We start from the raw sequence: 72089 nt of genomic DNA, 5'->3' as shown, positions 1-72089 counted from the left end.
AGTAGCTCAGAGGTTCCACCTCCCAGACCCGTTACAGAAGTCCTTTAATGCAGCAGGTCGCATAAGCAATGGCAGCCCGACCAACATCAGCTCGCACTTGTCGGTGGTGCTTCGACACACAAACATCTTTCTTTGTGCTTTTAATTTCATGTCTACAGAGTTTGGCTATATCCTGATCTGCAATGCGGTTTGAGAAATAACATGCATAAGCACATCCAATCCACATTAAAAAAGAGCATAGAGAACCTTCCCACACCCACACACTTTTCTTAGCCAGGGCTGCTTCTCGGCGGCGGCGACCGGATGTCCATTCTCGGTCCCCAGCCGCCACTATTTCTCCCGGTATGGTCTCCACCTTCCACAAGCAATGGTCCCTGAACATTACTGCTGATACTTTTCTGTGGGAATCTGCTTGCCTCCTACCAGCCTGTAATATTTCCAGTGAGCTATGGTACGACGCCATGGTATTAGCACTGCCCCTAGTACCAGCAGGAAAGCCATTTACAATTTCCTTCTGAGGAATTCTATTTGGTAGACTGAGTGGCTGTCCAAATACATTAGTCACTCACAAAGAAGCTGAAGATAGAGTGGCAGAAGGTGCAAGTTTCTCCAGCCTGTTAGATATCTGAGGGTGAACGGCAGCACATTGGCTCAGTGGTTAGAACTGAAGCCTTGCAGCGCTTGGATCCTGGGTTCAAATCCCAGCAAGGATAACAACTGCAAGGATAACAACTGCAAGGATTTTGTATATTCTCCCCGTGTTTGCGTGGGTTTCCTCCTCAGTAAAAAAGCAGCCATAGAGTGTCCGGGAACCTTCCCACACACTTTTCTTAGTCAGGACTGCTTCTCAGCAGGGATGGACGGTTCCACCAGAGAATCCTTGGGGTGGGCCCTGGCTTTTCCATCAGGAAAGTTCATGACAGCACAAACTTTGCAGTAGCTATGGGGCTCTTGAGCGGGGAAGAAAGGTGAGCCCTCAGAACCAAGTCCTCTGGTGGGCCCAATGTTTTTCAATTTGAGACTGCTTCTCAGTGGATGTTGTATTTCACCACAGCCATATTCTTTAGCTCGGTGAAGGGACTGGCATTGAGGGAAACCATATGTACTCCTGCTGTCATTTCTCTGTCGCCAGGTTGTGCCCATTGTCACACATGACCATGCCTCGCTGTATGTTCAATGGTGAGAGCCACAGATCTTGCTGCTGTGTTACAGCTTTCAACAACTCTGCAACTCTGCAGCTGTGGGCAATTTGTCACCTAAGCATTAAGCATGTTATGTTCAGAACAGCCTGTTGCCGCTTGGCCAACGCAGTGCTGCAGTGCTTTCAGCTTGTTGTCTAATGGGGTCATTTCGGAGATGGAGGCTGAACTGGAGGAGGAGGTGCAGGAGCTGAACGATGTGATTACATTGAGGTTACATTGGTGAGTCTTGTTTTTATACTTAACAAATATCCTACTGTGTTTTTATTTTTTTTATTATTTATTTATTTTTTTTACGTTATTTTTTAAGACAAATGCATTCACCGGGAAATGTCATTTTAACATTTTACAACCTTATCTGGCCATGTGGTGTGTGACACATCATCAGACACATGCTGTTTCATTTACGATGGAGGGACTTTGAAGGTCATAAAGCCTATTTTTATAGGGTCATCAGGTAGCCCTTACTATTCTTATAGGGCCAGCAGTCGGCCCTCGCTATTGTTAGAGAGCCATCAGTCGACTATGCGTTGTTGCTCCCATTATTAATGAGTGGGTCTCCTATACTGTTATTGCATATTCAGTGACTGCAAGGCCTGCCAAATATTTGGACGAAACCTAATACCCCTTTGAAGAGATATAGAGGAGGGTCTCAGTAAAAAATATGTTTCCATTATAAAGGAGTGGGTCTCCTATAGTGGTAATGCCCATCCTGTGACTGCAAGGGCTGCCAAAATTTGGGAAAAACCCACTAACAATTTAAAGACTCACAGAGCTGGGCAACAGTTAGGAGTAGGACATGTTCCCATTAGAAAGGAGAGGGTCTGCTATATAGTTATAGGGTATGCAGTGAGTCCAACGGTTGCCAAAATTTAGGAAAAACTCCACTAACAATTTAAAGACACATAGAGGTGGGCCTCAGTAACGACTTATTCCCAATACTGCCCATACTCCCATACTGTTTGCCTATGTAGTGAAGCAACTACTGCCAAAAATTTGGAGGAACTCCAATGCCCCTTGCAAGAGAAGTAGAGGTTGGAGGGCCTCCTAAAAACAATGTTCCCATTATTAGGAGGTGTGTCGCCCATACTGTTTGCATATGCAGTGAAAGCAATGGCTGCCAAAAATTTGGAGGAACCATCTTCTGAAATTTTGCACTCCTTGAGAGAGTACCCCATGCCTCAGGGCCTGTTTGATGGGAGGGTCTGAGAAAACTGTCCCAGAACTTTGACAGTGTTCCACTGCCTCTGCTGGATTGCATTTGTGGCTCTCTTGCCTGTACTCCTTGGTTGTCCAACGAACTGTGACCTCTGCTGATAGCGTTTTCAGATGGGAATTTTTTTAATAATTCCCGGGCAAGGGCCTTCTCGTACTGCACCATTTTATTAGGCCTGTCCTGCAAGGGAATAAGAGACAGAAAGTTCTCCCTGTAACGTGGGTCTAGAAGCGTCATCAACCAGTAATGACTGTCACCCAAAATTTTGACAACGCCAGGGTCACAGGAATGGCAGCGTAACATAAACTCAGCTATGTGTGCCAGACTGCAAAGAGGCAAGACTTTTGTGTCCTCACCAAGAGGACGACTGACCATGCTGTCCTCCTCATCCTCTTCCTCCTGTCCTCAGGCCATCCACGCTGAACAGATGATATTACAGTTGTGCAGGTAGTACTGTCTAAAGTGCAGGAAAATAGCTCCTGTTCGTCCTCCTCCTACTCATTGTCACACAATCCACGTTGGGATGAGATGAGGGCCTACTAAAAACAATATTCCCATTATTAGGAAGTGTGTCTCCCATACTGTTGTTTGCCTATGCAGTGAAGCAATGGCTGCCAAAAATTTGGAGGAACTCCAATGCCCCTTTCAAGAGACGTAGAAATCAGTGGGCCTCCTGAAAACAATGTTCCCATTATTAGGAAGTGTGTCTCCCATACTGTTTGCCTATGCACTGAAGCAACGGCTGCCAAAAATTTGGAGGAACTCCAATGCCCCTTGCAAGGGATAGATATGTTGATATGGTACATATGGTGGTGATATAGTGGTGGAGGATGAGGAGAAGGAGAAGGAGGAGGACAAGAGCAAATAGACAAAATCAGGAAGCATATACCCATGTCTGGGTGTGAAGAGAACAGTGTTTGAGTTTATGTTATGCTGCTATCATTCGCTGGTGTTGAGAAGTCTGGCCCAATCCAGCCCTTGTTCATTTTTATAAGAGTCAGCCTGTCAGCATTTTCAGTTGACCGGCGGATGCGCCTATCAGTTATAATTCCACAGGCGGGACCAAAAACCCGTTCTGACAAAACACTAGCGGCAGGGCAGGCCAGGACCTCCAAGGCGTAGAGGGCCAGTGCATGCCATGTGTCCAGCTTGGATACCCAATAATTATAAGGCACAGAGGAATCACGTAGGTCATTGATACGGTTGGCAAGGTACTCCCTCACCATCTTCCGAAACTTGAATCATTTTATTAGGCCTGTCCTGCAAGGAAATAAGAGACAGAAAGTTCTCCCTGTAGCGTGGGTCTAGAAGCGTCTCCAACCAGTAATGACTGTCACCCAAAATTTGGACACTGCGAGGGTCACGGGAAAGGCAGAGTAACATAAACTCAGCCATGTGTTCCAGACTGCAAAAGAGGCAAGACTTCCGTGTCCTCACCATGAGGATGACTGACCATGCTCTCCTCATCCTCCTCCTCCTCTTCCTCCTCCTCCTCCCTGTCCTCAGGACATCCACACTGAACAGACGGTATTACAGTTGTGCAGGTAGTAGCGCCTATAGTGCAAGAAAATAGCTCCTGTTCTTCCTTCTCCTCTTCCTCATTGTCACCCAATCCATGTTGGGATGAGATGAGGCTGGGATGTGTGTAATCACCCTGTATGGTTCCTTGCTCCATCTCATCATGCTCCTCCTGCAATGCATCCTCTTTAATTGACAGCAGAGAGCGTTTCAGAAGACAGAGAAGCGGGATGGTGACACTAATTATGGCGTCATCGCTGCTCATCTTCTTGGTGGAGTCCTCAAAGTTTTGGAGGATGGTACAGATGTCTGACATCCATGTCCACTCCTGAGGTTTTATGTGTGGAGTCTGACCTGAATACAGACGGCCTTGTTTATGCTGGTAGTCAGCAACTGCCTTCTTCTGCTCACAAATCCTTCCCAACATCGGCAATGTAGAGTTCCAATGCGTGGGGACATCGCAGATCAGTCGGTGAGCTGGAAGCTGCAAACACTGCTGAAGCACAGCAAGGGCGATGGATGCTGTAGCTAACATTCTAAAATGGGCACACAGGGCACCGGGTAGGTTTTGAGAAACCGCTGGGCCAGGCATGGTAAGTGTGTGAGCTCACCTCGCCTCAGAGCCGACACCAGATTCTGGCTATTGTCACACATGACCATGTCTGGCTGTAGGGTCAGCGGTGTCAGCCTCAGCCACAGATCTGTATATAAGGAAAGGAGGCAGGCACCACCAAAGAAATGCATTAAAGCTATTGATCTACCCATTGCATGCAAGTGAACAGGTAACAAAGAGAAGAAGAAATGCAACAAAAGAGGAGATCACTAGAAAAATTAACAATTTTTATTAACACATAATGAGCCAAAAACACAGAAAAAGGGATATAAAAACAATTAAAATCAAAGACATGTCAAAAAACCCATGATAAGGTTATGACACCCCTGAACAACCCAGCCTAACATATCACAGGTAAAAAATAACAGATACAATCAGAGGGTACCACAGTTAATAATACAGTCACTAAGAAACTTGCACTGGTACATACGAAGCAAAGAATGCAAAGTAAATAACACACACTTATATGGATGATTGCCCCACATAGGCTGTAAAGGGAAATCCTTAAAGTGCAAATGCATAAAGATGGAACTAGACAGACAGACCACTGTCAGTACGAGGCAATGTTAAAAGTAGATTAAATAATCATATACACATATGTACTAGAGCACAGAATTACTGATGATAACAGTTTCAAGTATCCATATGCATGGACTGTGAGTGTATCATTTCGACAGGGAATATATGGACTAAAGTGATAAATAAATCTGCCAATGGAAAAAGAAGAGATAGCCAAACATACAGTAGGAGAAACCATGAAAACAGATCTGGAGCATTACAACAAATATTAAGCCTGTGTTTGCAGCAGCAATAAAGGGAGGAGCAGGGGGAGACCCCACGCGTATCGCCACAGAGAGTGGCTTTGTCAGGGGAGGTGAGATGGTTACTGAAGCACGGCAAGGGCGGCGGAAGTTGTATCTGACTTTTCTAAAATGGGCACACAGGCGGTGTACATTGACAAGCAGATCCGGGTAGGTTTTGAGAAATCACTGAACCACGAGGTTAAGCACATGAGCCAGGCATGGTACTTGTGTTAGCTCGCCTCGCCTCAGAGCCGCCACCAGATTCCGGCCATTGTCACACACAACCATGCCTGACTGCAAGGTCAGCGGTGTCAGCCACAGATCTGCCTGCTCTTTCAGAGCTGTCCACAACTCTTCAGCATTATGTGGTTTACGTAAGCATATTAGCTTCAGCACAGCATGTTGCCGCATGGCCAAGGCAGTGCTGCATTGCTTCCAGCTTGCGACTCATGTGGTCATTTCGGAGATGGATGCTGAAGAGGAGGTGGAGGTGCTGTAGAATTGACCCAGGGTCTGTAATCCTTGGCGTCAGGAAGACGTGTTCCGTCCCAAGGTCCGACTGGGTTCCGGCTTCCACTATATTAACCCAATGTGCCATCAGCGAGATGTACTGTCCCTGCCCACAAGCACTTGTCCATGTGTCCGTGGTTAGATGGACTTTCCCAGTAACTGCGTTGTTGAGGGCACGTCTAATATTGTGGGACACGTGCTTGTGTAATGCGGGGACGGCACACCGGGAGAAATAGTGGTGGCTGGGGACCGAGTATCAAGGGACGGCTGCCGCCATCATGTCGCGGACAGCTTCTGTCTCTACAAGCCTAAAAGGCAACATTTTGAGCGCAAGCATTCGCGAAATGTGTAAATTTAGTAGTGTAGCCTATGGGGCGTTAGCTGCATATTTGCGCTTGCGTTCCAAGGATTGGGGTAAGGACAACTGAACGCTGCACTGGGACAAGGACTTGGATGTGTTTGCTGCTGGTGCTACTTGAGAGTATTCAACTACAGGTGCAGGGCGGGAGGCATCTTGGCATGCTCTATGGACAGGGGATTTGCGTGCACACACAACAGCGGAAGACGCAGTGGGGTCACCTGCAGACACTATTGCTGGACCCACTTAGTCGGGTGTTTTGCTGCCATGTGCCTGATCATGCTGGTGGTGGTCAGGCTAGTAGTTTTGCTACACCTGCTGATGCTGGCCTGGCAGGTGGTGCAAATGGCCTTTTTGGGGTTATTTGCAGAGTCTTTAAAAAATAACCAGACTCGGGAAGACCTAAAAGTTGTACTGGCAACTTCCGTCATGTTGGCGTTACAAGGAACGCTTTCCCGCCTTGTGTCTGCGGCCACCACACTGCTTCTTCCTGCCTGTTGTGGTGCTACACATCCCTCCTCCTGTGTGCTGCTGTCCTCGCTCTATGTGTCCCCCTGCCAGGTTGGATCAGTTACTATATCATCCACCACATCGTCTTCCACTTCCGCACCCTGGTCCTCCTGCTGACTTTCTGGCAATTGTGTCTCATCATCATCATGCAACTCTAGAGACAGTAATTGCACTTTACCACCATCGTCTTCATGTGACCGTGGCTGCGCCAATATTTGGGCATCGCTACACGCATTCTCTTCTTGACTCGCTTGAAGCTGGCGGGGCAAGATGCCCGAATCTACAAATGGAAAAGTGAACAGCTCTTCTGAGTGTCCAAGTGTGGCATCAGTTGTCTCCGGGCACTCGGCATGGTGGGAGGAAGGAGGATCAGGGTGAGGAATATGCGGTCCAGACTCACGGCTACTGAGACTTGACCGTGTGGAAGACTGGGTGGAGGTGGTCGTGGAGAAAAGTGACTGGAAGCATTATCTGCTATCCAACCAATAACCTTTTCACACTGCTCTGTGTTCAATAGTGGTGCTCTGTGGTCCCCTAATAATTGGGACTGGAAGGTCAAGCGAGAATATGTGGGTGTTTTTTGTTGCACAATTTCACCTTGCTCACGGCCACATCCTCGGCCTCTGCATGCACCATCACCATCACGTCCACTTCCCCGTCCCTTGCCATACACCTTGCCCATTTTAAATGAAGGACAATATTTTCCACGCTGACGAGAAATGGCTGATTTTGGAATGCCGTTATATATGATATGTCTGAAAGAGAACCACGATTTTAAATAGCAGGCCTCTAATTTACTAATATTATTCTACAAGGAGACGTAGTGTGAATAGCTTCACCAACACACTGCAACAGAATGAAAATAGGAGAAATGTATGATTACAGAAGTCTTTTTGGTGATATGCCTGACAGAGAATCACGACTTTAAATTGTAGGCCTGTAATTTACTAATATTATTCTACACAGAGACCTAGTGTGAATAGCTTCACCAACACACTGCAACAGAATGAAAATGGAAGAAATGTATGTTTTAGAAGTCTTTTCGGTGATATGTCTGACAGAGAACCAGGGCTGTAAATTGTAGGCCTGTAATTTATTAATATTATTCTACATGGAGACCTAGTGTGAACAGCTTTACCGACACACTGCAACAGAATGGAAAAGAAGGCCAATATTTTCCACGTTCAGTTCAAATTTCTGGATTTTTATCGCTGTAATATGGAACAGATCTGGCTTTATTCTCCAGTGAGAAGAAAAATGGTGTACTCTGGATTGCTTTTTAAGCAAATAACCAGGATAAAGATAAAAAAAAAAATAGCCCTGGCCCCTGATATCTGGGGCTGTCTAGACATATCTGTAATTATTACAGCAGCAGCAGACAGGATGTTCAATGGACCCTCTTGTGTTGTATTATACAGTGCAGTCTGCCACATACACTGTCTGCCTGCCTAGCACTGATTATATGCAGCTGGATTAGTCCTCAGAAGGACCGTTGGTTCAGATGGATATAGATATATGTAGCGGAATACCTATACTAACTATGAACAAGCAAATCTCTCCCTGAAGCAGCAGCAGCTCTCCCTACTCTGTCTGATTCCGGGGTAGACTGTGACGAGCATGGCGGCGCCCGGTCTTATATACACCTGATGACGCTGTGTGGCCAGCCATTCACTGTAATTCCCACAACCAACATGGCTATGGCATTACAGTGCATTGCAGGCAATCCCTGCATGTTCATTGGCTCTCTGAAGAGCGCCAAACATGCAGGGAGGAGACCCGAGTTCCCACCCGAGCAACCCAGAAATACTAGCCGAGCGCCGAGCTCATCGAGCACAGTGATGCTTGGGCGAGTAACGAGCAGTGGAAAGAGCATTTGCTCATCACTATTTATGACCTGTGACATAAAACTGTCTTTTAAAATCTAATCTTTGTAGCAGAGTTTGGCTGTTCCTCACCCAGTTAAAGAGCCTCTTTCACAGCTGTTTCTGTTTCAGTTAATGACTGTATTCCAACCTACATCTGAAATTGATGATCATTTTCACCTTTTTGGGGTAATTGGTTATTCATATATCATACTATAGTCCTACCATATCTCTGATTTGTGCAAGTGAACCTAGAAGAATTGATGCTGTTTTGAAGGCAAAGGGCGGTCACACCAAATATTGATTTGATTTTAATTAAAGGAGTTCTCCAGTACTTTTGACAAATGCCCCAATGCATTTACCTTGGACCCATAAGTGTTTTTGTAATTACCTTGCTGTGTCTTTATGGCCTGTGAGCGGTGCTATCGTGGGCCGCTCACAGACATCACGTGACCCCTGGCTGCAGGCGGCTTTTTCCGCAAAACGCTGCGCTCAAAGGTCCGCAGCATGTCAATTAATTTTGCGTAAACGCGGCGTTTTCGCCGCCATTGACTTGCATTAGAACGCGCCAATTCCGCAAGACTGCATTTGTACTTGCGTTATTGGCGCGTTGTAATATGCGGATGGTACCCTGGTGTGGAGGAGAGGAGAGTCTCATCCACACCCAGGTACCATTAAAAAGCTCTAAAACAAGAATAAAATAAAAATATATATATACTTACCATCTGTCGGCCCGCGCAGTGCTCCTGCTTGGTTCCCGCCACTTGCAGTGAGTTGTAGGACCTGCGCTGACGTCAGAGTCATGTGACGGGTCACGTGACGCTGACGTCGGCAGGTCTTTCAATTCAAAGTTGCCAGGGAGGGAGAATGGATTGAGAAGGACAGCGCGGGCCATCGGAGGTAAGTATATACAATCTCTCGGGTAACACTATATAAATCCATGCTGTTTGCATGGATTTATATAGTGTGACCTAGTTGTCAAGCACTTTCCAAGTGATGCTAAAATCGCCTGGAAAGCGCTTGTCAATCCACATGCGGAAACGCATGTGGAAACGCATGTGAATCCGCATGTATTCCGCAGGAAAAACGCATGCACAATCTGCATGCGTTTTTTCTGCCAGGGAGATGCAGAAATGATGCAGAAATTTTCTGCTTCATTTCTGCATCGTGTGCACATACCCTAACTGGCCACTGGAAGTTAATATGTCCTTTTTAGGTAGGATATTTGCCTATACCTTTGTCTAGTGAGTAAAAATACATATGAAGAGATGAAAGAATACTAAGAAAAGATTGTAGAGTTGTTAAAATGGAGGTCCAGTACATAAAATATCCTTCCTAAATATCAATTTTTTCACCATAATCACATTTGTGATTAGCTTTATTATAAAATATACTACATTTATCCCTATCCTGCTAAGCCCTAAATGTTTTTTACATCACTTCTTGTGACATTTCTTTTGAGATGAGTCTTAGAGGAGATGTCCCAGGAGGCTGGGGCAGACCTCACTTCCTTGCAGTGTAACAGGACATCATCAGGGGGCAACTCTGCAATTATTTTCTACAGTTTCTGATGAAAAATTGTTTGAGGGTGGTGATAGAAGCTGTTGGGCGGTGCTGGTGTCACTCACACTGCTTTTATAACGGCCCCCCTGACAATGTCTTGTTTCACAGTTAGAAGCTGCAGTGGCCGAAATAAAAGCAGAGTGTCGGTGCTGCCCTCACCTCTCACACAACTTCTATCAGTGTCATGTAACCAGGACATCTTCAGAGGACAATGGTGAAAGAAACTTTAATATGCAACTGTAGTCCCCTGATGACGTCTTGTTCCAGGTGAGGTAATAGATGCTGCGGGGATGTGAGTGCAGTCCCAGCCTCCTGTGACATCACAGGAAGTGAAGTAAATAATAACATATTAGTAGGATATGGAGAAGTGTAAGGTATTTTATAATAAAGACAATGGCAAAAATGTAAAATGTAAATATACATATTTAGAAATTACTTTTAAGGTACTGGACCACCCATTTAAGTCCATTGTTGTGTATTCTGTTCTGTACCCAAATCTTTTCTACACTTTACAGCTTAGCTACCCATCTCTGACTACCTCTGCCTTCCTAGAACACTATCTGGCCACTATTTTGTCTCTGTATGGTGGAATTATTGGTAACTGTTCAGGGTTCAGTGGAAACACTTGAAAAGGCAAGTGCATGTCTTGATTAGGTGTGTTTAGGTAACTTTTGCTTCTTGCATTGATTTTGAAGCTTAAAAATTTAAGTAAAATTCATCACAACAAACGTAAATGCGTAGAATGCACTAGCCATCCCACCTGAGTTGAAAGTTGAATGCATTACAGATGCAAATCCCCATTACAGATGATGTTGTCTATTTTTATTGTCTGCATTCTCATGTGTGTAGATGATCTACAAGATCGGTGTTGGGCATTTCTGCTATGGCGCCCAATAAATTAATGTTACACCCTTGACTTTTATCATCATATTGATACAAAATAAAACATATTTGCTGTACACATATCTTAAACAGCTGCAAGATAAACCTGGTGGAGAGATAGTGAGGTGATCAATCTGTTTCCTACCTCTTCAAGAAATGAATATAACTAAGAAAAGTCTTTGAACCCATTTTAAGAACAGATTTCATAATTCTAAGTGGAACTGTTCTACATTTTAGTAATTTGAACAATTCATACAAATTCTGTCAAAGCATCTAAAGGCAATGCAATTTTGCTTGATAATACAACTGTAAAAATATGTAGGTGTCATGGTTCCCTTATGAATGATTCATACATACCGCCCCTTTAACACTTGTAAAAAAAATGATAAAGTCAGTATTTAATCTCTCACTTCATTTTACGCTGTCTGAAATGTTCATTCTGCATGCTAATCGGTTTTGATTTTACAAATGATACTTTGTGTTCCTTACAAATTAAGGCATAATCTGCAAAGATAAGTGATTAGTATGTAGGAGGACAGTGTCTCTACAAATTATAGGTTTGGAATCAGTTAGAGTGTTGATTAATCTCATAATACTTTAGAGAGATACAAATTCAGTAACACGCAGTTTGGTTTTGATTTTTAAGATAATTACAACATTTATCTAAACATATTCAAAATCTTCATTGCATGATGATCATCAAGTAAAAGAGGACACTTTGTAATCAAGGGTGCTCCAGGCATATTGACAACACAATAAACGCCATTCCTTGAACAATAAATCTGACTTTCTAATTCAAGACAGAAAACATCAAATACACCCCAAACAATTTTCTTCATCCTAAGCGTATTTCTTGATCACTTTGCTGTAGCATAGATTAAATATGCAGAGAGCAATCATAAAAACTGCATGCAAAACCTAAAAAAATAATAAGAAATAATGAAATTTTCACTTGTGCTATAGAAAAATACAAAAAGAAAGTTGTCTAAAACCTCATATTGACAGAGAATATTTCATATTTCCTAGAGTAGATGAAATATTGTTGAACTGAAAATGTGCTTAGCCATATAGTCTTATCCTTTCTTAGCATAATATTTAAATTAAAGCAAAAATGGCAATTGAAGAAAATACACAACTTCCCCATGTAAAATTAAGACAATAAACATGTGTACAAATGTATTCAATAATGAAACCACACAAGTAAAAGCAATCATGATTTATAGCAATATTTTTCTCTGCTTAATTGTCAATGGTAAGTAGACAGAAAACATATCTATGTACACTTACATGCTTTCTACTATTATCAACAGTATCTCCTTTCTGACATTTGCAATATTTTTAGCTTCCATGTCATGAATGTAGTTTTACCAAACATAAATACTGTGGTGAAATACGTCTGCTCAGCAGAACTGTGGGAGATCCAGGTATTGCATCCATAATATAGAACCCAAGATTAATTAATATCAAATCCACTAAAAGCGGACCTGTCACCAGATAAAAAGTGCCCAAATGTATGCTCTTATCTTATTCCTGCTGTTCCCCTGAGTATTTCTCTTTTATCTTTTTTTGTGTTAAATCTTAAAATCCTAAAATCTTTAGAACCATAAGGCGGATTTACCAGATATACCAGCTAAGGAGGATATACCAGCTGGGGTATACAGTGGGAAAAAAAGTATTTAGTCAGCCACCAATTGTGCAAGTTCTCCCACTTAAAAAGATGAGAGAGGCCTGTTATTGACATCATAGGTAGACCTCAACTATGAGAGACAAAATGAGAAGACATATCCTGAAAATCACATTGTCTGATTTGGAAAGAATTTTTTTTTCAAATTTTGGTGGAAAATAAGTATTTGGTCACCTAAAAAGTTCATCTCAATACTTTGTTATATATCCTTTGTTGGCAATGACAGAGGTCAAACGCTTTCTGTAATTCTTCACAAGGTTGGCACACACTGTTGCTGGTATGTTGGCCCATTCCTCCATGCAGATCTCCTCTAGAGCAGTGATGTTTTGGGGCTGTCGCTGTGGAACATGGACTTTCAACTCCTTCCAATGGTTTTCTATAGGGTTTAGAACTGGAGACTGGCTAGGCCACTCCAGGACCTTGAAATGCTTCTTACAAAGCCACTGCTTCATTGCCTTGGTGGTGGGCTTGGGATCATTGTCATGCTGAAAGACCCAGCCACGTTTCATCGTCAATGCCTTGCTGATGGAAGGAGGTTTGCACTCAAAATCTCACGATACATGGCCCCATTCATTCTTTCATGTGCACGGATCAGTCGTCCTGGTCCCTTGGCAGAAAAACAGCCGCAAAGCATGATGTTAACACCCTCATGCTTCACAGTAGGTATGGTGTTCTTTGCAACTCAGCATTCTTTCTCCTTCAAACACGACGAGTTGTGTTTCTACCAAACAGTTCTACTTTGGTTTCATCTGACCATAGGACATTCTCCCAATACTCTTCTGGATCAAACAAAAGCTCTTTAACAAACTTCAGATGGTCCCGGGCATGTAATGGCTTAAGCAGGGAGACACGTCTGGCACTGCAGGATCTGAGTCCCTGGCGGCGTAGTGTGTTACTGATGGTAGCCTGTGTAACGTTGGTCCCAGCTCTCTGCAGGTCATTCACTAGGTCCCCCCGTGTGGCACTGGGAATTTTGCTCACCATTCTTGAGATCATTTTTATCCCACGGGGTGAGATCTTGTGTGGAGCTCCTGATCGAGGGAGACTATCAGTGGTCTTGTACGTCTTGCATTTTCTAATTTTTGCTCCCACACCAAGCTGCTTGCCTATTGCAGATTCAGTCTTCCCAGCCTGGTGCAGGCCTACAATTTTGTTTCTGGTGTCCTTCGACAGCTCGTTTGTCTTCACCATAGTGGAGTTTGGAGTGTGACTGTTTGAGGTTGCGGACAAGACTCTTTTATATTGATAACAAGTTCAAACAGGTGCCAGTACAACAGGTAATGAGTGGAGGACAGAAGAGCATCTTAAAGTTACAGGTATGTGAGAGCCAGAAATCTTTCTTGTTTGTATGTGACCAAATACTTTTTTTCCACCAAAATCTGAAAAAAAAATTCTTTCCAAATCAGACAATGTGATTTTCAGGATTTGTTTTCTCATTTTGTCCCTCATAGTTGAGGTCTACCTATGATGTCAATTACAGGCCCCTCTCATTTTTTTAAGCGGGAGAACTTGAAAAATTGGTGGCTGACTTAATACTTTTTTTCCCCACTGTATCTCTCTGCTATTTATGTTCTTTACCCTGCACCTATCTTGTTTCTTTTTAGGAAGTAGGCGGCATATTCTCAAACAGTACATACTTAATCACTTATTTTGTATTTTGTGATTTGTTTTGCTTACTCTAGGATCTCTTTCTATTTTAGCACACTATCCCTTCTGTCGATAATTTTCACTCTGCACTGCCTTCCAGTTCTTTAGGAGGAACGTGAAATGTTCAACGGCCTTTCAGGCAGCATAGGTACGAGTTGCCATCATTTAATCTGTGGTTAGCAGTATATCTTCTCACTCACGCACCACAATGGACTATAGGGTCAGGATCTCTAGTCTGTACAGGAACCAGCAGGGTCAGTTGCTGCTTATAGTGTGTTACATATATCCCTGAGTGAGTTTCTACACTATCATAACAAAATCAACAAGAAAGGGCCAGCCTGACTGCACTCGAGGTAATCTGAAATTTCTCCAGCTGATGCGGACTTCTACTGTGTGTTAAATAATGACAAACATTTTAGGCAATTTGTGTACAGTGAATTACACATTAATCTAATTCAGAAGGTTTAGTAATTCCTAAAATTTCCTACAAATTTTACACAAACTTGGTTTACATCAATTTGCTCATCTCTAGTGATGGGCGAGCACTAAAATGCTCGGGTGCTCGATGCTCGGGTCGAGCAAATTGGAATGCTCGGGTGCTCGACCCGAGCAATGAGCCCAATGTAATTCTATGGGAAACTCAAGCAGTTTTCAGGCGGCACCCCCCGGCGGTCTGCCGAGGGCCTAAAAATTGCCCAAATCGATGGGAACAGTGCCCAAATGACATGGGAAAAGCATTGGGAAGACCCCTGGAAGCATTTCTGACTCCCAGGCCACTGCTGTGAACAATGTTGTCAGAGGTATTACTCCACTTTTACGGACTCACATTAAAACATACAAAAACAAATCCAAGATAGATTGTCCTGGGAAATATGTTAAAGAACATCCTTTCCAGGGCAATGACTTGTATAAAGGCAAAATAAATATGCAAAACTAAAATTCTCCTCCACACCTTGGGCTATGTTCACACGTAGCATTTTTGATGCGTTTTTGCACTTTTGCATTGCTTTCAACTGTGAAAAATGCATTCACTGGCAGATGTCATTTTAACATTTTACAACCTTATCTGGCCATGTGGTGTGTGAGACATGATCAGATACATCCTGTTTCATTTATGAAGGAGGGACTCTAAAAGTAACAAAGCCTATTTTTATAGGGCCATCAGGCGGCCTTTACTATTCTTAAAGGGCCAGCAGTTGGCCCTCACTATTGTTAGAGAGCCATCAGCCGGCTAAGCTTTGTTGTTCCCATTACTAAAGTGTGGGTCTCCTATACTGTTATTGCGTATGCAGTGACTGGCAGGGCTGCCAAAAATTTGGCCGCACCCCAATACCACTTTGAAGAGAGTTAGAGGAGGGCCTCCTGAAAACAATGTTCCCATTATTAGAAAGTGGGTCTCCCATACTGTTTGCCTATTCAGTGAATGCAAGGGCTGCCAAAATTTGGACCTACTCCAATGCCCCTTGGAAGAGACGTAGAGGAGGGCCTCCTAAAAAAAAATGTTCCCACTATTAGGAAGTGTGTCTCCCATTGTGTTTGCCTATGCAGTGAATGCAAGAGATGCCAAAAATTTGGAGGCACTCCAATGCCACTTGGAAGAGACGTGGATGTCAGAGGGCCTCCTGAAAACAATGTTGCCTTTATTAGGAAGTGGTCTGACATTGTGTTGGCCTATGCAGTGAATGCAATGCTGCCAAAAATTGTGAGGCACTCCAATGCCCCTTGGAAGAGACGTAGAGGGCCTCATAAAAAAATATTTCCATTAGAAAGGAGCGGGTCTCCTATACTTGTAATGCCCAAATGTATGGGCTGACAAACATTTACTTCTGGGGTATACATGTAGCATACTGTTTAAAAAAGTTTTTTTTGGGAATCATAAACACCCTTTAAAAAATTATGTGGGTGTTACATCATGGACCATGGTCACCCTGGTGACATGGTGGTGGAGGATGAGGGTGAGGAGAAGGAGGAGGACAAGAGCAAATAGCCAAAATCAGGAAGCGTATACCCATGTGTGGGTGTGAAAAGGTGCATGGGAATACACCTCCCAAAAAAAGACACTGGATTTGAGTTTATGTTACGCTGTTATCATTCGGTGGTATTGAGACGTCTGGCCCAATCCAGCCCTTGTTTATTTTTATTAGAGTCAGCCTGTCAGCATTTTCAGTTGACAGGCAGATGCGCTTACATAGTTACATAGTTACATAGTTACATAGTTAATAAGGCCGAAAAAAGACAAGCGTCCATCCAGTTCAGCCTATTTCTTGTGCACTGCAGCTATTCCGCAGCATTGATCCAGGGGAAGGCAAAAAAAAAAAAACATGCGGTATAGGCCAATTTACATCATTGAGGAAAAATTCACTTCCCGACACCAATCTGGTAGTCACATTAAATTCCTGGATTAATTAACTATCACTAAGCATAAGATGTAAGTTTATTGTTCTCAAGAAAGGCGTCCAGGCCTCTCTTGAACTCATTAAGTGAGTTGGACATCACCACTTCCTCTCCCAGAGAGTTCCAGAGTCTCACGGCTCTGACCGTAAAGAATCCCCTTCTATGCTGGTGCAGGAACCTCCTTTCCTCCAGACGCATAGTGTGCCCCCTCGTCTTTGTCACCATCCTTGGTATAAACAGGTCATGGGAGAGATCTCTGTACTGCCCCCTGATGTATTTATACATGTTTATGAGGTCTCCCCTAAGCCTTCTCTTTTCCAACGTAAATAGGCCTAATTTTGACAACCTCTCTGGGTATTCTAGTCCCTCCATTCCCTTTATTACCTTATTCGCCCTCCTTTGTACCCTCTCTAGCTCCAATATGTCTTTCCTGAGCACCGGAGCCCAGAACTGTGCACAATATTCTAAGTGCGGCCTTACCAGCGCTTTATACAGAGGAAGAACAATGTTCTCATCATATGCCCCTATTCCTCTTCTGATGCATGCCATGACTCTATTTGCCTTCGCAGCTGCTGCCTGACACTGGGCACTCCAATTTAATTTGCTATTAACCAAGACGCCAAGGTCCTTCTCCATGTCAGATTTCCCCAATGGTTTCCCATTTAATATGTATGGGTGACTGCTGTTTTTCTTTCCCAGTTATAATTCCACCAGCAGCGCTAAAAACCCGCTCTGATAAAATGCTAGCGGCAGGGCAGGCCATGACCTCTAAGGCATAGAGAGCCAGTTCATTTCATGTATCCAGCTTGGATACCCAATAATTATAAGGCATAGAGGAATCACGGAAGACGTTGGTACGGTCGGCAAGGTACTCCCGCAGCATCTTCCCAAACTTTGCACTCTTTGTGAGAGTACCCCACGCCTCAGGGCCTGTGCGATGGGAGGGGCTGAGAAAACCCTCCCAGAATGTTGACAGTGTTCCCATGCCTCTGCAGGTTTGGAGTTATGCCTCTATCGGCTGTACTCCTTGGTTGTCCAACAAACTGAGACCTCTGTCACCAGCGTTTTCAGATGGGATTTTTTTTTATAGTTTCGCAACAAGGGCCTTCTGGTACTGCCCCATTTTCGTAGACCTGTCTGCCTCAGGAATAAGAGATAGAAAGTTCTCCTTGTAGCGTGGGTCTAGAAGTGTCACCAACCAGTAATGACTGTCACCCAAAATTTTGAGAACACGAGGGTCACGGGAAAGGAAGCATAACAGAAACTCAGCCATGCGTGCCAGACTGCTAACAGGCAAGACTTCCGTGTCCTCACCAAGAGGACGAGTGACCATGCTCTCCTCCTCCTCCTCCTTCCTGTCCTCGGCCATCCACACTGAACAGACGGCATGACAGTTGTGCAGGTAGTACTGTCTATAGTACAAGAAATTAGCTCCTGTTCTTCCTCCTCCTCTTCTTCCTCATTATCACCCAAACCATGTTGGGATGAGATGAGGCTGGGCTGTGTGGAATCACCCTGTATGGTTCCTTGCTCCTTGTGCTCCATCTGCAATGCATCCTCTTTTATTGTGAGATGAGAGCGTTTCAGAAGAAAGAGAAGCGGGATGGTGATGCTAATTATGGCGTCATCGCCGCTCAAGATCTTGGTGGCATCCTCAAAGTTGTGGAGGATGGTACAGATGTCCGACATCCATGTCCACTCATGAGATCTTATGTGAGGAGTCTGAACTGAATACAGACAGCCTTGTTGATGCTGGTAGTCAACAACTGCACGCTTCTGCTCACAAATCCTTCCCAACATCTGCAGTGTAGAGTTCCAACGTGTGGGGACATCACACACCAGTCGGTGAGCCGGAAGCTGCAAATGCTGCTGAAGAACGGCAGGGGCGGTGGAAGCTGTAGCTGACTTTCTAAAATGGGCAAACAGGCGGCGTACTTTGACAAGCAGATCCAGCAGCTCTGGTAGCTTTTGAGAAACCACTGAACCATGAGGTTAAGCACATGGGCCAGGCATGTGTGAGCTCGCCTCAGAGCCGCCACCAGGTTCCAGCCATTGTCACACATGACCATGCCTGGATATAGGTTCAGCGGTGTCAGCCACAGATCTGCCGGCTCTTTCAGAGCTGCCCACAACTGTTCAGCATTGTGCGGTTTGTCACCTAAGCATATTAGCTTCAGCACAGCCTTTTGCCGCTTGGCCGAGGCAGTGCTTCCAGCTTGTGACTGATATGGTCATTTCGGAGATGGAGGTTGAAGAGGAGGAGGAGGCTGAGGTGGATGAGGTGAAGGAGCTGTAGACTGTGGGGGCAACCCTGATTGACCTAGTTCCCGCAATTCTCGGCGTCGGGAGGATGTGTTCCGTCCAAGGTACAACAGAGTCCCAGCTTCCACTATGTTAACCCAGTGTGCTGTCAGCGAGATGTACCATCCCTGGCCACAAGCACCTGTCCACGTGTCCATGGTTAGGTGGAATTTCCCTGTAACTGCATTGTTGAGGGCACGGCTAATGTTGTGAGACACGTGCTTGTGTAATGCGGGGCAGCACACCAGGAGAAAGAGTGGCAGCTGGGAACTGAGTACCGAGGGACGGCCATCGCCATCAGATTGCGGAAAGCTTCCGTCTCCATGAGCATCAACACGTCTCCATCAACATTTCGAATGCAAGCAGTCACGAAATGTGGGAATTTAGTAGTGCGGCCTGTGGGGATTTTGGGTACATATTTGCACTTGAGTTTCAAGGACTGAGGTATGGACAACTGAACGCTGCTCTGGGACAAGGACGTGCTTCCTGATGGTGATAGTTGAGAGTGTGCAATGACAGGTGCAGGGCAGGAGGCATCTTCGCATGCACTATGGACAGGGAAATGGCTTGGATGCACAACAGCGGGAGAAGCAGTGGTGTCACCCGCAGACACTGTTCCTGGACCCTGGGGTCAAGTGCACAAAGTCGGGTGCTTTGCTGCCATGTGCCTGATCATGAGGATGGTGGTCAGGCTGGTAGTTTTGCTACCCCTGCTGATGCTGGCCTGGCAGGTGGTGCAAATGGCCTTTTAAGGGTTATTGGCAGAGTCTTTAAAAAACAACCAGACTCGGGAAGACCTAACAGTTGTACTGGCAACTTCCTTCGTGTTGGTGTTACGGAGAACGGTTGCCCGCCTTCTGTCTGCGGCCACCACACTGCTTCTTACTGTCTGTTGGGGTGCTCTGTCTCCCTCCCCCTGTGTGCTGCTGTCCTCACTCTGCATGTCCTCCTGCCAGGTTGGGTCAGTTAATATATCATCCACCACCTCGTTTTCCACTTCCAGCACCCTGGTCCTCCTCCTGACTTTCTGGCAATTGTGTCTCATTATTGTTCACCTCTTGTGACACTTTCCCACTGTCTCCTTCATATGACCGTGGGTGCTCAAATATTTGGGCATTGCTACATGTGATCTCCTCTTGCCCCGATTCAAGTGGACCAGGCGAGAGGCCCGAATCTATAAATGGAATAGTGAACAGCTCTTCAGAGTGTCCAAGTGTGGGATCAGTTGTCTCTGAGCACTCGGCATGGTGGGAGGAAGGAGGATCTGGGCGAGGAATATGCTGTCCAGACTCACGGCTACTGAGACTTGACCGTGAGGAAGACAGGGTGGTGGTGGTGGTGGCTAAGTGACTGGAAGCATTATCTGCTATCCAATCAATAACCTTTTCACACTGCTCTGTGTTCAATACTGGTGTTCTGCGGTCCCCTATTAATTGGGACAGGAAGATCGAACGAGGAGATGTGGGTGTTTGTTGTGGCACAATTTCAGCTTGCCCACGGCCTCGGGCCTCTGCATGCACCATCATCATCACGTCCAGTTCCCCGTCCAGTTCCCCATCCCTTGCCACGTGCCTTGCCCATTTTAAATGGAGGACAATATCTTCCACGCTCACTACAAATGGCTGAATTTGGAGTGAACTTATATGTAATCCGTGTGACGGACAAACCACAGTTTTAAATAGCTGGCCTGTAGGTAACTATTTTTAACAGCGCCAACCTCGTGTCAATAAGTTCACTGACACACTGCAACAATATTTCAATAGCAAAAAAGAAGCAAGACAAAAATATATCTCATACCCTACCATAATTATATATAAATGTAAAGCAAAGTTGCATAATAAATATAGGGTACTTAGTGAACTATTTTTGATCAAAAAAAGTATACAAGCCGTCCCACCAGCGGCAAGGTGACCCTAAATTGGGACGGTACCTATACTGCCTATATTAAAAACCTTACTGTATATCAAAGTTGAAGTAATGCATATAAAAGGGTAGACAAATAGGACCGGGTCCCAACTCCAGACCACCTAGGCCCGTGGTAAGCTATATATATACCAATCAGCTCAACAAAGGGCATGCCACACCCTTAAATTGCACAGAATGCAAACAAGTCAAAAAACCAGACAATGTGAACTGAGGTCTAAGATGGCAGACATACAAGAAACAGAGGCATGTTCACACTAGCAAAAAAGAAGCAAGACAAAAATATATCTCATACCCTACCATAATTATATATAAATGTAAAGCAAAGTTGCATAATAAATATAGGGTACTTAGTGAACTATTTTTGATCAAAAAAAGTATACAAGCCGTCCCACCAGCGGCAAGGTGACCCTAAATTGGGACGGTACCTATACTGCCTATATTAAAAACCTTACTGTATATCAAAGTTGAAGTAATGCATATAAAAGGGTAGACAAATAGGACCGGGTCCCAACTCCAGACCACCTAGGCCCGTGGTAAGCTACATATATACCAATCAGCTCAACAAAGGGCATGCCACACCCTTAAATTGCACAGAATGCAAACAAGTCAAAAAACCAGACAATGTGAACTGAGGTCTAAGATGGCAGACATACAAGAAACAGAGGCATGTTCACACTAGCAAAAAAGAAGCAAGACAAAAATATATCTCATACCCTACCATAATTATATATAAATGTAAAGCAAAGTTGCATAATAAATATAGGGTACTTAGTGAACTATTTTTGATCAAAAAAAGTATACAAGCCGTCCCACCAGCGGCAAGGTGACCCTAAATTGGGACGGTACCTATACTGCCTATATTAAAAACCTTACTGTATATCAAAGTTGAAGTAATGCATATAAAAGGGTAGACAAATAGGACCGGGTCCCAACTCCAGACCACCTAGGCCCGTGGTAAGCTACATATATACCAATCAGCTCAACAAAGGGCATGCCACACCCTTAAATTGCACAGAATGCAAACAAGTCAAAAAACCAGACAATGTGAACTGAGGTCTAAGATGGCAGACATACAAGAAACAGAGGCATGTTCACACTAGCAAAAAAGAAGCAAGACAAAAATATATCTCATACCCTACCATAATTATATATAAATGTAAAGCAAAGTTGCATAATAAATATAGGGTACTTAGTGAACTATTTTTGATCAAAAAAAGTATACAAGCCGTCCCACCAGCGGCAAGGTGACCCTAAATTGGGACGGTACCTATACTGCCTATATTAAAAACCTTACTGTATATCAAAGTTGAAGTAATGCATATAAAAGGGTAGACAAATAGGACCGGGTCCCAACTCCAGACCACCTAGGCCCGTGGTAAGCTACATATATACCAATCAGCTCAACAAAGGGCATGCCACACCCTTAAATTGCACAGAATGCAAACAAGTCAAAAAACCAGACAATGTGAACTGAGCTCTAAGATGGCAGACATACAAGAAACAGAGGCATGTTCACACTAGCAAAAAAGAAGCAAGACAAAAATATATCTCATACCCTACCATAATTATATATAAATGTAAAGCAAAGTTGCATAATAAATATAGGGTACTTAGTGAACTATTTTTGATCAAAAAAAGTATACAAGCCGTCCCACCAGCGGCAAGGTGACCCTAAATTGGGACGGTACCTATACTGCCTATATTAAAAACCTTACTGTATATCAAAGTTGAAGTAATGCATATAAAAGGGTAGACAAATAGGACCGGGTCCCAACTCCAGACCAATTAGGCCCGTGGTAAGCTACATATATACCAATCAGCTCAACAAAGGGCATGCCACACCCTTAAATTGCACAGAATGCAAACAAGTCAAAAAACCAGACAATGTGAACTGAGGTCTAAGATGGCAGACATACAAGAAACAGAGGCATGTTCACACTAGCAAAAAAGAAGCAAGACAAAAATATATCTCATACCCTACCATAATTATATATAAATGTAAAGCAAAGTTGCATAATAAATATAGGGTACTTAGTGAACTATTTTTGATCAAAAAAAGTATACAAGCCGTCCCACCAGCGGCAAGGTGACCCTAAATTGGGACGGTACCTATACTGCCTATATTAAAAACCTTACTGTATATCAAAGTTGAAGTAATGCATATAAAAGGGTAGACAAATAGGACCGGGTCCCAACTCCAGACCACCTAGGCCCGTGGTAAGCTACATATATACCAATCAGCTCAACAAAGGGCATGCCACACCCTTAAATTGCACAGAATGCAAACAAGTCAAAAAACCAGACAATGTGAACTGAGCTCTAAGATGGCAGACATACAAGAAACAGAGGCATGTTCACACTAGCAAAAAAGAAGCAAGACAAAAATATATCTCATACCCTACCATAATTATATATAAATGTAAAGCAAAGTTGCATAATAAATATAGGGTACTTAGTGAACTATTTTTGATCAAAAAAAGTATACAAGCCGTCCCACCAGCGGCAAGGTGACCCTAAAATGGGACGGTACCTATACTGCCTATATTAAAAACCTTACTGTATATCAAAGTTGAAGTAATGCATATAAAAGGGTAGACAAATAGGACCGGGTCCCAACTCCAGACCACCTAGGCCCGTGGTAAGCTACATATATACCAATCAGCTCAACAAAGGGCATGCCACACCCTTAAATTGCACAGAATGCAAACAAGTCAAAAAACCAGACAATGTGAACTGAGGTCTAAGATGGCAGACATACAAGAAACAGAGGCATGTTCACACTAGCAAAAAAGAAGCAAGACAAAAATATATCTCATACCCTACCATAATTATATATAAATGTAAAGCAAAGTTGCATAATAAATATAGGGTACTTAGTGAACTATTTTTGATCAAAAAAAGTATACAAGCCGTCCCACCAGCGGCAAGGTGACCCTAAATTGGGACGGTACCTATACTGCCTATATTAAAAACCTTACTGTATATCAAAGTTGAAGTAATGCATATAAAAGGGTAGACAATATTTCAATGGAGGCAAGAAATGGCAATATTTTCAGCGCAATTATATGTGATCCGTGTGACTGACAAACCACAGTTTTAAATAGCTGGATTTTTAGCGCTGTAATATGGAAAAAACCTGTCTGTATTCTGCAGTGCCAACAAGTAAATGCCGCAGAAAATCTGTGTTCTCTGGATTGCTTATTAAGCAAATAATCAGTATTAAGATAAAAAAAAAAGATTCCTGGCCCCTGATACCTTGGCCTATTTCTACAAATATCTGTAAAAGCACCAGCAGACAGAACTGGAATGGACCCTCTTGCTATGTGCACTGAAGTCTGCTATATACCCTGCCTGCCTGCCTAACACTGATATCTCTGCAGCTGGATTAGTCCTCAGAGGGACTGTTAGTTGAGATGGATAAGTGTCTCTAATTTAGTCTGGTATACCTACACTAACTAGAAACAAGCAAATCTCTCCCTAGCTCAGCAGCACCTCTCCCTACACTGTCTGAATCCAGAGTGACTGTTACGAGCATGGTGGCGCCAGGTCTGATATAGACCTGATGATGCTGTGCGGCCAGCCCATCACTGTAATGCCACAACCAACATGGCTGCGGCATTACAGTGTGTGGCAGACAATTCCTGCATGTTGATTGGCGCTCTAAAGAGCACCAAACATGCAGAGAGGGGACCCGAGCTCCCACCGAGCAACCCTGGAAATACTCGGCGAGTACCGAGCATCTCGAGCAGTGAGATGCTCGGGCAAGCACCGAGCAGTAGCGAGCATGCTCGGTCATCACTACTCATCTCTACTCATATTAAACTTAAGTCAGTAAAATTTTCAGAAGGGATTATACAGCAATTCTAACACTATTTTCCTGAAGCCCACCACCGGAAGATCAATGTGCAGAGCGGAGACTCCGCTTCTGCCTCGCACTGACGACATCTTCCTAAAGCCCATCGCCGGGAGATCATTGGCTCCTGCCTAGCACTGCCGGGACACCCCCTGCTCCTATCCCATGGCCCGCAGCATGGTTCCACTTCTTCCCCCTCGCCGGCTTCCTGCATCAGCGACCCTGCCTCCTTTGACCCCCTCTCCATCGCCACCACTGCTCCCTTGGTAAGCTAAATTTGGATTATAAGATGGACCCCCATTTTCACATTAAAAATGTTTTTTTCCTATTTTCCTCCGCTAAATTTGGGATGTGTATTATGATCCTATAGTGTGAAAAATATGGTAAATCCTCAACATCTGCAGTAATTATGCAGCCCCACATAAGGACACTCTTTCACAATAATCTTGCAGTATAAATGGACCATAAATAGGCTGCTCAATGTGAAAAGTGATAAGGGACTTTGCTTCCTAATTGGCTGTTATCTATTAAATGTATCCAATATATATCATTGGATGATACCTTTCTTGTTTCTGATGCCTTTTTTATTTCTACAGGGCAGCCAGACTGGGTCCTGATGATGGTTAGCATCAGGAGATAGCTTGTGGTGGTTATTACCATTTTATAGCATGTCTGCTTGGAAGGCAACAATTGCATAACTAGGTAGAGCACATATGTAGCCTTCAGTTTAAAATATTTTTTTTTTCATATTCACTGTGACCTGAATAATTTCCTTAATATGGTGATGGCAGATTGAAGGCCACTACTAAGCAATGCAAAAATTGCAAAAGTGGACATTGCACACAGCTATTTTTTTGAGATGTGAGGGGGTAAATATTGCATGTGGGTCCATCAGATTTGTATGCCAGAGCTGTTTTTCAGTAACAGTCCGGGCCGGCCTCATATATGGTCGGTCAATCTATTCAGATAATTGATGTATATTACACATACTATATGCAAAACCCTGTAAATGAATATGTATGTTTTAATTACATCTAGAGAATTCCTGCACTCACCGCATGCGCAGGAGATTTTTCCCACGCTGTCAGTGACGTGCATGAGGTGAGCTGAGTCCATTGGACATGAGCTCACCTCATGCACATCACTGACAGCGTGCGAAAATTCTCCTGCACTCTCCGCATGCGCAGGAGAATTTTCCCATGCTGTCAGTGACGTGCATGAGGTGAGCTGAGTTCATTGGACATGAACTTGGCTCATCTGGATGCCGTCACAGCCAGACACTGAGTAGCGCAAGCATGCCTGTGCTTCTCAGTCTCTGCGGCATGGCAAGCTGTATGGCAGCGTTCTGCTGCGATCCAGCCTGTCATGTGAATGTAGCAGAGCTGAAGCTGTCGTGGGAACCATGGAAAGATAAGGATGATGTTGCTTTACTATTTTACTTTTATTGCAGGAGATCGTTGGCTTCAGCTGGAATGGGCGTGATGGTAAGTAAGGTTTAATTTAGAACAATAAAGAATTGTGTGTTTATTTCAATTAAAGGACTTTATTCTGGGTGTTTGTGTTTTTTTGTAACTTTGACTATGGGGTTAGTAATGGGGGTGTCTTATAGACGCCTCTCCATTACTAACCTGGGCTTGATGTCAGCTGGCATTATAAGCTGACATCAACCCCAACCCTATAACCCCACTGCCACTGCTACAGGGCAGTGGGAAGAGCGATGCTAAGTGCCAGAATTGGCGCATCCTATGGATGCGTCATTTCTGGGGTGGCTGACGGCTGTTGTTTCTAGCCCGGGAGGGGGCCAATATTCATGGCACCCTTCCTGGGCTTTTAATATCAGCCCCCAGCTGTCTGCCTAGCCTTTGCTAGCTATTAAAATAGGGGGGACCCCACGACATTTTTTTGGGGGTCCCCCATTTTAATAGCTAGTAAAGGCTAGGTATTCAGCTGGGGGCTGATATTAGTAGCCTGGGAAGCTCCATGGGTATTACCCCCTTCCCAGGCTTCAAACATCTGCCCCAGCCGTCTGCTTAACCTCCGCTAGAGACTAAAATTACGGGGAACCCCACGCCAATTTTTTTTTAAATAAATCCTTTATTTTAACACTAAATGACAAGTACAGTAATCAACACTATCACTGTACTTCTTATATATGTGACTGACATGTTTCTATCTATCTAATCTATATGTGATGCTCTATTATTTCTGTTATAAATTGTGGGTACCGATGCTGAATTGCCGGCCGGCTTTTTTAAAGAGACGGTGCATGAAAACACTAATATTTTTTTTAATAATTCCTTTACACTAAATGACAAGTACAGTAAGCAACACTGTCACTGTACTTCTTATATATGTGACTGACATGTTTCTATCTATCTAATCTATTTGTGATACTCTATTCTTTCGGTTCTAAATTGTCGGGTACCGGTGTATGCCGCTGCTGAATTGCCGGCTTTTCATGTTTCACTGTGAGCACTGTTCCCATCAATTTGGGCAACCACTGTAATGCCACAACCACCATGGCTGTGACATTACAGTGAGTGGAAGACAATCCCTGCATGATTGGTACTCTAAATAGCGCCAGACATGCAGGACACGCTTTTGGTGCACGAACAGTTATCGAACATAACCTCGAACAGCCGAATTTTTTGCAAATCGTTCGCGTTCGTCGAACGACTCGAACACTGCCCAAAACAGCTCGAATTTGAGATTGGCAAACAGTTCTAGTCGAACACCTCTCATCTCTACTCACAGGCAGACAGGGTTACAATATTGTTACAATACAGTAGAGCTCAGAGAGCTGCAAAAAATGTGTTTGTAACAAGACAAATTTAATTTCTCCTGTTTATATAAAAAAAGCTCTGGAAGCAACATCCTCCCCATAGCCTGGAAAGCTCATTTACATACAGTATACGAAAAACGTGGATTTATCTGGAATAAGACATTAGATAGCAGTTTTCAAGGTATCATTTTATTTAGCTTCCTGTGACCTACATGCTCATATATATTGCTTAGGGGGGGGTGATTCTATTGACAGATTCCCTTTAAATGACAGGTTAAAGCTTATAAACCTGTGGGGGCCCAACAACTGGGATTTTAATTGATCAGCAGAATGGGTACTTTTATCCCAATCAGAAACTAATGAAATGGATGAAACAGGCAAAAAGTTTTAAACTTTCTAAGTTTCCAAAGCCAACACCATGTTTAATTAAAGAAATTGTCCCGTGTCAATAAGTTATTTTATCACCCATCTACAGAATATGTGATAACTTATGGATCAGTGGGGCATTCAACTGCGGGTAGATGCACTAATCAACAGAATGAGGCACTTTCATCCCAAAAATTCTGATTTAAATTATCTTAAACTTGGAAACTTTAAAACTTTTAACCTGTCTTATTTACCTTTTTAAAAAACTTCAGAAATTATTTTAGCCAAAACGCTAATAAAGGCCAAGAATAAAACAAAATGCCCAGTACAAATATTCATCACACTTAATTATGACTGCTAAGCCTTTGCACAAAATATCTGGAAATGTCCTTATTAATACAATAACTTGTGTAATTAATTTATGAAGAGAACTGAGCTGCTCAGGTAAGCCACACATTACAATTATTTCTGCAGAATAATTTTCAATGAACTTTTGGCTAAAGAAATGATATAAAACAACCACATAACACATGTTGAATTTAGCTAGGAGTGAATGTTTAAATATTAACATAAAACCCTAACTGTTCAGATTTATTATACCTGCTAGACATTTTGTAAAATATTTACACCAAAATAATTTAGCACTTCTTCCCTGCCAGCTACATGGACCACAGAAACTTTGCAGTTGTTTGCAACATTAATTTGTATAATATTTGGTTTAAACCTATGCATGTTTAAACATTGTTTTGCACATTGTAATATTTCCATCATTCATTAAAAAATATATTCATAAAATCTTCTAAAAAATAAAGAACTCATTTTTTTACAGTTAAATTTATTAGTGATAAGGAGAGATAAGGTGAAATCAGATAAGTTATTCTATCTGATATGTGTCTCCTAATATGTTATTAGGAGACACATATCGTCCCTTGCATATGATCCCTCTCACTGCCTCACATATCCCTCACTCTGTTCAAACTTGTGTGGTTGTACACTTGTCACCATACAGGATGCCCGTGACAGGGCATCCGAATTTCCCTTCAACTTTCCAGCCCGATGTTCCACTGAAAAACTAAAGTTTTGTAGGGTAACCATCTGATGACCCGAGCATTCCTCTCCTTTGCGTTTCTCATCCAGACAAGGGGCGAATGGTCCGTTACCAAACGAAACTGTCGCCCGAGCAAATAATAACGTAGGGACTCCAAGGCCTGCTTAATAGCCAAGAACTCCTTCTCCACCACGCTAAAATTTTTCTCTGCCAGGGAAAGTTTCCTGCTCAAGTAGGTGACTGAATGTTCCTCTCCATTCACCTCTTGCGACAGTAACGCACCTAAGCCTACCTCAGAGGCATCCGTTTGTACAACAAAGTTTTCTTGAAGTTGGGGCTGATGATGACTGGCTGTCCACACAACGCCAACTTGATGGACTGGAACGCTTCCTGCGCCCGAGGGTTCCACCGAACCATGACCGACTTCTTCCCCTTTAATAGATTGGTTAGGGGTGCCAATCTCCCAGCAAAATTAAGTATGAGCAGGCTGTAGTACTTAATGATGCAGAGAAGCGTTCTCACCTGTTTTGTACTCAAAGGCCTGGGCCAGTTATGAATGGCCTCAATCTTGTTTATTTGGGGTTTGTTAACCCCACGGCCAATCACATGCCCTAAGTACCGTGCTTCCTTGAGACCTATCACACATTTTTTGGGGTTCACCCTCAACCCCGCGATTCTGTGTGAATCCAGCACCACTTGTACCTGGGACAGGTGGGTATGCCAGTCGGTACTAAAGATGATATCATCTAAATATGCTGACGCGTACTTCTGATGAGGCTCTGACACCATGTCCATCAACCTCTGGAAGGTGGCCAAAGCCCCAAGTAATCAAAAAGGCAAGACGACATAGTGATAGAGACCCTCCGATGTTACAAATGCGATCTTCTCCTTTGCCAATTCTGTCAGAAACACCTGCCAGTAACCTTTGGTGAAATCGAGCGTGGTGAAGTACTGGGCCTGCCCCAATCTCTCAATTAGCTCATCTACCTGGAGCATTGGATAAAGGTCAAACTTTGACACCTCATTCAATGTTCGGAAGTCATTACAGAATCGTAATGACCCCTCTGGCTTCGGAATCAGCACAAGCCCACTCACTCCTGGATTCCTCGATGACTCCTAACTGGAGCATTTGCTTTACTTCAGTCGCGATGGTTGCCTCCGGGCTTCTAGCATATGGTACGGTTTCATTCGTACCCTTACCCGAGGCTCGGTGACAATGTCATGTCGGATCACCGAGGTCTGGCCAGTCAGTTCTGTGAATACATCAGTATTCTGCTGCACCAGATTTCGAGCCTTCCATTGCTGCTGTTCAGTGTGAGCATCGCTTATCTTAACCTCACCCCCAGCCGCATCCCTGGCCAGAGACAGCGGGTTTCCCGACGGTATGACTGGAGTCGCATCCGTAACCAAACATTCCCGGTCTTTCCAGGCTTTTAGCAGGTTCACATGATACAGTTGTTTCGGTTTTCTCTTTCAGGCCTGGTACACTCTGTAATTCACCTCCCCCACCATTTCCTCTGCTTCATATGGCTCTTGCCACTTGGCCATGAGTTTACTCTCTGAAGTGGGCACTAGCACTAACACTCGATCCCCTTCTTTAAAGGACCTGACCGTGGCTCTTTTATTATGTACGACTCTGCGCTGCCTGGGCATCCATTTGATGCTCTTTTACTATAGGCATGATCGCTGTGATCCGATCCTGCATGCTTGCCACGTGCTCAATTACACTCCTATGCGGAGTTGTCTCCTGTTCCCACGTCTCCTTGACTACAACCAGCAACCCCATAGGATGACTGCCATACAATAGCTCAAAGGGTGAGAAGCCTGTGGAAGCCTGTGGTACCTCTCGGACAGCGAACTTCAAGTAGGGCAGTAACATGTCCCAATCCCTCCTGTCCTTGGAGAACACTTTTTATATCATAGATTTAAGTGTCTTATTAAATTTCTCCACCATCCCATCGGTCTGGGGGTGGTACACCAAAGTGCGCAACTGTTTAATCTGGAGCAGCTTACATAGCTCCCTTGTCACCTTGACACCTTGGTGGCCATGGGTGGATTTTACTATGGACCCCACCAGATCAATAGCAATCCGCTCAAAAGATACTTCTATAATGGACAGAGGTACCAATGCACTCCTGAAATTTGCAGTGGGTGTGGTAAGTTGAAACTCGAGACATGACTCACAATACCTTTGCACCTCGGCATAAATCCCGGGCAAAAAGAACCGTGGCAGAATGCGTTCATGTGTTTTCTTTACACCTAAGTGTCCACCCAGCAGGTGTGTGTGGGCCATCTCTAGCACTGCCCGACGCTACGACTGGGACACTACCAGCTGTTCCACTACTTCATCCATGATTTTATCAACCATATATAATAACTCCTGATTGACCCCCATGCGGGGAAAAACCGCCTCTGCACCTTGTTGCTGAGGCACCCCATTTATTTCTACCTTACATATAATGAGAAAAAATTAAAGTCCGCTCACCTAATGTCCTTTTCCAAAGCTCCTTAATCCTCGGTATGGATTCCAACGGGCTTACTGCTGTATTCAAACTAGATCCAAATATCCAGCGATGAAAAAGGGCCTGCACTTCGAGCTCCTTATAAAATTTCCATTTATGCTGAATCAGGTTAAAAAACAAAAGTCCATTGCACATAAAACCATACAAGTCAGTCCATCGTGATTGAGCGACGCATTTCGACTATCCTGTAGCCTTATTCATGATCTCAGTTTTTCATAAGAAGTGTAAGATTTAAGTATTCCTCCATACTGGCTGGATAAATTTTCATTCATTAGTCACACCAGAATCCAATCATGATTCTTCCTGTTCCGGGATCCTCAGGGAAAATGGTCAACCAAGTAATTCAACTAAAAAAGGACAATACTACAAAAATCCTCCAAATATCAGAGCTCCTATATATCAAATAAACAGATGTGATATAAAAAAGAGAGCCTCATTGACAAAAAATAAACAAAAAACAATTGTATAGGTATATTCGTCAGATCTACACAGATAGTAAAGTTGTACTGCATATACTCCTTTATATATTTTTCTACAATAGAGCTCCACCTAACTGATTACATTTACCCAAAGTATATCTTATACAACATAGACAAACATATCCAAATATAAAGCATTCCAAACTGTGGCATATACATGTCACTTTGCTGTAAGACAAGTCCATACCATATAATGAAGGATGCTATTCTGCAAAAAAAACAAAAATCTATCTTATTATCAAAATAGTGTGAAGTGTGAACAGTTAACATAATCCCATTCCACAATAACATCCCCTTGGATAACCCTCATATTTATACTATTTAAGGTGATCAATGAATCCAAAGACTCCCAATGTATCTCTTTTTACTCATTAATTAATTTTCACCATGGTATTATTTTATGTCTTTCTATCCCCTAAATGGCAATATTGAGCTCTAAAGAAACTCTAAGTTTATTATTCAAGTGCTACTTGAGGCTTCAATAAATTATTCTCCCACAATTTTTCACTTATGCTGTTTCATGCCCGTTACAAGTTAATTAGACCACTATAAAAAATCAGTTTTTTTTCTGTTAAATCTGATAAATTTTTATAGATATATACCCCCAGTCCCTGGGTTGTAATGATAAGTCTGCATTATCGCATAGACGCATAAAGATGAAACAGCTCCAAATTCAATTCTAATGTAACACCAAATCCCTTCTAATATTTAATCCCACTGGTTGTCTGGTATTAAGTTTAAACATCCAATATGTTTCTCTATTCAAAATCTTTCATCTATAGTTACCGCCTCTCAATGGTCTTTTTATTTTCTCTATCCCACGGAATATAAGTGCTGAAGTGTCTCCCCCATGTTTTAATGAGAAGTGTCTAGAAACTGCTGACACATTTATTTTCAATCCACCTGTGGCATCTAACATGTGTCTCCTTATTCTCCGTTTTAGGGGACCTCTGGTACATCCGACATATTGGAGCTTACAAATTATGCATTCGATCAAATAAACTAGGCCTGCAGTGCTGCAATTCATAAAATCAGAAATGGGAAATGTATTACCCATATTAATGGAAGTAAAATCCTTACTCTTAACCGCATGATCGCAGCTAATGCATTCTGTCCGCATTTGAAGAATCCAAACCAATCCAACCAATTTTTTTCTTCCTTATTTTTATCCATCACAAATAAGCTAGGTGATACCATAGAACCTATTGTAGGAGCTTTCCTCGCTGAAAATTGGATAACATTATTTTCCAGAACTTTTTTTAACAGTTTGTCTTGATGCAGAATTGGAGTATAAGTTTTTAGGATTTTAACAATTTTTCCAAAATCCTCACTGTATTCTGTTGTAAAATTAATATAGTTATTTCTCAGTTTCTTTGGAATGGTTTTATCAAGATTTTACTCAAGTAAATCTTTCCTGTTCATTTTCATCACTTTTTCTTTGGCCGGTTTCAGACGTTTATTAGTATAACCTCTCCTACTTAGACTTTCACATTTTTTATCAAGATCTTTATCCATCTCATTAACATCCGAACAATTTCTCTTTATTCGTAGCAACTCTCCAGTTTGTATATTATGTGTGAAATGGTTTGGGTGACAGGAGTTGTATTTTAGAACTGAGTGAGCATCCATATCTTTTTTAAACGGCAGAACAGAGATACAGTACAGACCAAAAGTTTGGACACACCTTCTCATTTAAAGATTTTTCTGTATTTTCATGACTATGAAAATTGTACATTCACACTGAAGGCATCAAAACAATGAATTAACACATGTGGAATTATATACTTAACAAAAACGTGTGAAAAAACGGAGAATATGTCTTATATTCTAGGTTCTTCAAAGTAGCCACCTTTTACTTTGATGACTGCTTTGCACACTCTTGGCATTATCTTGATGAGCTTCAAGAGGTAGTCACCGGAAATGGTCTTCCAACAATCTTGAAGGAGTTCCCAGAGATGCTTAACACTTGTTGGCCCTTTTGCCTTCACTCTGTGGTCCAGCTCACCCCCAAACCATCTCGACTGGGTTCAGGTCTGGTGACCGTGAAGGCCAGGTCATCTGGCATAGCACCCCATCACTCTCATTCTTGGTCAAATAGCCCTTACACAGCCTGCAGGTGAGTTTGGGGTCATTTTCCTGTTGAAAAATAAATGATGGGCCAACTAAACGCAAACTGGATGGAATAGCATGCCGCTGCAAGATGCTGTGGTAGCCATGCTGGTTCAGTATTCCTTCAATTTTGAATAAATCCCCAACAGTGTCACCAGCAAAGAACCCCCACAGCATCACACCTCCTCCTCCATGCTTCACGGTGGGAACCAGGCATGTAGAGTCCATCCGTTCACCTTTTCTGCGTCGCACAAAGACACTGTGGTTGGAACCAAAGATCTCAAATTTGGACTCATCAGACCAAAGCACAGATTTACACTGGTCTAATGTCCATTCCTTGAGTTCTTTAGCCCAAACAAGTCTCTTCTGCTTGTTGCCTGTCCTTAGCAGTGGTTTCCTAGCAGCTATTTTACCATGAAGGCCTGCTGCACAAAGTCTCCTCTTAACAGTTGTTGTAGAGATGTGTCAGCTGCTAGAACTCTGTGTAGCATTGACCTGGTCTCTAATCTGAGCTGCTGTTAACCTGCGATTTCTGAGGCTGGTGACTCAGATAAACTTATCCTCAGAAGCAGTGGTGACTCTTGGTCTTCCTTTCCTGGGGCGATCCTCATGTGAGCCAGTTTCTTTGTAGCGCTTGATGGTTTTTGCAACTGCACTTGGGGACACTTTCAAAGTTTTCCCAATTTTTCGCACTGACTGACCTTCATTTCTTAAAGTAATGATGGCCACTTGTTTTTCTTTACTTAGCTGCTTTTTTCTTGCCATAATACAAATTCTAACAGTCTATTCAGTAGTACTATCATCTGTGTATCCCCCAGACTTCTGCACAAGACTCATGGTCCCAACCCCATTTATAAGGCAAGAAATTCCACTTATTAAACCTGACAGGGCACACCTGTGGAGTTAAAACCATTTCCGGTGAGTACCTCTTGAAGCTTATCAAGAGAATGCCAAGAATGTGCAAAGCAGTCATCAAAGCAAAAGGTGGCTACTTTGAAGAACCTAGAATATAAGAAATATTTTCAGTTGATTCACACTTTTTTGTTAAGTATATAATTCCACATGGGTTAATTTATAATTTTGATGCCTTCAGTGTGAATGTACAATTTTCACAGTCATGAAAATACAGAAAAATCTTTAAATGAGAAGGTGTGTCCAAACTTTTGGTCTGTACTGTACATTTCGACCCCCTGCCAGTGCGAAGGATGATGTCCAGGAAGCTTATTTCTAATTCATTAAATTTGTACGTGAATTTCAAATTAAAACTGTTAATATTTAAAAAATTTCCAAAATCTTCTGCTTCCTTTTTGTCACCCCCCCCCCCCCCACACCAGCAGGAGGTCATCAATGTATCTCCCATACCATATTATTTTTGATAGAAAAGGGTTGTTGTCAGCAAAAAGAATTAACTCTTCCCAGTATGCCATTGTTAAATTGGCCAATGCTGGGTAGAATTTCCCTCCCATACTCACACCTTGCTTTTGTATAAAGAAATGTCCATCAAACTAAAAATAATTCCTGTTCAATAAAACCTTACAGCATGAATCAAAAACTCTCTTGTAGGTGGGTATATCATAACCACTATATTTATCATATTTCAGTGCTGGAATAGCCACTTCAAAACGTATAGACGGATATAATGCTACCACATCTGCAGTAAACCAGCTCCAATTCTCATGCATGTGAATTCATCAAAGGACTGTAACACTGCTTCTGTGTCTTTAATGTAACCAGGTAAATCCTGCTCTCTTTACTGGTGATATTTCTTTTCACTTTTCTCCTGGGGAGCCGATCTAGTTTAGTCAGTTCCTCCTCTACCACATCTTGGAAATGATCAAAAACTGCTGGTCTTGATTGCAGGGAATGATACATACTGTTTTTTATCTGGAACATCTGATTCTTAGTGGATTGCATTAGAATAGTAGATTCTGCACCCATTTGTCTCAAACAAAGTATACTTTTTAATTCATCAAAATTTGGGACTGCAGAATTCTAGGTTTGATTTGAAGTTTGATTGATTATATCATTCTCTGTACCATTTTCTATATTATCATTTTCATCAAAAAAGTGGCATTTAACTGTTATATTCCTAGCCAGTTTATTTACATCTAGGAGTGTTCTGAATAGGTCAAAATTCCTGGTAGGTGAGAAGCCCAGTCCTTTAGCCAAAACTTACATGTGATCTTTACTCAGAATCTGAGCTAAAAGATTCCAAACCGAATCCTGTGTGTCTAGTGTTTCTTCAAGCCACTTTTTCTGATGTAAATGCTTTCTTACAGCCCTTCTGCTCCTAGGAAAAAGGGCCTTCACTTCGAGCTCCTTATAAAATTTCCATTTATTCTGAATCAGGTTAAAAAACAAAAGTCCTTTACACGTAAAACCATACAAGTCAGTCCATCATGATTGAGAGATGCGTTTCGGCTATCCTGTAGCCTAATTCATGAACTCAGTTTTTCAAAAGAAGTGTAAGATTTAAGTATTCCTCCATGCTGACTGGATAAATTTTCATTCATTAGTCACCCCAGAATCCAATCATGATTGTTCCTGTTCCGGGATCCCCAGGGAAAAAGGTCAACCTAGTAATTCAACTAAAAATTAAACTAAAAAAGGTGTTAGGTGTTAGTTAGGTGAAGTTCTATTATAGAAAAATATATAAAGGAGTATATGCGGTACAACTTTACTATTTGTGTACATCTGACTAATATACCTATACAATTGTTGTTTATTTATTATTTTTCAATGGGGTTCTCTTTTTTATGTTACATCTGTTTATTTGATATATAGGAGCTTTGATATTGGCAGTAATTTTGTAGTATTGTCCTTTTTTAGGTGAATTACTTGGTTGACCCTTTTCCCTGAGGATCCCGGAACAGGAAGAATCATGATTGGATTCTGGTGTGACTAATGAATGAAAATGTATCCAGCCAGCATGGAGGAATACTTAAATCTTACACTTCTTATGAAAAACTGAGATCATGAATAAGGCTACAGGATAGCCGAAACGCGTCGCTCAATCATGATGGACTGACTTGTGTGGTTTTACGTGTAAAGGACTTTTGTTTTTTAACCTGATTAAGAATAAATGGAAATTTTATAAGGAGCTCGAAGTGAAGGCCCTTTTTCCTCGCTGGATACTTGGATCTAATTTATTTCTACCACACTTTCTCATGCCTGGGCTAGAGTGGGATCCTGGAGCTGAGCTGTCTCAAACATACCGGGGGACACTTCCAGCTCTGGAATTTACGAGGTCTCCTCGACCTCTCCTGCGAACACCTCTAGGGGAAACCAATCAGGGCTACACTCTGTCCCTAGGTTGGCGACCCTTACGGCAGGTATAACTGAATCGTGATCTTTGGGTTCTGTGCCTGGACTGACTTTTACACTGTGGGGGTTAATTTTGTTCTCCCACAGGAACCAAAACAGTGGCAAGTCTCTTCCCAACACAGTCCCATAGGGAAGGGTCTTCACCACTCCCACCACATGTTTCACCTCCCCACACGGAGTAGAAAAAGTAACCTCCATGGTCGGGTATTCTCGGAGGTCCCCATGTATGCAAACTGTTAGAACCTTGCTCTTAGTTTTTTTTTCCTTTGCTGGTCACTTGACCTTGTTGGCCTATTTAAGCCTGCTCCGCCCTTCTGGCTTTGCTGGACTTCATTGTATATCTACTTTCTAGCTAGGCTGTGCTCTGTGTCTTGCTCTGTTAGTTTGCTTGGTCTACTGACCTCTATGTTCTATATATTTTGTTTGTTCGTCTGTCTGCTACTATTTCTGTTAGGAGGTGTCCCATATTCCTCCCAGTCCTTAGTACTTGTAGGGATTCCCTCCCCACATCTATAGGTCTCCGTACAGACTAGCTTAGGACTTTAGCAGGTCTGATCGCAGGATCAGGTCCCCTGTTACATCGTAGGGATTAAGCTGAGTTCTATCGTAGGGACAGATCTCCTCTCTTTCCTTAGCTCTGGTAGCAGAACATAACAGTAAGTCCAGCCTGCAAATTCTCTAAGGAAAGATTTTTCTGTTCCATCATGGTGTCGGTTCAGGATTTGGTTCATCGCCTGCAGGGACTCTCTCTGGAGGTGGCCGAGCTCCGTCAGCACGTGAGTAACTGTCCTGGAACACATTTCTTGGAGCCTAAGGTATGTTTGCCGGATTTATTTTTTGGTGAACACCGAGAATTTTTTTCATTTAAAAATGCTTGCTTATTGTATTTTCGTTTGAGACCTAAGTCCTCTGGGGATGAATCGCAGCGCGTAGGGTTCATAATGTCACTTTTGCGCAAAGAGCCTCAGGAGTGGGCCTTTTCTTTGCAACCTAGTGATACATGCTTCAGATCAGTGGATAGTTTTTTTTCTGCTTTGGGACTATTATATGATGATCCTGACCGTGTCGCATCAGCTGAGACTGAGTTGAGACGTTTAAAACAAGGATCAGGTAATGTGGAAAAATATTGTACTCATTTCCGTCGTTGGTCTACTCAAACAGGGTGGAACGATTCTGCTCTGAAAAGTCTATTTCTTGCTGGGCTCAGTGAAAGGGTTAAAGACCTGCTAATTGCTTATCCTACACCTGAAGATTTGCAACAGGCTATGCAATTAGCTATACGGGTGGATAGAAGACTGCGTGCAAGGGTTAATGAGAGCAAATCCTCTGCTATGTCAGTTTCTGGTTATGAGAATGTGTGTACTAACAGTGGTGAACCGATGGAGATTGGATCGGTGACACCTCGCTCTCAAGAAAAAGACCGTCGATTTTCTGAAGGCTTGTGTTTCTATTGCGGAAAATCTGGTCATTTGATTAAAGGCTGTGAGCTTCGTATGAAGAAAGAAAAAAAAATGGTCAGTCATGCCGGTATTGCCTGTTTAAATTCCAAGGGTGTATTTTTAGCTGCTTCCACGATTGCTCAGAAAAAATTAATGGAATTTCGGGTATTTGTTGATTGCGGGTCTACTCTGAATGTAATTGATGGGGGATTCGTGGAAAGACTCAATTTAAAACCTGAACCTTTATCATCCCGCATTGCTGTGGTTTCTGTGGATGGTTCCCCTTTGAAGAATATTACTCTCAAGGTCTGTGAATTTCCTCTCACTATTAATGGTGTTCACCATGAGAAATTGGATTTGGTAGTTTTGAATAACTTGCCTTCTCCAGTAATATTGGGATTGCCCTGGTTAAAATTTCACAATCCTGTACTGGATTGGTCTACCAGTGAAATTAAATCCTGGAGCCATAAATGTTATGACAAGTGTTGTAACGGGCGTATTGCAGCTTTGGATAGGGGAGAATTGCCTGTTCCTATTCAGGATTTTTGGAGAGTTTTTTCTGAGAAGGAATCACAGGTTTTGCCTCCCCATAGAGACTATGATTGTTCTATTGAATTTGTCCCTGGAGCGACTCTTCCTAAAAGTCGTTTATTTAACCTTACTATTCCTGAGAGGAAGGCTTTGGAGGAATACATACAGACAAGTTTGGCCGCCGGTCACATTAGGCCCTCTAAGTCTCCTGTGGCGGTTGGATTTTTTTTTGTAAAAAAAAAGGACGGCAGTTTACGTCCTTGTCTGGATTTTCGTGAGATTAACAAAATTACTGTACGCAATCCTTACCCACTGCCATTGATTCCTGATCTGTTTAACCAGTTAATGGGGGCCAAGTGGTTCTCTAAAATTGACCTTAAGGGGGCATACAATCTGTTGCGCAAGAAGGAGGGTGACGAATGGAAGACTGCTTTTAACACTCCTGTGGGTCATTTTGAGAATCTGGTTATGCCTTTTGGTCTTACTAATGCTCCTGCATTTTTTCAGAATCTGATTAATGACATCCTTAGACCTTTGATCGGCAAAAATGTGGTTGTGTATTTGGATGACATTTTGATTTATTCGCCGGATCTGGAGTCTCATTGGCGGAGCGGGCGTGAGGTATTACAGTTATTAATGGACAATTCGCTTTTTGCTAAGCTGGAGAAATGTGAGTTCGCTGTACAGAGAATTAGTTTTTTGGGCTACATTATCTCCAGCAAAGGTTTTGAGATGGATCCGGTTAAGGTTCAGGCTGTGCAGGAATGGCCTAGGCCTATTGGTTTGAAATCGATACAGAGGTTTTTGGGTTTCGCCAATTACTACAGAAAATTCATAAAAAATTTTTCTAGTATTGTCAAACCTCTGACTGATCTCACCAGGAAAGGTGCTGATGCTGTTCAGTGGTCTTCTGAGGCCATTGAAGCTTTTGTGTATCTCAAGGAGAGGTTCACCTCTGCTCCCATCCTTATGCAGCCTGATGTTACTAGGCCGTTTTTGGTTGAGGTTGATGCTTCCTCTGTGGGGGTTGGCGCAGTATTGTCTCAGGATAACGGGGATGGATTACATCCCTGTGCCTTTTTTTCAAAAAAATTTTCGGAGACTGAATTGAATTACGATATTGGTAATCGGGAATTATTGGCTATTAAACTCGCATTTGAACACTGGCGCCACTTCTTGGAAGGTGCGAAATTTCCCGTTCAGGTTCTTACGGATCATAAAAATCTGATATATCTTGATGCTGCCAAGCGCCTGAATGCCCGTCAGGCTAGGTGGGCACTGTTTTTCTCGCGGTTTAATTTCTCCGTTACTTACATCCCTGGTACTAAGAATGTTAAGGCGGATGCCTTGTCTCGCAGTTTTTCTCCCATAGTCGGTGCTGAGAAAGATGAGAACATTTTACAAGAAGGTGTTGTGATAGCTGCTTTGGACTCCGTTTTGGAAAATGAGATTCTTAAAGCACAGGAGAATGCCCCTTCTAACACTCCTTACGGGAGGTTGTTTGTGCCTGGGACCTTTAGGAGAGATTTGTTTGTTGAGTGTCACGAATCTCGGTTGGCAGGTCATCCCGGAATCTCTGAGACCAAGAGACTGGTGGGTCGCAGTTTTTGGTGGCCTGGATGGCAGAAGGAAGTCATTAAGTGGGTGCGTCAATGTACTATATGTGCTAGATCTAAGTCCTCACATACTCCTGCTGCGGGGTTGCTTTGTCCTTTGGAGGTTCCCAGTGCTCCTTGGACACATTTGGCTATGGACTTTATAACTGACCTTCCCCCCTCTGAGGGTTTTACTGTCATCTGGGTGGTCGTGGACCATTTTAGCAAGATGTGTCACTTGGTTCCCTTTGTCAAACTGCCCTGCGCTAAAACTCTCGCTAAGGCCTTTGTCAAGGAAATTGTCAGACTTCATGGCGTTCCTACTGACATTGTTTCTGATAGGGGTCCTCAGTTCGTGGCTCGTTTTTGGCGTGCCTTTTGTGACAGGTTGGGAGTTCATTTATCGTTCTCGTCCGGATATCATCCTGAATCTAATGGCCAGACAGAAAGGAAAAACCAGGATGTTGAGCAGTTCTTGCGTTGTTTTGTGACAGACAATCAAGAGGGGTGGTCTGAGTTTCTGCCACTTGCTGAATTTGCTCTGAACAATCATACATCTTCTTCTGCTGGTTGTTCGCCTTTTTTTTGTTGTTCTGGGAGACATCCGTCGTTTGGGTCGTTCTCCAAGTTGGGATCTGCCGTGCCTGAGGAGGAGAATTTTTCCGGTGATTTGGAGAGAGTTTGGACGGATGTGCGTGGTAATCTTCAGGAGGCCAACAGAAAATCTAAGGACTACTTTGATAGGAAACGACAGGAGGTTTTGTTCGCTGTTGGTGACATGGTTTGGTTGTCCTCTAGGAATCTGCGGTTGAGGATTCCTTCTAAGAAATTGGGTCCCAAGTTTGTAGGGCCCTTTAAGGTGCTTCAGGTTGTCAACCAATCTGCTGTTAGGTTGGAGGTTCCTACCTCCTGGAGAATTAATCCGGTATTTCATGTCTCTCTGTTGAAAAAAGCTGTTGTATCGGATTGTGACGCCTCTGCCTCTGTTCCTCCGGTGGTGGAGGACGGGGAATATGAAATTTCTCGCATCCTTAACTCTAGACTGTATAGAGGTAGTTTGCAGTATCTTGTGGCCTGGAAAGGTTTCGGACCCGAGGATAACTCTTGGGTGAGGTCGGATGATGTTTCCGCGTCCAGACTTATCAGAGCGTTTCACAGGAGATTTCCTGATAAGCCTGGTCCTAGGGGATCCGGAGGATCCTCTTAGAAGGGGGGGTACTGTTAGAACCTTGCTCTTAGTTTTTTTTTCCTTTGCTGGTCACTTGACCTTGTTGGCCTATTTAAGCCTGCTCCGCCCTTCTGGCTTTGCTGGACTTCATTGTATATCTACTTTCTAGCTAGGCTGTGCTCTGTGTCTTGCTCTGTTAGTTTGCTTGGTCTACTGACCTCTATGTTCTATATATTTTGTTTGTTCGTCTGTCTGCTACTATTTCTGTTAGGAGGTGTCCCATATTCCTCCCAGTCCTTAGTACTTGTAGGGATTCCCTCCCCACATCTATAGGTCTCCGTACAGACTAGCTTAGGACTTTAGCAGGTCTGATCGCAGGATCAGGTCCCCTGTTACATCGTAGGGATTAAGCTGAGTTCTATCGTAGGGACAGATCTCCTCTCTTTCCTTAGCTCTGGTAGCAGAACATAACACAAACAACCCCAACTTTCCGACCATTGGGGCTGTCCTTGGCAACAAACGATGCATGGACAAGTGTCACCAGGCTCCCTGAGTCGAAGAGGGCCTTCGTCAGGTACCTGTTGATGTGTACATGACACAGTTGAGGTTCACTGCGTGTCGTGTCTGCATTCGAGGTGCAGACTATCTGGGAATACATGGACACTCGGCGAGTAAACCCGCTGTCCATGGGTTCTACAGTCAGAGGGCAGTTAGCAGCCACATGTCCAGGCCCTTGGCATCGCCAGCACCTAATAGTTGAGGCACTGTTAGTCCTTGAGACTGTTTTAGGGAAAACAGGTCTCCTGCCAGCCTCACTTCAGGTTACTCCCTCCAGGGTTCGGTGCTGACTGTCCCCAGCAGAGGAATGCGACCCTTTTCCCGGCTCCTGGGCTTGCAGGGTTTGGTGTGACAGACGAAATGGGGCAGAGTCCCTTATAAAGTTCTGTGTGGCCGTATACCACTTGATCAGGCCAACCACATAGTCTAGAGTGCCCGGGTCCGTTTGCCCCACCCAACACTGCATAGCGGCTGGCAGAGTTCCCACCAGCTGGTCGACCACCACCCTCTCCACCATCTGGGCCGAAGTCAAGGTCTCAGGCTGGAGCCACCTTTTTACTAGCTGCAGCAAGTCATATGCCTGAAACCAGGCAGGTCAGGCCTCCACAAAGGTCCATGAAAACACCCGTTGGGCTCTCACATATGTATTAACACCGAGTCAGGCAAGGATTTCACTCTTCAGATTCCCATAGTCCTGGGCATCCTCCTGACTGAGGTCAAAGTAGGCCTTCTGCGCGTCGTCCATCAGGAACAGAGCCACCACTTCAGCCCACTGGGAAGTGGGCAGGTTCTCCTGCTCCGCTGTGCACTTATAGATGGTGAGGAAGGATTCCACGTCGTCCTCTGGACTAAGTTTCCTCAATACGGAACGGACCTTGTCCTGGGCCTCACGACGTTCCAGGGTCAGTGATGGTGGAGTCTCTCGCAGTGCCGCAATCTGCTGCAGCAACAGGTTATTAGTCTGTTATTGTTGTTTTGTGAGGACCAACTGTCTCAGGATTTTCTCCATCTTGTCAGCAGGCCTGGGCTGCAGAGTGACAGGCCTAATGACAGACATGCAGCTTGCGTTGGGGTATGCCTCAGTTCACACTGCCAGCATTCTCCACCATGTTGTAGTGTGGCGGTCTTCACACTGTGCAGTAATGAGGCAGTGACCAAAGGAAAGTTCAACTTAAACGGCTTTATTTGCCAAAAGCTCACAACCCAAATGCACATAAAGCTGTCCTCTGGATCGCAGCTGGGATATCCATAAAGTCCGTGTAAACCTGTTGCCGTGGGAGATGGCCGCGCCGTGTTACTTAGGGTGCCTCAGATACATTGCCTTCACAGGCCTGTGTTCAGCTTCACACAAGCTTGCAGAGCTTCCTGCTCTGCTCTTAGCAATCCCAACACTGACACACCCAAACCTTTGCTGTAGGATTTTAAAAGGAATCTGTGGCCTTGAGCCATTTGTAAGACGCGGGCTGGAGGGAGTGGACCACCCCACTGCCATCCTGTAGTCCACTCCAAGAGTAAAAGCCCATGCCGGGTTTTCTTAAATCCAACTTAGCCAAATAGCTTGACATGTTCAAACTTTACTTTTATTCTGCACTAAAATCACAGCTGTGTCTGTGATAGCAATGCACTACAGTGGGTTCAATATGCCTCTATGCACATCCTAGGAGACACATATTGTCCCTCGCATATGATACCTCTGGAATGTGGCCGGAAGTATGCATATTGCAACTTATGGACAGTACCACTAAGTCTTGCCACTACCACCAAAAAATCCTCACAACATGCACTGCAGTCACGGCCACAGGTCATACCTCCAAACTTTTAAGACATGGAGAGCGATATGGGTTGATGGACTTACACAGTTATTTCACTCCAACTGAAGAGCCTAAGTTTTCTTACCCACCATTCCACGGCCACCATTAAGTATGATTCCCCCAAAAATTCCCCCATACAGAATAAAGTTCCCACATTCTTCCAACTACACAGCATGAAGCCCCACAAACCTCATACAGTAAGATGGTCACTCCAGCCCTCCACACATTATGATGGTCACCACAGCCCCCCACAGGGTACAATGTTCATCATAGTTTCCCAAACAATATGATGGTCCCTCCACAGCATGATGGTATTCATAGCCCCCCCCACACAGTATGATGTTGCTCACCCAGTCTCCCACACAGTATAATGGTTAGCCCACAGCCCAACGCACAGTATGATGATTCTCTCAGACAGGATGATGGTCCCATCACAGTCTTTCACACAGTATGATAGTCTCCACAGCCCCCCACAAAGTATGATGGTACCACCACAGTCCCCTACAGAGTATGATGGTCTCCACAGCCCCCCACACAGAACTATGTTTCCCTCACATTGCCCCACACAGTATGATGGTTCCAAAACATTGTATGATGGTCCCTACATCCTCAATACAGTATGATGGTCCCCCAATAGTTCCAATACAGTGCGATGGTCAACCCACAGTGCCCCATATAATATCATGGTCCTCCGCATCCCCAATACAGTATGATAGTACCCCCACATCCTTCCATAAGGTATGAAGATTCCTGACAGCCCAAATACAGTATGATGGCCCCCATCAAATCCCCAATACAGCATGATGGTCCCACACAGCCTCTTAGTTTATCCCAGACAGGACACTTTCTAAAATGGCGTGGCAAGTTGGACATCGACCACCATTTTATCTATTCTCTATAGGGCTGCTAAAAAAAGCCAAGTGCAGCATTCAGCACTCTTGTGCAATGCTGCTTTATTGTGCCAATGACAAAACTTCCCATTCTGCTGGTCGCTACAAGTCCCAGCTGATGGACCCCCAGTGATAAACAAGATATTCCTATCCTTGTTTTCACTGGACAACCCCTTTAAAATGTGATATGTAAAATATTTGTTTTTCTTTGCCTTAATTACTTTTTATGAAACATTTTTATTATTATTATTATTATTATTATTATTATTTGTTCAAATAAAATAATGTAAAAGTCTAGTTCAGAAAGCAGAGATGCTTTTATTTCTGGAAATTATACAGTAATGCAATGGTAAGTTCTTTTTTACAGTTGTACATGAGAAAGTAGATTTTAGAATTTCAGTAAATATTAGTATGCAAAACAGTCTAAATGATAAAAGAAACTAAAGACAAATATATTTTATGAACTGAACATGGTCTCATTAATAGCCTGGCTTGGATAGAAGTAGCTGACCTTAGACTGACCACTGGGCATTTCGTCAGTTCTATAGAAATAACTTTTCCAATATAAATAATTCAAAGTGTTCTTTACAGCCAAGAAGGTTAGAATTCTTTTACAAAAATGATTGACAGTGTGATCTTTTAGAGACTAAGTGTGCTCAACACATTGTGAAAATTTTAAACAAGAACCTCAAGCAATTGTATAATATACTGTATATACACTGCTCAAAAAAATAAAGGGAACACTTAAACAACACAATGTAACTCCAAGTCAGTAACACTTCTGTGAAATCTACCTGTACAGTTATGAAGCAACACTGATTGTGAATCAATTTCTCCTGCTGTTGTGCAAATGGAAAAGACAACTGATAGAAATAATAGGCAATAAGCAAGATACCCCCTATAAAGGAGTGGTTCTGCAGGTGGTGACCACAGACCATTTCTCTGTTCCCATCCTTTGTGGCTGTTGTTTTGGTCACTTTTTAATTTTACCATTGCTCTCACCCCTAGAGATATGGTAGCATGAGGCGGTGTCTACAGTACAACCCACTGACGTTGCTCAGGTAGTGCAGTTCATCCATGATGGCACATCACTGCGAGCTTTGGCAAGAAGGGTAGCTGTGTCTGTCAGCACAGTGTCCAGAGCATGGAGCAGATACCAGGAGATGTGGAGGGAGCCATAGGAGGGCAACAACCCAGCAGCAGGACCGTTACCTCCTCCTTTGTGCAAGGAGTAACAGGGGGAGCACTGCCAGAGCCCTGCAAAATGACCTCCAGCAGGCCACAAATGTGCATGTGTCTGCACAAGCGGTTAGAAACTGACTCCATAAGGGTGGTATGAGGGCCCGATGTCCACAGATGGGGGTTTTGCTCACAACCCAACAACATGCAGGACGCTTGGCATTTGCCACAGAACACCAGGATTGGCAAAGTCGCCACTGGCGCTCTGTGCTGTTCACAGATAAAAGCAGGTTCACACTGAGCACATGTGACAGATGTACAGAGCATGGAGACGCCATGGAGAGCAATCTGCTGCCTGCAACATCCTTCAGCATGACCGGTTTGGCACTGGGTCAATGATGGTGTCGGGTAGCATTTCTTTGTAGGGCCGCACAGCCCTCCATGTGCTCGCCAGAGGTAGCCTGACTGCCATTAGGTACCGAGATGAGATCCTCAGACCCCTTGTGAGACCATATGCTGATGCGGTTGGCCCTGGGTTCCTCCTAATGCAGGACTATGCCAGACCTCATGTGGCTGGAGTGTGTCAGCAGTTTCTTAAAGATGAAGGCATTGAAGCTATGGACTGGTCCACCCATTCCCCAGACCTGAATCCGATTGAGCACATCTGGGACATCATGTCTCGCTCCATCCACCAATGTCACCACAGACTGTCCAGGAGTTGGCGGATGCTTTAGTCCAGGTCTGGGAGGAGATCCCACAGGAGACCATCCGCAACCTCATCAGGAGCATTCCCCGCATTGTAGGGAGGTCATACAGGCACGTGGAGGCCACACACAATACTGAGCCTCATTTTGACTTGTTTTAAGGACATTACATCAAAGTTGGATCAGCCTGTAGTGTGTTTTTCCACTTTAATTTTGGGGGTGACTCCAAATCCAGGCCTCCATTGGTTAATAAATTTGATTTCCATTGATGATTTTTGTGTTATTTTGTTGTCAGCACATTCAACTTTGTACAGAACAAAGTATTCTATGAGAATATTTCATTCATTCAGATCTAGGATGTGTTATTTGAGTGTTCCCTTTATTTTTTTGAGCAGTGTATATTATATATATACACACAGACACACACAGCCATGCCAAAACATGTTGGTGCCCTTGAAATTATACCAGAAAATTAAGTATTTCTCTAGGAAAATTATTGCAATTGCACATGTTTTGTTATACACATGTTTATTTCCTTTGTGTGTATTGATCAACACAAAGGAAAGCAAAGAAAGAAAGGCTCACAGTTTACTTCAATATCATTGTTCTTGGCAGCAGATCATATTGTGTAAACATAAAACACATTTTATTTTGTGCTTGCTGAGCGATCATATTAAAGGGCTTTCCGTGTCAAAAATGACAAGTCTGCAGCTACTCTATGTATTGTCTTATGAATCCTGTCATCGCATGTATTGCTTTCTGGGAGGATTCTCTGGTGTCAACACCAGGAACGGTGGCCGTGTGACCGCAAGTATGCAATATGCATACTCCCAGCGACATTCCGAGTAGATGGGCGAGGCCTCGCGCAATAAACGGTCTCGCCCATGTAGTCGGAAGGTTGCTGGGAATATACATGTCGCATACTTGCAGTAATGTGACCGCCGCTCCCCATGCTAAAACTGGAAAATCCTCTCAGTGCACAGTAAAAGAGATGGGAGGATTCACAGAGTGAAGTAGCATCATGTTGTGGGAATGTTTTTCGCAAGCATGCACAGGGAAAATGGTCCTAGTCGCAGATGGATGGTGCAAAAAAGAAGGATATTCTTGAGCAAAACCTGTTTCAGTCTGTCAGTTGAGACTGGGATGGAGGTTAACCTTCCAACAAGATAATGACCCAAAGCATACTGGTAAAGTAACACTCAAGTGGTTTAAGGGAAAATGTGTAAAGGTTTTGGAGTGGCCTAGTCAAAGCCGAGATCTTTATCCAATTGAGAATCTGTGGTAAGACTTGAAGATTGCTGTTAACCAGAAGAAACCATCTAACTTTAAGGAGATGGAGCAGTTTTGCTTTGAGGAATGAGTTAAAATCCCAGTGGCAAGATGTGGAAAGCTCATAGATAGTAATGCATGAACGTGCTTGGATAAGGGGTTATCCAAGCACGTTTGGGTGCTAACCGAGTATCTTCGGCGTGCTCGAAAAATAGGTTGAGTTGCCATGGCTGCATGTCTCATGGCTGTTTGACAGCTGCAATACATGCAGGGATTGCCTAACAAATAGTCACTACTCATAGAGACCTATCCATATTTACTTGCAGCTGTAATTGCTGCAAAAGGAGAGTCTACAAAGTACTGACTTTAAGAGGGTAAAGTTATGCACACTGAAATTTTCAGTCATTTTGTCCTATTTGTTATTTGCTTTGCAATAAAAAGAAAACCAAATGTTCACAGTTGTAGGCATATTCTTTACATGAACTGATGCAAACCCTCGAAAAAAAATAGTGAAATTCCAGGTTGTGATGTAGCAAAACAAGAAAAATTCCAAAGGTGGTATTATTTTCGCATGCCACTGTATATACTACAAATGTGCATAATTTTAAAAAGCTACATCATGCAGAATTTCAATTCAAGATGGATCTTCATGTTATGGATAGTTGTGAATCACCATGATAAGATTGTAAGGCGGGGGTCACACTACTGTAGATTCTCTCATCCGAGAGAATCTGGCTGCATATGGTAATGACATAGTTTGATCAAAGTTTGCTCAGTGTCAGCTTAGTGTGCTCTGATTTCCTCGAATAAGAGAATCGGAGCACTCTGTGAAGAACAGATGGAAAATACAATTTCCATGCACCCATACACTTCCGATTTCAGAGTAAAACCGCAGCATGCTGCAATTTTTTTCACAGGCAGATTCCGTCATTGAAAAAAATCAGTCATCGGCACTGCCCCATTGAATAACATTGGTCCGAGAGCTATCAGATAAAAAATGGGATAGCACTCATCCGATTTATACGCTTGTGTGATCCTGGCCTATAGAAAACTCTGTACTGAACTTATTTTCACATTTTGTACATTATTCAGCATTTTGCCATTGAATTACTGTTGGTGTTAGAGTTAATCTTGATAAAAAAAAGAGTCAGCTCTCAGTGAAAATTGAGTATGCAGTTTAGTTATACCGCATATTTGATTTGATTATAGTAACCTCTCGTTGCTAAATCCCTTTAATCAGTGAGGTGAAAGTCCATAAATAAGAGATTAGAAAATATCAAGATAATCTGATCCAGTAATAGGAAGTGCTTGAAAATCTCTTCTATCAACAAAATTCTGTCCTGATACTGTATTATCCCTTCTAACGTTTCCCTTCTACAATATTGTTTCAAAGAGAAAGACATAGCTGGATATCTGTACTAATGCAAATGTGAGCCTTGTAACATTGAAAAGCTGCAATTGACTTAGTTTTTTGGTTTTTGGAGAACGCATTCTCAGACTCTCCCCAGAATAATGTTTTGTACTCCTCCCTTCCCATGTATCACAAGAAAAAATACCATGCAATAGTTTTTCAGGCTACTTAAAGGGAAGCTGTCACCAGAAAAAAATACCATTAACCTGCAGATATGTGATTAATCTGCAGGTTAATAGCATTCTGAACCTGCCCGGCGCCTGCACGAAGGGAAGAAAATGTACTTTATTCTTCCCAACAGCATTGGCTTTCAGTCAGTGGGACAGCGCTGCTTCAGTCACCTCTCTTTGAATAGAGAGTGCCCGCTGTAACCACGCCCACCTGACTGACTGCCAGAGCTAATGCAGAGCCAGTGTCAGTCAGGATTGGGGGGCGCGGTTATAGCCGCTGCTCTGTATACTCAGAGCAGTTATTGAACCCGCGTCGGCGCCGCCCCCCGTGACTGAAACCAGAAGGCTATGGGGGAATAAAGTTCATTTTCTCCCAGCATTGTTAGGCTAACTGTGGCGCCGGGCAGGTTAGTAACACTATTAACCTGCAGATTAACCCAATATCTGTAGGATAATAGTGTTTTTTTGTGGTGACAGATTCCCTTCAAATGCAATGTATATTAAATACATTATACATATATGGATCATACATATATGTATGATCCATAAAAAATAATTGTACTCTTATAATAAACAACTGAAATGATTTCTTCAGGTGTGCTCATTGTAACTAAAACACTGAAGTCTGCAAATAACCTTATTATAGAAGATTTGAAGTTTAGCGGCACCTATTGGATACGGCAAATCTAACAGTCAGTATCAACCCTTAAATGAGATTTGCTACAAAACGTAGGATGGAAAGCAAAACCAGTCACTTTATTTGCAGACAAATATTCCTAGATGTTTGCCCCTCATCAGTGCAAAGCAGGAGGTCTGATTTGTCTAGGTGACTGGAGATGGTGTTCTGAGGGGTAAAGTTGCTTCTTGTGTAAAGTGCTAAATCAGCGTAAGGAGACTCATATGCCATGCAATGCTTCTCTGGGAACTTAAATATGTGAATAGCATCCTCAGGTGAATATGAAAATAAATTAACACTCCAAAACCTAAGAAAATCCGGTTTTCCCATAGTTAATTTCAAGATGCTCTATTTTTTAAGTTATATTTCCAGGAATTAGGAAAGTTGAGATCCAAGGTTCTGTAAGAGAGTTGAACATGGAAATATCACTCTAAAGTCACGTTCACATTGTCAGTATTTGGTCAGTATTTTACATCAGTAAAAAACAAACACTCACAGAAAAAAAAATTATTTGAACAAAGACTCCTCCACACTAGCCCTCATTCACCCATTCGTTAATGAAATGATCCCACAAAATAATCCACATCTATCTTCTTCTTTGTCTCTGGCTGCTGTGGATAGCAGTAAAGCTACCACTATGCACAGGCACTGGCTGATGAATACTCTCATCATCGTCTCCTGTTTTCTCTGCTATCAGTAGTCACAGCAGCTGGCTCACATGCTGTCCTCTGAGTGACAGTGTGGGAGCCACGATACCCAGCGGCTGACACCGGTGGTGTCTTCAATAAGGATACCGATGGTCAGAGCCACTGTTTCCCACGCTATCACACACCGCACACTATTCACTGAGTATATAGAGTGGTATCCTATCCTGGCATCGTATTTTCATACAGAGTGACATACATCTTATCTATACATCATACAGAGGACAGCGTGGAAACCACAGGCTGTTCGGGACCCTCATTCACTTGAATGGGGTTCGAGTTCAGCATCAAGGTCGGGTGCTGTTCTGGTACCAAACAAAACTTTTTTATAAAGTTTGGCCGAACCCGACGGACTCGAAGATCCATGGTGTCTGCCTATCCATACAGAAGACACAACCTTGAAATGCATTCTTTTATAGGACCTGTGAAGTAAATGGCCTATTCAAATTGTTTATTATTATAGTATGTTATGCCTTATGTTTACTATAGCTGCAGAAAAATATAATGTAATGGCCTAATACATTTAGTGAGCCAAGGAAAATTGGAGATGTAGGTTGGTTGAGGTCTAGAGATAGGCGGATCAACCAAAATTTGAATTCGCCTGTTTTACCACTAATTTAATGTCCCTTTACTGTCCTATATTATTCTTTGAGGTTTCTCCAGACTCAAAGCAGAATAAATGTAAAATGTAAAAAAATAAAAACAATCCTTATACTCACCTTACCGCTCACTTCTACAACCACCTTATTTCACTAGTCCAGTCCTTGACACATCTTCTATTCACTACCACTTGCACTGAATACTCGCAAGTGCATGAAAGTTAGTGGCGTTATGATATCACAACCCGCTCTCTGCGAATGCATGTACAAAACCATCTTAGGTTTCATCAGAGACAGAGGTCCTGGCCTAATGTAAGATGCCTGAGGATTGTAAAGCAAGCAGTTGTGAGTAGAAGATGCCGCGAGGGCCAGATGGGTGACGGGTAAAGTGAGTATTTTTTTTTTATTTTTTAACATTTTATGGCTTGGAAAAATTTCAGCCTGTCGCCTCATTTCTACATGCAGATTTTTGAAAAAATTGAGTAGAATTCAGTTTCAAATGAATAGAATTACTCATTTCTGTTAATGTTAGAGGCCTCTTGTGAAGGATACTTCAGCATGACACTGAACAATCTCAGCTTTGAAGGGATTCTACATAATGTAAGAGCTAACAGCCTGATTCCAGAGATGAGTCACTTATTAGGCTGTGTGCTGTAGTTTCAATACAATCAGTGTTTTAGCATCAGGAGATTATCACTATAGAACTACGTGTCACATGCAGGTAATTCAAGGTAATCTGTGTAACCCCGCCTATAAGACTGATTGGCAGCTTGCTGACAATTCACAGTGTACACAGGAAGCTGCCAATCAGGGGTGTGACTGGGATTATACGCAGCCCAGAAGTCTTAGCACTGTATATCTACATCAGACAAAACAGGGATTCTATCAAAACTACACCGAGCAGCCCAGTAAGTGATACATCCTTGGAATGTGGGAAGTGTGTGTAAAATGTACAACTGAGCTTGGCCATCAAAAGGGCATATCTTATATGTCATTAGTGCAACAAGGAAACTGACGAAATATAGAGACAGCTATTTGTGCTGTAATACCTACCAAATTCAAAGTTTCAGTCATGTGCATCATAGCAAGCAGTTACTTTGGAATTATACTACACTTTTTTTTTCAAAGGTGTCCTATCTAGAGTATTTCTACCATTTGTCCTATGTCCATCAAAGACGGGTGTTCCTTTGTCAGGAACTTTTTGTATGAAACAAAGCGGAGAGCCACTAACAAGTGGCAGTTCTTGATCTGGCAGACTTGTCTTTGTATTAGATTGATGGCCATTCATCATCTGAAGCTGAATTGTATAGTTTTTACCAAAGGGAAAATCAGTCTTTTGCCAAAGATCTCGGAAGTCAGAGATAATAAAGAAGCTGTGAGCAATGAAATAGGCCCTTTACTAAAGATAAGTCTAAAAGTGGAACCATACAAAAAGTAGTGATTTAATGCTGAACTTAGTGGGGTGTAATATATTTAACATGTTTTTATTGAGTTGCAATAGAATCTGTATGTGAAAATGATCAAATTAAATATAACTTGCAATTTAACATTAATCTCATTGGACTATGAATAGACAGCAGTCTTTTAGCAAAACTCTGTATTAGTCTTGTGACTTCCAAACTTGGAAACATGCAAATGCTTTGTTTTACTGGCAGGTTATTGCAGTGTTTATGTGATTTCCATAACGCTGGCAGGTCAGTTTATATTTGTGCAATGTGATGGCACCATTTATAAACTTAACTTGCCACCTCAAAACCATAAAAGGTAAAAAATATTGGATAGAGCCTCATCCCGTTTGAAATGTATATATTTAACATCTTGGCATGTTCCAGAAATGCTACACACTAAGATAAAAGTATTGTAAAAGTGTGTTTATATTGAATTACACATACCATTGCTAATGTATCCTGACATTGTGTATCCAGACTTGTGAACTCTTGGGAGGTAAAGGTTAACAAAAACGTCTGAGCGCAGCTTTATAATAAATTGATTAGTCTCGTTTCCATTTGCTTAAAAAAACCTATGAACTTTTGCATACTTTCAGGAAATGTATAAATGGTGGTCAGGGTGATATATTATCTTATTTTACTAGATTATTTAATATTTAAAAGTAACTTAAATCAAATTTTAAGTTTAAAGTTACATATTATAGATTCATCCTAAATGAAATTGTAGAACATTTTATGCAATAAAACCTTTTGCTTTTTTTTTTCAAATGTGAGTCATCATCCTAAAACTAAGGAACAGAAACTTCTGCATTTATATTAAAGGACTTTTCCCTTTTCAATTTTCTGTCCCAAATACTAATTCCCATCTTAAAAATAAATTTAGCTGTTACCGTTAATAGGTCCAGCACAGTGTCTCTTCAACTGCACCAGTGATTGCAGGCTTCAGGGGTGTCATCATATTAATAGCGCTGCAGCCAATCACTGGACTCGTGCTGCTTACATTTATCCAGATGATTGGCAGCAGCACTGCTGTAATGACGTCACTTGAAGTGGACTGTAAATATCTGCAGCAAGGGCTGTCACTTGGAACTGGTGGGGACTGGGCAATTGCCCACGAGACCCTTACACTGCTGATTGCTTAGTTGTCTGATCAGTCTGTGAGCCGCTTGCTTTACATAGCATAAATTGCACTGATAATGCCAGTCAGCATTATCAGAACAGTTTCCAAGGTTAGAAGTCTAGAAGGACCATTGATGATATCTACATAGTACAGCATACAGTGTGTTTGTGTATGCCTATGAAGCATGTGAATAATATACAGTGTGTGTGTGTGTGTGTGTGTGTGTGTGGCATGTAGTATCTGTAATATGCAGTGTGATTATCATCTAAAATATGTTGTTAGGCTCACCAGTTGAAGTGCATCCTCTAAGCCTCAGGTCCAGGTGGGTAAACGGTCCCCAGGCATTGATGCAGCAAGCAGGAAGACTTGTGGGCAGCGAGAACAAGACATGCTCAAGAAACTTAGGAGCAGCAGGCTGGATAAAGTGGAACCCAGCAGGGAAGGAAGCATATAAAAACACAAACACAAAAAGCTCAGATGGTTAAGCACACTGTTACGGATCCAGGTGGTGGAACCTCTGTGCTGCGGTGCAAGGAGGGACCCAGAGGGGCATAACTAAGTATCAACTCAGACTGACCTAGGTCGTACGGCGGCTAACGAGTCCGTGACCAGGGAGGGACCGAGCCGAGGGACCAGGTGCTACTCTGTGGACGACCTTGTAAGAGAGCAGGTGACTCCCACGGGTCAGATGGCTGGGACTGACCGGTATAGCGGATGGGCACAGCAGGCAGGCTGACGAGTGGTCCTGGTGGATGAACTGGCAGACACGGCAGGCGACAGGCGGGAGCCTCTAGGTAGGTTGTCAGGTGGTCACGGCAGGTGACAGGCAGGAGCCTCTAGATAGGCTGTCAGGTGGTCACGGCAAGTGATGGGCAGGAGCCTCCAGGTAGGCTGACAGGTGGTCACGGCAAGTGACAGGCAGGAGCCTCCGGGTAGGCTGACAGGTGGTCACAGCAAGTGACAACAGGAGCCTCTGGGTAGGCAGTCGGGTGGTCACGGCAAGTGATGGGCAGGAGCCTCCGGGTAGGCTGACAGATGGTCTCGGCAAGTGACAGCAGGAGCCTCCAGGTAGGCTCAGCAGTTAGGAAGCAGGAGCCTCCAGGTAGGCACGGCAGGTAGCAAGCAGGGGCCTCCAGGTAGGCAAGGCAGGTAGCGGGCAGGTGCTTCCAGGTAAGCAGGTGGGCAAAGCCCATAGACAGACTGGCGGAAGACAGACTGTCGGGCTGGAGAGTAGTCAGGCTGGCGGACTGGACTGAAAGTCAGGCTGGCGGGCAGGACTAGCAATCAGGCTAGCAGCGGGACCTGAGGGCTGAAGCAGAGGTAAGTACACTGTGCATCAACTATTGCTCGGGCACCTCCATATTGGAGGAGGTGCTTTATATATGGGAGGACCTCTGGCAATTGGCTGGGGACTCCTTAGGGCGGCGCGCGCAGCCCCTTTAAGAGGGAGGGAGCGCGCGCACGCCCTAAGCATGGTGCCCGGGAAGCTGCACACGCCGGCAGAAGCAGGAAGAGGAGCGCTGGAGGACGTCGGGCAGGGGGCAGAGACGCCGATGCTACACACACCAAACATAGTGATAGATTCTCAATCCCAACACACAAGTATTTGTATTAATAGGCCTTAAATATGTCTAGGGAGGTGAAGCCATTCTGGCATGCCTGGCCGTTTGTAAAATCTGACATGGAGCACAGCAGAGGGCATCGGCCATACGGGAAGGTGGTGAAGCCTTGCCAAGTCGAACCACATGCGTAATGTGTAGCATTTAGTATCTATAAAATGGAGTGTGTGTAACATGTGATGTATTTAACTTGCTCTGTATATGTGTAGCATTGAGTGTGTGCAACATACAGTGTGTGTGCAGAATGGACAATGTGTGTGTATAACATTCAATATGTGTATAGCACTGGGTGGGTAGAATTTATATTGTGTGTGTTGTGGCATACACAATTTATAATTACAGTATACAAATGCAGTGCAAATAAGCATTTGTCGGTGTAAATATGTCGGCAATAAGCCAGAGAATGAGAAAAACTCTCATTAATCTGCTGTTTGGATTGTTCTTCATAGAACATAAATCATCTCTCTGAACAGCACATCGCCCTGTTTAAAACACGTGATGTGCTGCTAACAGCAGAGTATGATATGGGGACAGTGGTTGCTCCCGTTGTGTGCCATCATTCTTTATTAGCTTGTATAAACAAATGCCAAATGACTTGACTCCACAGTACTTGATTGACACTTGCGTAACACTTGCCTTGCTTAAAAGCACCTTTAAAAGCACCCTAAGGTTAAGTGCACAATGTTAATTGTCTGCCAGCTGTAGCAATGGTAATCCTGATGTGCTGTGCACATGATGCGGAAATTTCCGCTCAGGATTACCATTGCAGAAAAAAATGCAGCATGGCCATTGTTCGGGCGTTTCCACTGTGAATTTGCGCCCATTGACTTGCAGTGAACCGCAGCAAACCCGTATGTAAATCTATACTCGCAGATTGGCTGCATTTCAATTAAAGCCAATGGGCGCGAATTCGCACTGGAAATGCAGTGCGGGTCGTACCCGGGTTAGGAGAGGAGGACTACAACTCCTCTCATCTGACTGCAGCTCCTGCAGATAACAGTGAAAGCGGCGTGGCTGGGAGGAGCAGTAGTTTGCTCTGTCCAGCCAGTGGTAAAAAATAAAAATTTTCAAAAAAGTAAAAAAAAAAAAAAACCTTATACTCACCTGTCCGGTGGCCCCCTGTGTCCTCCTGGTCCCCGGCGGCGATCCGATGCTCCTGGCGGTCAGCGGTACACTGTGGGAGCGCGCTCGCTCCCAACAGTGTACTGAGCTGCCAGGACCTGCGGTGACGTCATCGATCAGCTGATCGGTCAGTGACAGATCAGCAGATGCTCACGTGACCTCCCCGTGGAAACATTCTCAAGAATGCTCCCACGGTGGTAAGTTCAGGGGGCTGATCAGCTGATCTTCAGCTGATCAACCCCAGTGACCTCCTGCACAGCAATGTATACTGATAGAAGTGATTTTACACTCCTGTCAGTATACACTGCTGTTTTCTACAGCAGTGACATCAATGACTGCTGATGTCACTGCTGTAGAAGTGACCCGGATGGCTGTGGTACAATCGTTGGAGGTACGTGGACTGCGTCATTGACAGCGGACAGGTGAGGGATATGGTTATTTGTTATTTTACTTTTTTTTCAGAAGATTGATGGCTTTGCGGACAGAGGGTAATAAAAAAAATTGTAGAACCCAGTGTGTTTTTTTATTTTATTAAAATACTTTATTCTGGCCGTGTCTTTTATTAAAGCAGTCATCAAAGCAAAAGGTGGCTACTTTGAAGAACCTAGAATACAAGACATATTGTCAGTTGTTTCACACTTTTTTGTTAAGTATATAATTCCACATGTGTTAATTCATAGTTTTGATGCCTTCAGTGTGAATGTACAATTTTCATAGTCATGAAAATACAGAAAAATCTTTAAATGAGAAGGTGTGTCCAAACTTTTGGTCTGTACTGTACATGACGGGCAAAAAGTTTAATGCAAAAGTAGCCTACCTATAATATTTTTGTGGCATGTATATGTTTCCAATTTGACAACTTAAACAGGCATGCCAAAAATGACCTGCACATTTACATGTCTCAATCTAGTGTAATACTTTATTTTCAGATTTTTGGTTAAGTAGATTATTTCACTGCCTGTTGAACAAAGGATGATGTGACAACAAATGCCAGGAGGTAGGTACATGGCTTTTAAATGCACAAAAAGCCCACAGTATAGTTGTGGGTTGCACAGTTGCCAAACTGAACTAGTAAAACAGTTGTGCAAAACGTTAACTTATTTGTATTTTTAAAAATAAATTTTTGGTTGAAATTCTGCTCCCGCACCATTGACAAAAAATATTTAACACTAAAATGTTATGTTGCTAGGTAAGTAGAAGCACCCGTGGGTGCAGTGTTCCACGTGTTCCCCCCTCCCAGTGACACAATCGCAGTTTGGCGATTGGTTGCCATGACAGCTGGGGGTCTGTTGAAGACCCACATACCAGTGGCAGCCGTTCATAACAAGACCATGTTTTTTTCTAGACAGTGAAGGAAATAATTATTTGATCCCTTGTAGTTTTCGTAAGTTTGCCCACTGACAAAGACATGAACAGTCTATAATTTTGAGAGTAGGTTAATTTTAACATTGAGAAATAGAATATCTAAAAAAAAATCAAGAAAATTCCATTGTATGAATTAGATAAATTTATTTGCATTTTGCAGTGAGAAATAAGTATTTGATCCTCTACAAACTATTATGAGTTCTGGCTCCTACAGACTAGTTAGACGCTCCTAATCAACTCATTACCTGCATTAAAGACAGCTGTCTTACATAGTCACCTGTATAAAAGACTCCTGTCCACAGACTGAATTAATCAGTCAGACTCTAACCTCTACAACATGGGCAAGACCAAAGAGCTTTCTAAGGATGTCAGAGACAAGATCATAGACCTTCACAAAGCTGGAATGGGCTACAAAACCATAAGTAAGATGCTGGGTGAGAAGGAGACAACTGTTGGTGCAATAGTAAGAAAATGGAAGGAATACAAAATGACTGTCAATCGACATCGCTCTGGGGCACCATGCAAAATCTCACCTTGTGGGGTATCCTTGATCATGAGGAAGGTGAGAAATCAACCTAAAACTACACAGGGGGAACTTGTTAATCATCTCAAGGCAGCTGGGACCACAGTCACCAAGAAAACCATTGGTAACACATTATGCCTTAATGGTTTAAAATCCTGCAATGCCCGCAAGGTCCCCCTGCTCAAGAAGGCACATGTGCAGGCCCATCTGAAGTGTGCCAATGAACATCTGGATGATTCCGTGAGTTATTGGGAGAAGGTGCTGTGGTCAGATGAGACAAAAATTGAGCTCTTTGTCATTAACTCAACTTGCCATGTTTGGAGGAAAAGAAATGTTGCCTATGACCCAAAGAACACCTTCCCCACTGGAAACATTATGTTTTGGGGGAGTTTCTCTGCTAAGGGCACAGGACTACTTCACCGCATCAATGCGAGAATGGATGGAGCCATGTACCATAAAATCCTGAGTGACAACCTCCTTCCCTCCGCCAGGACATTAAAAATGGGTCGTGGCTGGGTCTTCATTACAATTCATATATAGTACTCTTGGAACCAAAATGGCTAGCCAACTTAGCTGAAGCCAGATGGCAAGATGTGTTGCTGGACAAGACTATAATAGTCTTGCTGGTTAAAGTTATTAGTCATGCCAATTAATTTTAAAGGGGTTGTCCACTACATGAGATAGCCCCTTCTCAATCTTTTAAAATAACAACACTTACAATCCCCTGTGGTGCCGGCACCAATCCAGCAGTGTCGGCACTGTCTCTCCTGGGGGACCAGTGTGATGTCACGTGAACTCTGCAGCCAATCATCCGCCACTTCACTCTCCCCGCCTTCAAACAAATCACTTACAATAGGAGGAAATGAGAGAGCATCAGCAGTATACAATAAGTGTTGTTATTTTAAAAGGGGAAACATATGGATTGACAAGGTGCTGTCCTTTGCAGTAGACAACTCCTTTAAAGGGAATGGGCAAGAATGATTTTTACTACTGAAACTAATAGCATATTTTAATTTCCTAACACAACAAATGGGGGCATGTTGATGTACTCAACACGCTCCGAAAGCACTTTCCAATTTGCATCATTTTTATTGTTGCATTATTTATTATTGTATTTATTATACTCACTTATATAGAGCCATTAAGTTTCACAGCACTTTCCAGAAATCATTATCACTGTCCACGTTGGGGCCCAGTATAGCAGTATATCTTTGGTGTGCGGGAGCAAACCTGAGTACCCAAAAGAAATACATGCAGAGAATATACAAATTCCCTGCAAATGTTGTCCTTGGTGTATTAGACTACACTGTGTGCAGAATTATTAGGCAAGTTGTATTTTAGAGGATTATTTTTATTATTGATCATCAACTATGTTCTCAATCAACCCAAAAGACTCATAAATATCCAAGCTTAATATTTTTGGAAGTTGGAGTGTTTTTTTTTTAGATTTGGCTATCTTAGGAGGATATCTGTTTGTGCAGGTAACTATTACTGTGCCGAATTATTAGGCAACTTAATAAAAACCAAATATAATCCCATCTCACTTGTTTATTTTCACCAGGTAAACCAATATCAGTGCACAAAATTTAGAAATAAACATTTCTGACATGCAAAACCAAAAACCAAAAAAATTAGTGATCAATATAGCCACCCTTCTTTATGATGACACTCAACAGCCTTCCATCCATAGATTCTGTCAGTTGCTTGATCTGTTTTCGATCAACATTGTATGCAGCAGCCACCACAGCGTCTCAGACACTGTTCCGAGAGGTGTACTGTTTTCCCTCCCTCTAGATCTCACATTTTATGATGGACCACAGGTTCTCTATGGGGTTCAGATCAGGTGAAAAACGGGGCCATGCCAATTTTTTTTCTTCTTTTAGACCTTTACTGGCCAGCCACGCTGTGGAGTAGTTGGATGCATGTGATGGAGCATTGTCCTGCATGAAAATCATGTTTTTCTTGAACGATACCAACTTCTTCCTGTACCACTGCTTGAAAAAGTTGTCTTCCAGAAACTGGCAGTAGGTCTGGGAGTTGAGCTTCACTCCATCCTCAACCCAAAAAGGTCCCACAAGTTCATCTTTGATGATACCAGCCCATACCAGTACCCCACCTCCACCTTACTGGCGTCTGAGTTGCAGTGGAGCTCTCTGCCCTTTACTGATCCAGCCTCTGGCCCATCCATCTCGCCCATCAAGAGTCACTCTCATTTCATCAGTCAATAAAACCTTTTAAAAATCAATCTTAAGATATTTCTTGGCCCATTCTTGACGTTTTATCTTAAGTTTCTTGTTCAAAGGTGGTCGTTTTTCAGCCTTCCTTACCTTGGCCATGTCCCTGAGTATTGCACACCTTGTGATTTTTGATACTTCAGTAACGTTGCAGCTCTGAAATATGGTAAAACTGGTGGCGAATGGCATCTTGGCAGCTTCACGCTTGATTTTCCTCAATTCATGGGCAGTTATTTTGCGCCTTTTTGGCCAACACGCTTCTTGCGACCCTGTTGGCTATTTGCCGTGAAACACTTGATTGTTCGGTGATCACGCTCAAAAGTTTGGAATTTTCAAGACTGCTGCATCCCTCTGCAAGACATCTCACAATTTTGGACTTTTCAGAGCCCGTCAAATCTCTCATCTGACCCATTTTGCCAAAGGAAAGAAAGTTGCCTAATAATTAAGCACACCTTATATAGGGTGTTGATGTCATTAGTCAACACCCCTCCTCATTACAGAGATGCACATCCTCAGATTTACTTAATTGGTAGTTGGCTCTCAAGCCTATGCAGCTTCGAGTAGGACAACATGTATAAAAAGTATCATGTGATCAAAATACTCATTTGCCTAATAATTCGGCACACAGTGTATATACAGCAATTCCATTTGGTTCAGTAACAAAATCATCCTGAGAAATTCCCTTTAAAATATCACTAATTCTTCCCACAAGTTTTACTATGATTCAAGTAAGAAAAAATAGAAATGACACCTGTAATGCCAGAATTTGCTGTGCCAGTGATGAGAAATCAACCTTTCATATCATGTGCAAAAGAACCTGGAAGTGCATCTGAGGCATTGGCTTTTGTATCATTCAAGGTGGTAGCAAACCGATAAACATCTGTTCACTTTCCCTGTGTCTCACAATAATAGCCGGTGGGAACTAAAATGTCTAAATTTGGATTAAGAATAGAGATAAAACATCAATCTACTCTTCTATGTGCACTGCTTGTGATCCTTTGTCTAATGAAGCCTTCTGATATAAAGACTTTTCTTTGGAGGTGATTAAACAGTGAAATTCTCATGGTCTGCAGCATTTGTAGAGGGAGCATGTCATTATAATGTCATGAGTTCCACGGTGACAGCGGATACTATATATTTGATCTATATCGACAATGTCACCACTTAAACATTTATGATTAAAAGAATCAGGGTATGTTTAGAATATTTAAATGAAACAGAACAATAAGTTGTCAAGAAAACAGCACAAATATTACATATTTCATTAATCTTAATAATAATAATTTAAATAAATGCATTTCCATCAAAAATCCGCTTTATAAAATAATAATGGCATAATGGAAGAATAGTCTTCTATTTTCTATCAGCTCTCTTATGCCATAGATTTACTGTGTGCTATTTTGAACGAGAGTCACATTAATGTCTTATATTCAAGTACATACAAACAGATCTAAATTTGATGACAGTGAAAAATGTGATTTCATTATCTGTGTTCATGTTTTACTTCATTAAAAAACAGCCACAAAGCTGACTTATATGACTGATTATATTGATACCAATGTACGCCTCTATCATTCATCACATAGAAAAAGCCCAAAGAACAAATTAATACAAATGAAGCACTAAACCCCCTTAAGCCACTTCTAATAGGATGATATATGTTAAGATCAACTTAATAAGTGTGCTTTTGAAAAGCCTGTTAGCTGTGGATCAGGCCGCGTGCAGTCTGGAGAATATCGAGTAAAATAAAGTTACAGAAGTAGGGATATCATAGATCCTCATAAACCTAATAATAATTAATTTAGCTATTGAGTTGTATCTGAAAATTCAATTTAGATTTTTTTCTGCTTTTATTTTTTTAGCATTCTACACCATAATAGAGTAATATAGAAAATCATGAGTAAAGAATCCCTCATCAGCAGTGCGCCAGCAAATTATCTACTATTTTTATGAGGATGCCAGTCGTGTTGATGGGTTGATGGTTATTTTTGAAAAAGAAGCTTTAATAAACATGGATATTGCAGGAATTTTCTTCTGTTAATTCTCCTATGATTGCTAAAGAACAAGTGCTGTAACTAGAGCCCCTATAGGCATCGGTGCAAACTTTGGACTTGGGCCCGCACCAGCATGTTGGTCAGATGGATGGGCCACTGTAATAATGTCTTCCATTCTGGCCCCCATCTTGTAATAATAATGTCCCCCATCCTGTAATAATGTCATCCATCCTGGCCCCTTTCTTTAATAATGTTCTCTGTCCTGGCACCCATCCTTTAATAATGTCTCCCATCCTTTAATAATGTCGCCATCCGGCCCACATCCTATAATAATGTCCCTAATTCTAAGCCTCCATTCTGTAATAATATCTCCTGTCCTGGGCTCCCATTCTCTAATAATTTTGATTATACTGGGTCTCCATTTTGTAATATCCCCTGTCCTGTGCCCTTTTTTTCCATAATGTCCCCCATCCTAGACCCTTCCTGTAATAATGTTCCCCGTCTTGACCCTATCTTGTAAAATTGTTCCATATCCTGGTCCTATATTCTGTAATAATCCACCACATCCTGGACCCTTCCTGTAATAATGCCCCCTAACCTGGACCACTCCTGTAATAATGTCCCCTGTCCAGGCCCCCATTCTGTTATAAAATCCCATGTCCTGAGTCCCCATTCTGTAATTATTTCTTCTGTCCTGTAATAATGTCCCGCATCTTGAACCCCTATTCTGTAATAATATCCCCGGTCTTAGGCCCACAATCTGTAGTAATGTCCCCTGTCCTGGGTCTTCATTCTGTAATAATAAGTGATGAGCGAGCGTGCTCGCTACTGCTCGATAATCGCGCGAACATCTCACTGCTCGAGATGCTCACCGAGTACCGTATTTTTCGGACTATAAGACGCACTTTTTTCCTCCAAAATTCTGGAGGAAAATGGGGGGTGCGTCTTATAGTCCGAATGTTGGGGGGGTGTATATATATGTGGGGTGTGGGGGGAGCGGTATCGGTGGAGGAGAGGGGCACAGGAGGCAGCAGCCGCCCGCTGCAGCCTACACTGTCCCCGTTGCTAAAGAAAATAAATATTCACTGCTCCCCACGCCTATGGGCATGGGGAGCACTGAATATTTATGCTCCTTAATAGCAGCACACAATGTAGCCACGCTGCGGCTCCTGCTGCTGCCGGAATCGCCTGAGCCCACTGTTAAAGGGCATGAATATTCAACCTCTCTCCATGCCCATGGGCGTGGGGAGGGTGTCACTATTCATGCCCTTTAATAAGCGGGCACACTAGATAGCCGGCAGCGGCAGGAGCCGCAGCGCGGCTACGCTGTGTGCCGGCTTTGAAGGAGAGTGAAGTCACTGCTCCCCGAGCACACAGTCCAGGCATGGGGAGCAGTGACTTCCGGCAGCTGATCTCTCCTTGTGAGCCGCGCATGGTAGTGATGCCATGCACGGCTCACATGGCGAGATCAGTGTGGGCAGACAGGACGCAGCGCTGGAGGAGAGAAGAAAGGTGAGTAGGAGTGTTCATTTTTTTATGTGCAGCATGATGGGGATTAGGGGGACCATGCATACTAGGCTAAGGATGAGGGGGCCATACATACCAGGGTGAGGATGAGGGGTGCCATGCAAACCAGGATATGGATTAGGGGTGCCATGCATACCAGGATAGGGATTAGGGGTGCCATGCATACCAAGATAGGGATTAGGGGTGCCATGCATACCAGGATAGGGATTAGGGGTGCCATGCATACCAGGATAGGGAAGAGGGGTGCCATGCATACCAGGATAGGGATGAGGGGTGCCATGCATACTAGGACGGGGATGAGCGGTGCCATGCATACCAGGATGGGGATTGCTGTGCCATGCATACCAGGATGGGGATTGCTGTGCCATGCATACCAGGATGGGGATTGCTGTGCCATGCATACCAGGATAGGGATTAGGGGTGCCATGCATACCAGGATAGGGATGAGGGGCCATGCATATCTGGACCGGGATGAGGGGTACCATGCATACCAGGATAAGGATGAGGGAGCCATGCATACCAGGATGGAGGGGTTCCATGCATACCAGGATGGGGATGGGGACCACGTATAAAAGGAAGGGGGGGGCATATATACCAGGATGGGGGATATTGTCAGAATTGGGGGACATTACCCCTATACCAGTGTCAGCAGAACACCCCCTCCCCCTTAAAAGTGCACCATGAACACATTTTTGGCTTAAAATTTCTTTTTTTATTCTCCTCCTCTAAAACCGAGGTGCGTCTTATGGTCGGGTACTTCTTATAGTCCGAAAAATACGGTATTTCTGGGATGCTCGGGACGGGAGCTCGGGTCCCCGCTCTGCATGTTTGCCACTCTTTAGAGAGCCAATGAACATGCAGGGATTGTCTGCCACTCACTGTAATGCCATAGCCATCTTGATTGTGGCATTACAGTGATTGGCTGGCCGCATAGCGTCATCGGGTCTATATAAGACCTGGTGACGCTATGCTCATCACAGTCTAACCTTCAGACAGGCAGAGTAGGGAGAGGTGCTGCTGTGTGAGGGACAGAATTGGCGGTGTAATAGTTAGACATAGGTATTCTGAACCAGGATATATATCCATCTGAACTAACAGTCCTTCTGAGGACTAATCCAGCTGCATATATTCAGCGGCGATAGCAGGAGTTAGGCAGGCAGCGATTGTGAATACTATACAGCACAATAGTGTCCATTGCTGTCTGCTTCTGCTGCTGCTGCCTGTTACAGATTGCCATTGTACAAGATATCAGGGAGTCCCACATTTTACTGCTCCATTTGCTTTTTAGCACTGCTGAATACAGCCAGATCTTTTCCATCATCAGACTTGATCCCATATTACAGTGATAAAAATCCAGAAATTTGTAGTGAATGTGGAAAATATTGTACTCCATTTACAGTTTGGCAGTAGTGTGTCAGTGAAGCTATTCATACCTGGTTGCTGCCAATAAGAGTAAACTACAAGGCCGATATTTAAAACCGTGGGCATCCGTCAGACGTATCACATATAACTGCGGTACAAATCCAGCCATTTGTAGCGACCGTGGAAAATATTGAACTCCATTTACAGTTTGGCAGCAGTGTGTCAGTGAAGCTATTCACAGGTGGTCGCTGGCAATAATAGTAAACTACAAGGCTGTGTAGTGCGGCGGTGTTCACACTGTGTAGAAAGGAGGCAGTGACCCAAGAAAAGTCCAACTTAAATGGCTTTATTCAGCAAAACTCACAGTTCAAACAAAAGCTGTCCTCCGGATCACAGCGGGGATGTCCACACAGTTCGTCAGACCCTGTTGCAGTGGGAGACAGCCGCGCCATGTCACTCAGGGTGCATCAAATGCGGAGCCTTCACAGACCTGTGTTCAGCCTCACACAAGCCTGTACAGAGCAGAGCTTCTTGCTCTGCTGCTTGCAAACCAGAAACTGAGACACCCAAGACCTTGGCTGCAGGTATTAAATGAGAACTGTGGACATGAGCCACATGCAAGACCCAGGCTGAAGGGAGTGGACCACCCACTGTCACCTGTAGTCCACTCCAAGAATGAAAGCCCATGACATGCTTTCTTAAATCCAAATAGCTTGACCAAGTTCAAACTTTACTTTTAAACTGCACTGCAATCACAGCTATCTCTGTGACTGCAATGTACTCCAGTGGGTTTAATATGCCTCTTTGCACAATCTAGGAGAAACATACCAGCCCTCGCATATGATTCCTGTCACTGCCTCACATATCCCCGACTCTGTTTAAACTTGTGGGGTTGAACACTTGTCACCATACAGGGTGCCAGTGACAGGGCATCGGCATTTCCCTGCAACTTCCCAGCTCGATGCTCCACCGAGAAACTAAAATTCTGTAGGGACAGGAACCATCTGGTGACCAAAGCATTCCTCTAGTTTGCGTTTCTCATCCAGATGAGGGGCGAATGGTCCGTAACTAAATGAAACTGTCGCCAGAGCAAATAATAGAGTAGGGACTCCAAGGTCCACTTAATTGCCAAGCACTTCTTCTCCACTACGCTATAATTTTTCTCTGCTGGGGTAAGTTTCCTGCTCAAGTAGGTGACCGGATGTTCTTCTCTGTTCACCTCTTGCGACAGTACCGCACCTAGGCTTACCTCTGAGGCATCAGTTTGCATGATGAAGGTTTTCTTGAAGTTGGTTGGGGCTGATGAGGACCAGCTGTCCACACCACGCCAACTTCATGGACTGGAACACTTCCTCTGCTTGGGTGTTCCACCGAACCATTACCGACTTCTTATCTTTTAACAGATCGGTCAGGGCTGCCGTTTCCCAGCAAAGTTAGGTATAAAACGCCGGTAGTACCCAACGATGCCGAGGAACGCTCTCCCTTGTTTAGTACTCACAAGCTTGGGCCAGTTTTGAATGACCTCTATCTTGTTTATTTATGGCTTGATAAAGCCACGGCCAATCACGTACCCTAAGTACCGGGCTTCCTCGAGGCCTATTGCACATTTTTTTGGGTTCGCTGTCAGGCCCGCTACTCTGAGCGAATCCACTACTGCTTGTATCTGGGACAAGTGGGTCTGCCAATCAGTACTAAAGATGATAATATCCAAATATGCGGATGTGTAATTCGGATGGGGCTCCAAAACGATGTCCATCAGCCTCTGGAATGTGGCCGGGGTCCCATGTAACCCAAAAGGCCAAACGACATAGTGATAGAGGCCCTCTGGTGTTATAAAGGCGGTCTTTTCCTTAGCCGATTCTGTCAGAGGCACCTGCCAGTAAACTTGGTAAGATCAAGCGTGGTGAAGTACTGGGCCTGCCCCAGTCTCTCAATCAGCTCGTCCACCCGGGGCATTGGATAAAGGTCAAATTTTGACACCTTATTCAATTTTCGGAAGTCATTACAAAATCGTAACGATCCGTTCTGCTTCGGAATCAGCACAATGGGGCTAGCCCACTCACTCCGAGATTCCTCAGTTAGTCCTAGTTTGAGCATTTGTTTTACCTCGGCCACGATGACTTGCCTCCGGGCTTCGGGTACACGGTATGGTTTCATTCGCACCCTCACCCGAGGTTCGGTGACAATGTCATGTTGGATGACAGAAGTACGGCCTGGCAGTTCGGAGAATACATCCCCATTCTGCTGCACTATTTTCCGAGCCTCACGCCGCTGATGTTTAGTGAGAGCATCACTTATTTATACCTCTCCTCTGGCCTCCTCCCAGGCCGGTGCTGGAGGGTCCACTTATGATACGACCGGAGTCATCTCCGTAATCATAAATTCCCGGTACTTCCAGGCTTTAAGTAAATTGATGTGGTATAACTGTTCTGGTTTCCTCTTCCCGGGCTGGTATACTCTATAATTTACCTCCCCCACCTTTTTCTGGACTTCATATGGCCCTTGCCACTTGGCTAAGAGCTTATTCTCTGCAGTGGGCACTAATACCAATACCCGATCCCACCCTTTAGAGGACCTGACTGTGGCCCTTTTATTATACGTGCGACTCTGCGCTGCCATGACCGCCGCAATCTGATCCTGCATATTTGCGACGTGCTCAAATACACTCTTATGCAGAGTTGGCTCCTGTTCCCATGTCGCCTTGGCTACGTCCAGCAACCCCCTAGGATGTCTGTCGTACAGCAACTCAAAGGGTGAGAACCCCGTGGATGTTTGTGGTACCTCACGGATGGCAAAAATTACATAGGGCAGTAACATGTTCCAATCCCTCCCATCCTTGGAAACCACTTTTTTTAGCATTAACTTGAGGGTTTTATTAAATCGCTCGACTAGCCCATCGGTCTGTGGATGGTACACCGACGTGAGCAACTGTTTTATTTTCAGCAGCTTACACAGTTCCTTCGTCACCTTGGACATAAAAGGAGTCCCCTAATCTGTAAGGATCTCCATAGGCAGTCCAAGGTGACAGAACATGGCAAATAGCTCTCGTGCAATAAGTTTAGCAGAGGTGTGACGTAGTGGCCTCTGGGTAACAGGTGGCATAATCGACGACCACAAGTATGTGTTTGTGGCCTCGAGTGGATTTTACAATGGGCCCCACCAAATCCATCCCAATCCATTTAAAAGGTACCTCTATTTAACGGGTCTGGGAGGTGGAACCTCTGAGCTACTATACAAAGGGCAGTCCTTGTAAGGAAGCGGATGGCTCACAGGGAAGGCGGGTAGGTAGACACGGCAAGTGACAAGGACAGTCTCAGGGTAGAAGGGCAGGGCGGTCACAGCAAGTGACGGGGACAGTCTCTTGACAGGCGGGTGGTCACGGCAAGTGACGGGAACAGTCCCTTGACAGGCGGGTGGTCACGGCAAGTGACAACAGGGTAAGAGTCTCTAGGCAGGCAGGGGGTCAGGGCAAGTGACAGCAGAGCCTCCAGGTAGGCTAGCAGGCAGGAAGCAGGTGAGCGCTCCCAGGTGAGCGAGTAAGAGTCTCTGGACAGGCAGGTGGCCACAGCAAGTGACGGCTAAGCCTCCAGGTAGGCTAGCAGGCAGGTAGCTGGTGAACGCTCCCAGGTGAGCGAGTAAGAGTCTCTGGACAGGCAGGTGGTCACAGCAAGTGATGGCTAAGCCTCCAGGTAGGCTAGCAGTCAGGTAGCAGGTGAGGGCTCCCAGGTGAGCGAGTAAGAGTCTCTGGACAGGCAGGTAGTCACAGCAAGTGACGGCTAAGCCTCCAGGTAGGCTAGCAGGCAGGTAACAAGAGAGCGCTCCCAGGTGAGCGGGTGAGAGTCTCTGGACAGGCAGGCAGGTATCAGGCAGGTATCTGGCAGGTACTTCCTGGTCCGCGGGCGGACTGATCCATAGACAGACTGGCAGGTGCCTGTAGGCAGACTGTCGGACCACAGGATTGCAAGCAGATAGACAGAAATCAGGCAGATATCAGGCAGGTATCAGGCTGGTATCAGGCAGGTATCAGGCAGGTATCAGGCAACGGGACCTGAGGGCTGAAGCAGAGTTGAAAGGCTTTGCAACAACATTGCTCGGGCACCTCCATTTTGGAGGAGGTGCCTTATATATGGTGAGGTCCTCCGGCCATTGGCCGGGGACTCCTTAGGACGGCGCGCGCAGCCCTTTAAGAGAGAAGGAGCGCGCGCGCGCCCTAAGCACAGTGACCGGGAAGCAGCGCGCGCTGTCAGCAGAGCGGGAGGAAGACGCCGGGCACGGAGCGGAGAGGTGAGGGGAACGGCGTCCCTGCCTAGCAGGAGGCAGGGATGCCGACGCTACAGTACCCCCCCCTTTAGGCCCCCCCTTTTTTAGGCCAGAGAGAAATTTATCAAGGATGAGAGGGGCATGGATGTTCTCCCGGGGCTCCCATGTTCTCTCCTCTGGACCAAACCCTTTCCAATCCACTAGAAAAAAGGTCTTTCCTCTTACCCTTTTGGTGGCTAGAATGTTCTCTACCTCAAACTCGTCTTCAGTGGAAACCGGAGCAGGAGGCGTACCTGTAGGCTTGGAAAAAGAGTTAAGTACCACGGGTTTGAGTAGAGATACATGGAAGGAGTTAGGGATCCACAAGTTGGCCAGGAGTTTCAATTTATAGGCCACCAGGTTGATTTGCTTGATAACTTCCAGTGGGCCGATGAACCGAGGCCCTAACTTGTAGGAAGGAATCTTGAGCCGGACATATTTGGACGAGAGCCAGACTTTATCTCCAGGACAAAATTGCGGTGGATCCAGACGTCTTTTGTCAGCCTGTTTTTTCATCCGCTCGGATGACTGAAGAAGTTCGGACCTGGTACTCTCCCAAATGGAGGAAAATTCGCTAACAATAGATTCCGCAGCCGGGTTGTCCACCGAGGTGGAGACGGGAAACGGGATCCGAGGATGCTGACCGTAGACTACAAAAAACGGGGATTTGGAGGAAGATTCGGTCTCGTGATTATTGTAGGAAAATTCGGCCCATGGAAAAAGATCCACCCAGTCGGAATGGTGAGCATTAATAAAGTGCCAGAGGTAACTGGTTAAATTTTGGTTGATCCGTTCTACTTGACCATTGGACTGAGGGTGATAAGCAGAAGAAAAGTCCAAGGTGACCCCCAGCAATTTACACATGGTTCGCCAAAAGCGAGAGGTGAACTGAACCCCTCGGTCGGATACAATGTGGAGAGGAAGACCATGAAGACGGAAAATATGATGTATAAAGTCTTTAGCCAACTCAGATGCAGACGGGAGGCCCGGCAGGGGAATGAAGTGAGCCATCTTAGAAAAGCGGTCAGCGACCACCCAAATGACTGTACAACCAGCAGAGACAGGGAGGTCCGTTATAAAGTCCATAGCTATATGCTGCCACGGGGCAGCAGGTACAGGAAGAGGAAGGAGGCAGCCGCCTGGCAGGTGTCTCGGAACCTTGTTGTGGGCGCAGGACACACAGGCTGAAACAAAGTCTATTACGTCCTTGTGCAGGGTAGGCCTCCAGTAATGCCGGGTAATAAGCTGGAGGGTCTTTTTCTGACCAGCGTGGCCAGCTAGCTTAGACAAGTGTCCCCAGTGT

Source organism: Phyllobates terribilis, unplaced genomic scaffold, assembly GCF_046119375.1.
Source record: "Phyllobates terribilis strain yellow unplaced genomic scaffold, ASM4611937v1 Scaffold_1__5_contigs__length_1240528914, whole genome shotgun sequence".
Classification (NCBI taxonomy): Eukaryota; Metazoa; Chordata; class Amphibia; order Anura; family Dendrobatidae; genus Phyllobates; species Phyllobates terribilis.
The sequence above is the reverse complement of the archived record's forward strand: the minus strand, read 5'-3'. Positions refer to the sequence as shown.